Raw genomic sequence first — 64509 nt, forward strand, 5'->3', positions numbered from 1 at the left:
AAAGATGGTAGAGGACAGGAAAGCCAGGAGGAACGTTGTCCATAGGGTCGCGATGGGTCAGACACGACTTCACAGCTAACAACAACAACAACAAGCCAATTATTATGAAGAAAAAAATTCAGCTCAACACTACTTTTGATTTTTCACTCTTAACAGTGGCTTCTGTCCAAAAGCAATCCCCAAATTTCAGCTGTGATATTTAATACTTTTATATTTCTAAGCACTTCAATTTATACAAAAAGATAACGTTGGATTTATCATTAGTGAGGTTGAAGGATTGATTTTGTAATACCCCAGATCTGGATGCCCTGGATCCTTATAGTTCAAGGGAGATTGAGATCCTGAGTCATGTTCTGCTTTGTTGCTAATCACCACTAATCAAGTGGTGATTCCCAAATCATTATTCAGTCAATCACAAGCAAAATGGTTGAGATACTATTCTCTAGTCTAGGTGACAATGCAGCTGACTGAATACTAATTAATTCTAAAGAAACCTTTATATATGTATATAAAACATGTTGTTATAGAAAACAAAAGTAGTTAAAATGTCCAAGAGGTATATTTTTTGTGTAAAATATCTTCTTTCTTCTGGGATGAATGAAGGAACCCTTGTTCATGCCAGCCCATACCTGCAGTCTGGAACAGTGGAGCTTAGACTTAGATTTGATACTACTTTTACTCTGTATAAGAAGGTGGCTGGGCACTAGTAATTTTGAGAATCTGTATTATAAAAAAATTAATCCACTCCCACCTAGCCACTCTAGCTTGGCATCTATGCTTTTGTTTGAAAAGCTACAACTGCATCTGGAGCTCAGTCATTTGAACAGGATTTTTAATCACTTTTACTTGTCATTAAGCAAATAAAAATAAGGGGACTTAACTCCTGATGAAAAATTATTTGTGTGGTGTGCATAAACAGAACAATAGTAGCAGAGAAAGACACCAATCACCCCTTTTCTTCTTGCTCCCTTTTTTCTCTTCTGCAAACCTATATTGTTCCTCAAATCTGCTTGTCCCAATCAAAAACAACTTGGGATCTCTGCTATCATGCCGCTGTTATATTGGTATCATTTAACATCACCATGTGGGTCCTCTTAAATTCAAAGTCTTAAAAAAGTACTTAGTGCCAACATTAAATAATAAAATAATAAAACGATTAGCCTTTGTGCAATCATGTCAGGGTTATCATTGGCAGTTAAATCTACTCTCACCTGCTACTGAGGATCACTTCATTCTAATCTTTGTCCTTGGAAAAGTTTCCCGCTTGCAGAGTTAAGTATAGATATATAGTAAGCATTTTACCTGAGCCAACATCCTGAAGTATTTCTGTAATTAACATTAAAAATAGGGTGGGTTCCATGGCAATATACATCCTCCTGGGTCTTTTCCTTTTGTGTAAAGTATGTTTGTGTTCTTATATATATTGAGTCTCCAAGGGAGTGGCTTACTGTTTCTTTTGGCAATAATAAAATGAAAAATAAATGAGAAGGTCAGTTAAAACTCTCCCTCTCTGTCTTTCTCTCTCCCTTCCCTCTCTCTCTCTCTCTCTCACACACACACACACAGAGACAGCTGTAACCTTGGATTTAGCTCACTGAACAATTCATTTTTTCAAAAGCTTTGCTTCCTGAAAATTGTTTGGTGATTATCATAAACCCCTTCCAAATGAATGCAAGTGTAATTTCAGAATGACTGTATCTCATAGGAATCTTGAGAAATATGAAATTAACTTTTGGTGAATATAATATATTTAACGGTATAATGCTTCTGGCAGGTGCATGAGTTTCCCAGAGCTGAAAGTCTTTTGCTGATGATTTCCATTTGCACTCAGTGTCTGAAGCATCTCATTGCAGTGTTCAATAATAGTCAGCCAGTGTTGTTGGATTCCAGAACAGACCCCTTTCTAGTGGATCATGCTCATAACTCATGACTGTAAGCAAACTGTCAATGTCAGCTCAGAAAATAAAGTTGACAATTCTGTGTAAAGTAATTTGTTAAATCATTCTGGTGACTTTGCAGAAATAGAAGATTTTTTATAAAACAGTACTTGATAGGTTAAATTACAGGTTATTTTTGTGATTAGCAGCCAAAGATCTACAAGATACCTCCAAAAGGGTCCAGAAAGTAAAATCTTTGTTGTCCAGTGTTTAGCATAGAATAGGAGAGTTTGAATAATCAGCATTATAAAACTAGTTTAATATCTGCTTCCCTGGCTATGTCCTTTAGTTGAGACAAAAGCTAAAGCCTCATTTCTGTGCAAACAAAAATACAAATCTTTATCTTAAAACAGTCTTTTCTAGATGTGTGCTTACAAGTATCAAATACAAGGAAACCTATTGTTTTATGTACATTTAGAAACAATTTATCATAAATGCAGTATCAGCTAATGACCACAGACAGAACAATTAGATATATAAAAAGTTACAAAGGCGCTTCACCGTAACCCCGTGTATACGCTTTAATGTTCTTCCTTCTTTGAGGCGCACTATGTACTATTAGGCAAGATTTGTACTCTGTGAGGTTCAGAGAACAGAAGTTCATCCTAAGAACATTTATGCTTACTGTGCTCCACCTGAAGTTGTTGATTAGTTGAAATGATCAATGACTGCTTGTGTGACTCATTCCATTGTAACACTGGAAGGGTAAGATCAAGAGAAATAACTAGAGGCTTGAGTCAACTTCTTAATGCTAACTTTGCCTATTGCTTTGGGTAGCTCAACTATTATAACATATCAGGCTAAGTATACTTTGTCATGAGAAAAGACCTTTGAATTTTGTTTTCTGAACTACAATGAAAACAAGTTTATTGTTGTTTTCCCTCACTTTGGTCATTTTAAAATAGTTTTGTCTTTTTCTTAATTGTTTTAAGCAATCCCCAGATTCTTAAAATTTATACAAAAAGGTGCGCTAAACTGTAAAATGACCATTTATTTATTTTTGGAAAATAGTTATATGAAAATCTGTTCCCGGATTACAAAGTCAATGATGCCATGACACATAAGGAAGTATTTGTCAGTGGGTGTTTTCCCCTACTTATTTGCTTATCTCATAATGGTCTTTTGAATATTGTGAAATCCTGAATAAGTAAATACTGTATATCACATAGAATTCCTTTACAATGTAGTTTTATATCTGTAGCAGGAAACATTGCCAAAAGCTAACTAAGACATGAAAAGTTTTAAAGATTTAACCTATTTTGAATTAATTATTGTATTATTCTGTTATACTTTTGGACAGTAGAACTGAACCAATTTGCCAACACTTTTAAATTTTATGTCCAAAGTTGCCTTAACAATTGACTTCCACAAGTTTGTTTTCTTCCAAAGGACACTCTTAAATCAGGTGTGTGTTACCAAGATGATTTGGTAAACTAGAAATACAGCTAGTCCTTGAGATATGACTGTAATGAAGCCTGCCCGTTAAAGCTGCATGTTGCAATGGTTGTTTAGTGAAGCATCTCATTTAGTGATCTCCCATCCCTGTTCTCCCAATGCAATCATGAAACAAACATGCAGTTGTTAAGTGGAACACAGGGTGCCTCAAGATTGAGGGAGGCCTTTGGAGGTCTAGCACAGGCCCAGATTCACCTGCCCTGGCATTCCCAAGTCTCCCCCCACCGCCATGATACCCTGTGCTCTGTTTTCTGCCCCTTATATCCCCACAGGCCTTTTCCCATTCCCACTGTCTTTCCCTCCTCCCAAGCTTTAGGCCTGATTCCCATCCCAGCAGGCCAAACACCCTCCTTCCCACTTACCTTTTGAGGAGCTCTGAGGCCTTCAAGAGTACTTCTTTACTTGGATGCTTCATTACATGGCTATGTGGTGCGATTCCAGAAGCAGTGGTGATATTTACAGCTCCCAGAATGCAATTTGGCTACTGGAAACATAGGAAACTCAGAGGAGTGTATGGGTCTGGGTGGGGATCAGGCCTAAGAACAGCTGGAAGATGCTGGGGGAAAGTAGGTGGAGGGTGACACTGTATCATCCCCGCAGTTGATTGTAAAGTTGAATGAACATGGGGGTGCTGCAGCAGCTATAGGTTTGGGGCCAGGTCATAAGTAGCTTTTGTGGGGGTCTGCTATAATTTAGAACAGCTGTTAAGCATTTGATCATAGGTGGAGGACTGCCATACCCATTTGCTTGAAATCATTGATTAGTGCCGAAATTATGATAAGACATATGGTAATATAGAAGCTGTGAAATTGCTAGTTTATCTGTAAAGGAAAGGAGTATATCATTTTTCCACGCCTTTAGGCTAAGATCTGATTTGGATGGATGTGCTCCAGGACCCATCTGGCTATAGCATCAGAAGTAGAAAGCTCAAAATAGGTTCACCTAAGTTGGATACTGGTCAGTCCTAGAGGAGATCAACCCTGACTGCTCTTTAGAAGGCCAGATCCTGAAGCTAAAACTCAAATACTTTGGCCACCTAATGAGAAGGAAGGACTCACTGGAGAAGAGCCTCATGCTGGGAAAGATTGAGGGCAAGAGAAGAAGGGGACGACAGAGAATGAGGTGGCTGGATGGAGTCACTGAAGCAGTAGGTGTGAGCTTAAATGGACTCCAGAAGATGGTAGAGGACAGGAAGGCCTGGAGGAACATTGTCCATAGGGTCGCGATGGGTCGGACACGACTTCGCAACTAACAACAACAAGGTGGATAGCAGGGTTGAAGTCCCCCTGAGGCTCAGGCAATATGACTTCATACCCAAAGAGATAGTGCTGGTTTCAGTAGTAGTTTTCTCCTTGTAAAGGGAATTGAGTAGTGAAAGTTCCATTCAATAATAGAACTTTAGCACAAAGGAGGACTTTAGTCTAAATCAGGGGTTCCCAACCCCCAGTCCATGGACCAGTACCAGGCTGCAGCATGCCAGCAACTGGTCTGCACAAACAAGCAAAGCCCCATCCACAGGATGTAGGCAGTACACAAAACCACGCACCCTCCCGTCCATGGAAAAACCTCTCTCTACAGAACCAGTCCCTGATGACCAAAAGGTTGGGGACCTCTCGTCTAAATGACTTAATGGCTGACACCTGAAGCAAAAGCATCATCCTTGCAGTGCTAATGCAAAAACCCATAGTGATGGTCCCACAGTGTCTTTGCATCAATGTTTACATTGATGCCATAATTCTTGATTTTGGGGGATATATTTGAGACTTGGGTTTTGTGCATTCTTTATCTGCTTAAGTTTTGGATTTGGGGCTACAAATTTTTGTCAATTATTGGCTTTCTGCATTCCTTATCTTATTACAGTTAGCCTGACCAAGATATCCTGGATAGGAATTTGTATTTAGAAAATGAGGAAAATCAAACTTGTTATATGACTTTATCCGAATTTCTAGTTGTTCCATTTCACATTTGAAAATAACCTGGGTTGTTATCTTAAATATTTGCTATTGCTTCTTAGCTATTTTGATTTGGTAGGCACAAGCAAAATGTAACATTTAAGATCTGCAAAATAAAATGCATGTTGCCAAATGTCCAAGTTAGACTAATATTCAATACTATTTTATGTCAACAGCTGAATCTTAAATGTAGCATTTTTGCCAATTATTTAATATTGATGATGATGATAATAAAGAAGTGCCACCAGGATATCAATTCTTGGTGACCATAAAGATTTTCTCTATGATGATCTGTCCCTAATTTGGTCCTCAACTCTTCAAATGTGCACTAACAGAGTCTCTCCACCCTCTTTTCTTTCTTTCCACCTTTCTCAGCATTAGATTTTTCTCCAGAGAACAAAGACTTTGCACTATGAGTCTGGAGTAGAATAATTAGAGGCCATTCTAGGCTGATTTATTCAGTGATACATTCATTTGTTTTCTTAGCTGTTCATGATATTTTCAGGTGTCTTCAACACCAACTGTGTTTTCACTGCTTTCCTTGACTTTTAGCACTAGGTCTTGCAGATCCTTTGCATTTTCTCCTATCAAGGTACTGTCATATCAATATAGCATATTTAATATCAATAGGTGCTAAACAGACATGTATCTGCATTGCCATTAAAACAAGCTAATGCACACACACATTAAAACATGTGGAATTACGACAAATTCATAGTCTTGTCATTTGCACTTTCCTCCGTTTCTCCTCCATGCAGACTGAGGAGCAAAGACTGGGTTTCCTGGTACACAATGAAGTGTTTGATACAATTAACGAAATATATAAATACTGTGCAAGCAAATACTGAGCTTAAATGACATTTGATATATTTGTAAGACAAATATAGGTTCTAGATTTAACACAGGGTTAGGGTTACTATATAGATGCAAACCTTAAAAAAAAAACCTCAGATAATCTGATTACGTCTGTCTGCGTTCATTTGCAATGTGTTGCAATACAGTATGACATACAGTAGATACATAGCTGTTTATAGCTTGGCAATTTAGCGTTAATGAATAACTTGATCCTTTGATAACCCATGTAGGTTACTTACTGATTTTATTATTTCTGGACTTCCGAACATTACAAAATACTTTCAATACTTAGATTTATTGTCAACTTTTTTAAAAATCTACTGCTTACAGGCACACATCAACTTTTAGATTTATATGGCTGAATTTTAAAAAGAATCCTCCTTCATGTGAAACCAAAGATCCGGTTCAGGTCAATGAACGTTTTAAAAATGAACTATAAATGTTTATCTTTAAAGAGGGATTGGGTAATTAACACCTACGCTTGCTCTGTCTTTCAGGAAAGAAAGTATACAATATCCATATGTAAGGTAATAAATAATCCTCGCAAATACAAAATTCACACCATCTTGTTTACTTTCCTTTTTTGAAGGTTAAAGGAATTAAAAATATAAATAAACTCTTTGAAATACCACATTACCACCAGCTTGCTTAATTTAATTCTCCACTGAATATTAAAGAAGTTAAAATGTAAATGAGTCTTGTGAATCAAGAGATTCTTAAAGGGCTCCACAGGCAAATACACAGCTAAGCCACAGCCACACACCCACAACAATAATTTTAAAAATCCACCCTGAAAAAGTGGCCCCGGCTTATTCTTTTTTTTGCTCTTGCTTTTCTGTGTTTGAAGAATGGGCTTAATATTACTAATGGGTATTAGTTTCCACAATTCTGTCTTTAAATCAGGACTGGGCATCCTAAAATCCAGCATCACTGAATTGTTTTGACAAAATATATTTTTGTTTTTTTGTTAGCTGCGAAGTCGTATCTGACCCATCGCGACCCTATGGACAATGTTCCTCCAGGCCTTCCTGTCCTCTACCATCTGCTGGAGTCCATTTAAGCTCACGCCTACTACTTCAGTGACTCCATCCAGCCACCTCATTCTCTGTCGTCCCCTTCTTCTATTGCCCTCAATGTTTCCCAGCATTAGGCTCTTCTCCAGTGAGTCCTTCCTTCTCATTAGGTGGCCAAAGTATTTGAGTTTTAGCTTCAGGATCTGGCCTTCTAAAGAGCAATCAGGGTTGAACTCCTCTAGGACTGACCGGTTTGATCGCCTTGCAGTCCAAGGGACTCGCAGGAGTCTTCTCCAGCACCAGAGTTTTGGTGCTCAGCCTTTTTTATGGTCCAGCTTTCACTGCCATACATTGCAACTGGGAAGAACATAGCCTTGACTATACGCACTTTTGTTGACAGGGTGATATCTCTGCTTTTTAGTGTGCTGTCTAGATTTGCCATGGCTTTCCTCACAAGGAGCAAGCGTCTTTTAATTTCTTGGCTACAGTCCCCATCTGCAGTGATCTTGGAGCCCAGGAAAATAAAATCTGTCACTACCTCCATGTATTCCCCATCTATTTGCCAGGAATTAGAGGGCCGGATGCCATGATCTTGGTTTTCTTAATGTTAAGTTTCAACCCAGGTTTTGCACTCTCCTTCTTCACCTGCAATAAGAGTCTCTTTCGTTCTTCTTCACTTTCTGCCATTAGAGTGGTATCATCTGCATATCTTAAGTTATTGATATTTCTTCCGGCAATCTTAATTCCAACTTTTGACTCATCTAGCCCTGCCTTTCTCATGATGTGCTCTGCATATAAGTTAAATAGGCAGGGCGACAGTATACAGCCTTGCCGGACTCCTTTCCCAATTTTGAACCAATCAGTGGTTCCGTGTCCAGTTCTCACTGTTGCTTCTTGGCCCACATATAGGTTTCTCAAGAGACAAATAAGATGGTCTGGTACGCCCATCTCTTTAAGAACTTGCCACAGTTTGTTATGATCCACACAATCAACGGCTTTAGCATAGTCAATGAGGCAGAAGTAGATGTACTTTTACTGCATCGTCTTTTAAGATTTTGAATAGCTCAGCTGGAATACTGTTGTTTGGTTCTGATAGACGAGGACTCAGAGTGGTTTTTGCAATGAACGAGTTTATTGAATACACAACTGTCAACTAGCAACTGTCAAGTGTTGCAACCTTTTATAGTGGAACTGTTTGAACTGTAACCAATCAGAGGTGTTTATTCTCCCGCTTCTTGCTATCTGCAGCCAATGATTGCACCGGAATCTCCCGCTCAAACCTAGCTATGGTGCAGTCTGCAAGATCCCTTGCTTGCAACTATTTACATACACAACACCCCTTACCCCCCAGTTGTTGTTATTTCTGAACAAAATCCTTCAAGTATTTTGGTGGCCTATGGATTCTAGAAGGGTATCTATTGCCCAGACTGCTAAGGACACCCTTACCGGATTGTCTGCTTGGCTGATTGTCTCCATTGGACCTGTGCTCTTGGTTAACTGGCTCTGATGCTATCCTATTGCTGTTTTGTGGATTTGGTTGTGTTAGAATATCATCTGTTCCTGGCCTACTCCGCAGGGGTATTTCCCAATCATACTGACTAGATTGCTGTTGGAGGTTACCCGGGACTGAGTTGTTGTGCAAATCAGCAACCCCACTATCTGGCAGGTTGTTATCGCTGAACCCGGGTGTAGTGTTCCCCACAAATATGCCTAGATCCCCTTCTTCTGGTGCGCACCCACTATTTCTCTTCCTCAACTGGTCTATGTGTCTCTTGCAGATCCTATTCCCTTCCCCCTCAATAGTATATGACAGGGGCCCTAAAATTTCAGTGACCACCCCTGGAATCCATTTGTCCCCTGGTGCATAGTTCCTAGCCCAAATTAGATCCCCCACTTTAAATGTTCTATTAGGAATGTCCAGTTCAGCGCTTGCTGGAAGTCTGTCAGGGTGTAATCTGTCCAATTTGGTTGTTAGTCTTCTTCCCCACCTCATTTCAGCTGGACTTTTGCCCGTGGCAGTACATGGGGTCGTGTGTTGGGTCAGCAAGAACTCGGCCAGTCTTTGATGCCAGTCACCTCTGATGATCCTTTTTAAAGCGTCTTTTGTGGTCCTCACATTACGTTCTGCCAAGCCGTTGGTGGATGGGTGGAAGGGTGCTGATGTCTTGTGCTTAATCGAGTTGGCCTTGAGGAAATCCTGGAATTCAACAGAGGTGAATTGTGGCCCGTTATCAGACACGATTACATCCGGTAACCCGTGAGTGGCAAAGAGGCCCCTTAATACCTGTATTGTTCTACCAGAAGTCGTAGAACTGACTGGTACTACCTCTAGCCATCTAGAGAAGCTGTCAACAACCACCAGAAATGTTAACCCTTGGAATGGTCCAGCGAAATCAATATGAATCCTGGACCAAGGATTCCTAGCTAACTCCCACTTATGCGTACGAATGTGTTGTTGTTCTGGCCTAGAGCGTTGGCACAGATGGCAATTGGCAACGCATTCCTCAATGTTGTTGTCCAACCCAGGCCACCACAAGTGGCTCCTAGCCAACGCCTTCATGCGTACTATTCCTGGGTGGCCTTCATGTAATTCTAATAGAATGGCTGGCCTGTGAATTTCAGGAATAACCACACGGTTTCCCCACAGTAAACAACCCAAATGAACTGACAGTTCATCTTTCCTTCTGAAATATGGAATGTACTGGGCATCCGGATTGGCATTAGGCCACCCACTTAGAACCCAGGCCATTATTCTCTTTAAAGTAGGGTCAGTGTTTGTTGCCACAGCTATATCTTTAGCTGTTAAGGGCCAGTCTGGGATGTCCTGTAGGGACATGATTTGTCCCACAGGGGCAGGGTCATCCTCAGTGATGTTCAAGGGCAGCCTGCTCAGGGCGTCCGCATGACCCATGTCTTTGCCCGGTCTGTATTGAAGGGAAAATGAATATGCTGAGAGGAAAATGGACCACCTCAGCATTCGGGGTGACATGATTTGGGGAGTCTGTTTATCTGTGGTAAACAGTCCCAACAGGGGTTTGTGGTCAGTCAGTATGGTAAAGTTCCTACCGTAAAGGTAGTCATGGAACTTCTTTACTCCTGCCACAATTGCCAATGCTTCCCTATCAATCTGCGCATAATTCCTCTCGGCCTTGGTTAGTGTCCGGGAGTAATATGCGATTGGTCTTTGTATCCCTTGGTTGTCTAAATGGCTGATCACGGCCCCCACACCATAAGGTGAAGCATCACACGCTAGGTAAATGGGTTTATTCTCTATAAAGTGGGTTACAGTTGATTGGCTGGAAAGAATGTCTTTTAACGTTTGAAAACTAACTCTATGTTTATTCTGCCACTGCCAAGGAGCCTTCTTATCTAAAAGTCTGTGGAGGGGTTCTGCAATGGCAGCCTTGTGAGGTACAAACGTATGGTAAAAATTTACCAAGCCAAGGAAAGCTTGTAGTTCAGCCTTGTTTCTTGGCTCAGGAGCCCATTTAATTGCCTTAATTTTGTCAGGGGTAGGATGTATTCCATTCTTGTCTATCCTGAAGCCCAAAAAATCAGTGGACTTAACCCCAATGGAACACTTTTCCTTTTTTAATTTCAATCCAGCCCTCCTAAATCTGCCCAGTACCTGTTCCAGCCGCTCTACTAACATTTCTTCATCTTTTCCAGCTATCAGGACATCATCAAAGTAAGGGCATACACCAGGTATGCCCTTTAAGGTCCTCTCCATCACTTCTTGGAAGATGCCTGGAGCTGCTGCAATACCAAATTGCAGTCTGTGGACCCGGAACGCCCCCTTGTGGGTAACAATCGTTTGTGCTTCTGCAGCCTCTTCAGAGACAGTCAATTGTAAGTACGCATGTGCCAAGTCTAACTTGGCAAACATGGCGCCGTCCTGGATCGTCGCGAGGACCTGCTTCACCGTCGGGACCGGGTAAGCATGCTTTTTCATTCCAATGTTCAGGGTGGCCTTATAGTCAGCGCAGATTCTCACATCCCCATTAGGTTTGAGGGGTGTGACAATCGGCGTTTCCCACAGGCCGCCCTCAACAGGTTCTAGGACCCCTTGGCCTACTAGCCTGTTGAGCTCGGCCTCGATTTTTCCCTTTAGGGCGAAAGGCACCCTTCGGGCCTTAAGCCTGATAGGTTTCACTGAGGGGTCTAAGTTAAATTTAATCGGGGGCCCTTTATATTTACCCAGAGACCCATCGAATACGTCTGCAAATTCATTGCAGACTGATTCGAGGGTCTTATTTTTAATTACTGAATTTATTCCCCCTACCCAAATGCCCAGGGCTGGGAACCAGTTAAGGCCAATTAGGCTAGTCCTATGCCCCTCAGTAACTATTAAATCTAAGACCCCTTTAAAGCCTTTAAATTTTACTCTAAGGCTAACCTTCCCTTTTATTTTTATGGGGCTTTTTTGAAAGTCTGTTAACTGAATTTTTGTGGAACTAAGTGGAATTTTTCTTCCACTTAATTGTTCAATCCTCTCCAGGGTTTCACTGGAGATTATTGACACTGAAGCCCCTGAATCTATTTCCATTCTGCAAGGAACCCCTTGCAGATGGACTATGATTTTTAATTTTCCTTCTGGAAAATTGCTGTTTTTCCCTTTTCCCCGGCGGTAGACACGCGCCACCTCCCCTAGATTTGGAATTTTAACCCGGGGACTAGGGGTCTCTTTGCCACTAAAGTAAGGGGTTACCCTACCTTCGGGCCACACATCGACTTCGTGCAGGCGGTTGTCCCGAGCGCGGCTCCTACAGATGGCCTGGATGTGGCCCGTCTTCCCGCACGCCCTGCACTTTGCATTTCGGAATCGGCAAGATGCACGGGGATGGTTGCCTCCGTAGCTGCCGCACCGGTTTTGGCTGTCGTTGTCTCTCGGTCTGGTTGCGGTGTCCATCCATGGTCGTTGTGCCGCGGTCGCCTGTCTTTGCGGAGTTGCGGGTTGTTGTCGGCGGTTAGGATCAGGCCCCTCACTTCTGGGCGATCTTGGCGCCAATTTTCCGAATCGCCTCGAGACTTCGGCGATGTCGTCTTCCCACTGCTGGTCCACCTCCCCGCAGTCCACATAGCCCTCTTGGTTGATCTCGGACGCCGCTGCCATGCTACTGCGGGGGGGGTCGCGATACCCGGTAGACTCGTACGTTAGGAGTTCGTCTATCACCTCCTGCAGATCGCCGGTGGGTTTGGCGATTATCCTGTTTTGTAGCTGCTCGTCACGCAAGCCCAGTACAACTCGGTCCCGAATTCTTATCTCTAAGTTATCGTATTTACACCGTACTGCGGCTTCCCTGACGGCAGCGACAAATTTTTGAATGGATTCCCCCGGTCTCTGGTTCCTTTTCTCAAAGATGCGGCACCAAAAGAGCTCAGACCTCCTGGGAGTGAAGTGGACCTTTAGTTTGGCTAAAAGGTCGGCATAAGGCACGCTAGAGACTGGTTGCGGTTGACACAGTCCGACAGCGATTCTGTAGACCGGTGTGCCACAAATCGTCAATAATGCTGCCGCCTTTTTCCGGTCATCGGTGATTCCGTTCACTAGCAGGAACCCTTCCACTTGACCGATGTATTCTTCCCAATCCTCGGGGAAGTTTGGGTCGAATTCCTTCAAGGACCCTATTTGCGCCATTCGGAGAATTTTTTTATTTCACCGCGGCCGCCGGTTGACTGTGACTCGTTTTCGAATTTGCCGCCTTTGCGCAACAATTCGCCGATTCTCTGGTCTTCTGTCTATCCCACCTTCGTCGCCAATTGTTTGGTTCTGATAGACGAGGACTCAGAGTGGTTTTTGCAATGAACGAGTTTATTGAATACACAACTGTCAACTAGCAACTGTCAAGTGTTGCAACCTTTTATAGTGGAACTGTTTGAACTGTAACCAATCAGAGGTGTTTATTCTCCCGCTTCTTGCTATCTGCAGCCAATGATTGCACCGGAATCTCCCGCTCAAACCTAGCTATGGTGCAGTCTGCAAGATCCCTTGCTTGCAACTATTTACATACACAACAACTGTCACCTCCACTAGCTTTCTTGTTGCTCAGCTTTCCTAAGGCCCACTTCACTTCACATTCTAGGATGTCTGGCTCGAGGTCAGTGACCACCTCATTGTGATTATCAGGGATGTTAAGCTCATTCTTGTATAGTTCTTCTGTGTAATTTTGACAGCTCTTCTTAATCTCTTCTGCCTCTGTTAAGTCCCTGCCATTTTGGTCCTTTATTATGCCCATTTTTGCATTAAACATTCCCTTCATCTCTCCAATTTTCTTGAAGAAATCTCTGGTCCTCCCTATTCTATTGTTTTCTTCTCTTTCTTTGCACTCTTCATTTAAGAAGGCATTCTTATCTCTTCTAGCTATTCTGCATTCAATTGGGCGTATCTTTCTTTTTCTCCCTTGCCTTTCGCTTCCCTCCTTTCCTCAGCTATTTGCAAAGCTTCCTCAGACAGCCATTTTGCTTTCTTGCATTTCTTTTTCTTTGGGATGGTTTTGGTTGCTACCTGTTCTACAATGTTGCGAACCTCTGTCCATAGTTCTTCAGGCACTCTGTCTATCAGATCTAATTCCTTACATCTATTTGTCACCTCTACCGTATATTCAACAGGGATATGATTTAATTCATACCTGAGTGGCCTAGTGCTTTTCCCTACTTTCTTCAGTTTAAGCCTAAACTTTGCAATGAGAAGCTCATGGTTTGAGCCACAGTCAGCTCCTGGTCTTATTTTTACTGACTGTATAGAGCTTCTCCATCTTTGGCTGCAGAGCATATAGTCAATCTGATTTCTGTGTTGACCGTCTGGTGATGTCCATGTGTAGAGCCGTTTCTTGGGTTGTTGGAAAAGAATGTTTGCTATGACCATCGTATTCTCTTGACAGAATTCTATCAGCCTGTGCCCTGCTTCATTTTGTACTCCAAGGCCAAACTTGCCTGTTATTCCACTTATCTTTTGGCTTCCTACTTTAGGATTCCAATCCCCCATGATGATAAGGACATCATTTTGGGGTGTTAGTTCTATAAGGTGCTGTAGGGCTTCATAGAACCGGTCAATTTCATCCTCTTCAGCACTGGTGGTTGGGGCATAGACTTGGACTACTGTGATATTGAATGGTTTGCCTTGGATTCGAACTGAGATCATTCTGTCATTTTGAGGATTGTATCCCAGTATTGCTTTTCCTACTCTTTTATTGACTATGAAGGTTACTCCATTTCTTCTGAGGAACAAAATATACATGCTTGCAAGTTGCTGTTTCTTAACTAGAGCCCATGTTTTCAACTGTTTTTTTCTAAACCAATTAATCTTTCCCAAAAGGGAGTGCATGGTGGCCTAGAGGTGAAGATGCTCACCTCACACTCATAAGGTTGAGAGTTCAGTCCTAGGCAGGGACAGATGCTTCTCTATCAGGCCGTAAAGAAAATATCTGCTGTGAACTCCGTGTAGGTGTCAGGAAGTAAGCCAGTACACGCTGGCTCAGCTCCATTCAGTTGTCCCAACTCCACCCTAATAAAAAAGGTTTTATAGGGTCATAAAAAGAAAAAAAAATTTCCCCAAAGGGTTAAAATTTCTGCCTTGCTCTCTTCAGTGATCATTGTGTTGCTGCAACATTCTTGGTGGTTGTCAGAGGCTGAGAGAAACACAAAGTGCAAGACCTGAAAAATTGCCTAATTGTGCAACCTAGCACTGTGTTGGCTTTTTTTGGTAGCTGCAACACACTGCTGGCTCATATTTAAATGATTGTCCACTAGGACTCTGAGTTGGAAGGGATCTTGGAGGCCTTCTAGTCCAACACCCATGCTTAAGCAGGAGACCCTCTACAATTTCAGACAAATCATTGTCCAATTGTCCAGTCTTCCCTTAAAACCACCCATGATGGAGTGCCCCCAACTTCTGAAGGCAAACCATTCGATTGATTAATCATTCTTACTGTCAGAAAATTTCTCCTTGGTTCTAGACTGCTTCTCTCCTTGATTAGTTTCCATCAATTGCTTCTTGTCTTGCCCTCAGGTGCTTTGGAAAATAGCCTGACTCCCTCTTCTTTGTGGCAGCCCCTGAGATATTGGAACACTGCTATCATGTCACCCCTCATCCTTCTTTTCATTAAACAAGACATATACAATTCCTGCAAATGACAAAAAGTTAAGTAAAAATTTAATCTAAGAATGTTTTTAAAGGATTAAGGGACCAGATGAATTTTAAATTTACAACTTTTGAAAAATTGAGTAAAAAAACACAAGTTTTTTTGTTTATTAGGAATGAGATCATTGTCTGAAAGTTGAAAATAAAATAATAAAGAAAGTAGAAACTTTGTAAATACAGAAATGGGACACTAGAGGGGACCAAAGTCCCAGGCAGGAAAAAGAAAAAGGAAATTTACAAAATGACTTCCTCCCCATTTATTTTTCAGGGTTTTATTAGCTTTTAATATTTGTAAGTTGCCCATAGTCACCTCAAAGTGAGATGGGTGACAAACTAATCAATCTATCAAACAAACAAAAAATGTATAGGTGTGTAATACTTTGCATCTAGTATATCTTCTTCACTGTCTTTCAGATATTGTTTCAATGCCTTTTTTCCCTCTTCAACTGTCTGGTATACTTGCAACATTCTACACAGATCTATTTTCCTTGGTAAATGGAGTCTGTTAACGTTGTGTGGATGAATCACATGATTCGTTGACATTATTTTTCTGATCTAGTGCTTCCAGTTCAGTTTAAATCCAGTCCACTATTTCAGTTGTATATCTAATGAGTGGAATTGTTCAGATGTTAATTGCCTTGATGGTATTTCTGCCACTGAGTCTGGATGAAGATCTTCACTCTCATACTGTACGGTATTGACTTCTTTCTTCTTGACTTCAGTACACTTCATGTTGTCAGACTTAATGAAGCTCAAGTATTTGTAGTGATCTTCTTCATCCAGACTCTTGATGTTATTTTCACAAGACATCTTGATCCCTTCAATTTTCCCTATTCTTCCCCGGTAAGGGTGCCATGTATGTCTAGTCCAAATTCCATTGCAGTATCTTGGCTGTACATTGGGACAACACTGAGCAGTGGTTACATTTGAGATGGTGTTTTTCTATACAGCTTCAGATGATCTGTCTATAAATGGTGGCATATGTTTTTGATGTCTGATAGTCACGGCCTGACTTTTTCAGTATTATTGACAGAGGAATCATTGCTACAAAAACAAAACAGTAGTGGTGGATAGTGAGTTTTCTTGAGTGATTTCTCTCTTAAAGTTCCCCTTTCCCAATCAATCACCTTTGATTAGCAACTATGTCTTTCATTGTGCCATTAATCTTTACACAATGCTTCTGATGTTTCTACTGAATCCTGTTAACTCTAGGCACTTGATTATCCAATCATGTGGCAGGTAGTCAAACACATTCTTGTAATCAATCCAAAGTACATTGGAGTTGGTCTTCCTTCTTACACAGTTTTCCAAAATTTTCTTCTCAATTAATAGCTGGTTTGTTTGTTTTTGTTCCTCTGCTGTTTGTGGGGTTTCCTTTCTGTTCAGGTGGAAAGAGGTTGTTTTGAGCTAGATGATGTTAGGCTGCATCAGCTACTTTACCAGTCAGAAATCTGAAAGTTGTTGGTAAGCAAGTAAATAGCCAGTAGTTGCCTGGCTTTGTTAGATCTCTCATTATCAAATAGGTTTTGCCAGATGTTAACCAATTTTCAATTTCACCTCCTTGGAGTATGTTGTTAAACTGCTTGGCAGTTAGATGTTACAACCAGCTCCCCTTATTGAGGCTGATTAACTCTTCATTTCCCTGTTATTACAAGTTCTTCTGTTTCAGTTTCTTTTTAAAAATTATTATTATTTATATAAATAATTATATATTTACATAATTCTATGAACTAATCAGTTTACATTCCAATTCCAAAGAAAGGCAGTGCCAAAGAATGTTCAAACTATCGCACCATTGCACTCATTTCTCATGCTAGTAAAGTTATGTTTAAAATCCAACAAGCTAGACTCCAGCAGAATGTGGATCGAGAACTACCAAAAGTACAGGCAGGATTTCGAAGAGGCAGAGGAACTAGAGATCAAATTGCAGAAAGTGAAGAAGAAGTAAAGAGCCTCTTGTTGCGGGTGAAGAAGGAGAGTGCAAAACCTGGGTTGAAACTTAACATTAAGAAAACCAAGATCATGGCATCTGGCCCACTCAATTCCTGGCAAATAGATGGGGAAGAAATTTATTTTTATTTTTTTATTTTAATCCCATTTATATCCCGCCCTTCTCTGAAGACTCAGGGCGGCTTACAATTTAAAGCACAAATCAATGTGCTTAGCAATAGCCTTCATTCTATGTATATGCCTGCTTATTAGGGCTTTCGCCCCCCCCCAGCGGCATTATTACAAAGTCAGCTTATTGCCCCCAACAATCTGGGTCCTCATTTTACCTACCTCAGAAGGATGGAAGGCTGAGTCAACCTTGAGCCTGGTGGGATGCGAACCTGCAATAATTGCAGGCAGCTGGTGTTACTTAAGGAGGCATTAGCACACTGCTCCACCAAGGCCCTTGGTGGAGCAGTGGGAGGTAGTGACAGATTTTATTTTCCTGGGCTCCAAGATTACTGCAGATGGGGACTGTAGCCAAGAAATTAAAAGATGCTTGCTTCTCGGGAGGAAAGCCATGGCAAATTTAGACAGCACACTAAAAAGCAGAGACATCACCCTGTCAACAAAATGTGTATAGTCAAGGCTATGGTCTTCCCAGTTGCAATGTATGGCAGTGAAAGCTGGACCATAAAAAAGGCTGAGCGCCAAAGAATTGAGGCCTTTGAACTCTGGTGCTGGAGAAGACTCCTGCGAGTCCCTTGGACTGCAAGGCGATCAAACCGGTCAGTCCTGGAGGAGTTCAACCCTGACTGCTCTTTAGAAGGCCAGATCCTGAAGGTAAAACTCAAATACTTTGGCCACCTAATGAGAAGGAAGGACTCACTGGAGAAGAGCCTAATGCTGGGAAAGATTGAGGGCAATAGAAGAAGGGGACGACAGAGAATGAGGTGGCTGGATGGAGTCACTGAAGCAGTAGGCGTGAGCTTAAATGGACTCCAGAAGATGGTAGAGGACAGGAAGGTCTGGAGGAATGTTGTCCATAGGGTCGCGATGGGTCAGACACAACTTCGCAGCTAACAACAACAATGAACTAATTGATAGATATAAATTTGCAAACAATACCCTCTTTGTTTTTTAAAAAATTCATACTGGGATCAGATTTATCACTAACATTTGGAAAAATATGTCAGTCATTATTAGTTCTGAAACATAGCATACATTCAATTTGGAAATAGCAATACCACACAGGATTGTTACAGTGCTATTATACAATTATAGGGCTTTGCACTTTTTTAAAATAATATTTTATTAATTTTCCAATTTTACATGTAAGTATTTAAAAAGCAATGTGGTGACTGGGTTAATCAATAGTTCGATAACAAAATCTTTAGTAGAAATCTCAAGTTACAACATCAGATATTTCTTCTCTTTTTCCTTTAACATTTACTATCTCATATTCAAGCTAGTACAGTTCTTATTATATCAACTCAGTAAAAGCATCATTATTACATTTATCAATAATTTTTAGCTTATACATATCTTAATTACATTCAATCTCCATAAACAATCCATATCCTGTTATTAATTTTTACCCAATTTTTAGCTTCTCATCAATATTCCAATTTAACCTTTGATATTTATAATTTTCAGGCTTTAGGTAACCAAAATTTCCCTTGTCTCAATTCGTAACAAAATCTAATGTCCAAAATACACATTTTATCTATTTAAATGTAATCTTGTTCTATTTCCTAAGAGTTATCTATTTCCGACCATATTAAATATCTACTTAATAATACAATATCCCCTTTAATAAATCAAAACCATTATGTATATTACCTGGGTTAATCAATAAATCAAACATATTCATAATAATTAATTTTCTTTTTCCTTTTAGGTCTAATTTTTAAATATTAAATGGATAAAATCCTTATTTTCAACTAATTTCCCAGTTTTTTAAACCTAATGACCAGAATTCCCCTTATCTTAACTTCTCCCTTTAACCCTCTAATTAATAATATGAAATCCCCTCTAATAAGCCAAAACTCCAATTTTCTTCAACCTTATTCTTGCTTTCTAGGCTTCCATATTAGTGCTTTTAAGTCATCCAACAGATCTCCCTCTATTATTATATATGTTATTTGAAATAAAGTAGACCATTTAATTGCCATTTTTTGGAAGGACTAGCCCATTTGTATTTGTTAAGTTGTCTCCCTGTTATTCCAATTCCCCATGCTTGCCCTGATATGTTTGTCTTCCATTCAATCTGTTCTTCTTCTTTCTCAAATTTCTTCTGATTTTATGTAGAAAGTCATTTCCATTTTTAGTGTTGTCGCTTCCTTTTCTGAATTTTCCATCAGATGAATTTGTTGGTCAATTGAGTCCTCTGTCTTAATATTTGATTGTCCCACTTCTTCTGTTATCTTCTGCATTGTTGGTTCTTTGGTTGTAGTCAAAGTTTGGGTTTGTGTATCTAAGCTGGCATCTTGATCTTTTATGTTAGGTCTTATTTTATCACAAGCTGCAAGAATGGTTTCATGTATTGCTTTCAACATGGAAAGAATCTTTTCCTAGTCCTCATCCATCTCTTTCACGTGTTTATAAATAGTCTTTCTAGTAAAAGTTGTTTGTCAAACAAGATTTTATAGTCCAAGATATTTCAACATCTCAAATAGTCACCAATATTCCTCAAGTAAAGAGATAGGAAAGCAATTTCCCACATATAACTCTAAAAGTCAGTAAAGGTTCAAGTAAACCGGTTATGCCGCCCAGCTGTCCTCTTACAGCTAAGTTTCTCACAGGTGGTGACAAGGTCACCATTCTGGAAGCACAAGCAATAGAACACAGCCAGACTAGAGTCTTGGACTTTAAAAGAGCTAATTTTAATAAACTTAGAGAGACCTTGGGAAGAATTCTATGGATGAGAATCCTAAAGGGGAAAACAACTCAAGAAGCTTGGGAAATTTTGAAAAGTGAGATAATAAAGGCCCACTCTAGTACAATACCAACAAAGAAGAAAAATAATAGCTCTCAAAAGAAACCAGCATGGCTGCATAAAGAATTCTCTGATAAATTGAAAGATAAAAAGGACAAGTATAAGAATTGGAAAGAGGGGCACATAACTAAATCAGAATATCAGCAAATAGCCCATGCCTACAAAGATGAAGTGAGGAAAGCTAAGGCTCAACATGAACTAAGGCTTGCGACCAAAGTCCCAAAAAAAAGTTTCTTTCAACATATAAAAAACAAGAAAAAAGTTAAGGAAATGATTGGTCCATTAGTGGGGGAAATGGCAAGAAGGTGACAAGCAACAGGGAGAAAGCAGAACTATATAACTCGTTTTTTGCATCTGTCTTTACACAAAGGGAAAAAGCAGTCCAACCTACCAAAACCAGTGCCATAAAAAACAGAATAGAAATGCAAGTTAAGATAGGCAAGAAAATGGTAAGTGAGCACCTGTCCAGGCTAGACGAGTTCAAATCACCAGGACCAGATGGATTACACCCCAAAGTTCTCAAGGAACTGGCAGACGTAATCTCAGAACCACTGAACTACAGTATATTTTTCATATATCCTGGAGCACTGGGGAACTACCAGAGGACTGGAAAAGAGCTGATGTAGTTCCCATCTTCAAAAAAGGGAAAAAAATAGATCCAGGAAACTACAGACCTATCAGCCTGACCTCAATACCTGGGAGGATTCTGGAAAAGATAATCAAACAACAAATCAGCGAACACTTTGATGCAAACAAAGTCATCACTAAAAGTCAACATGGGTTTGTCAAAAACAGATCATGCCAGATAAATCTTATTACATTCTTTGACCAAGTGACAAAATTAGTGGACCAGAGGAATACTGTAGATATAATTTGCTTGGACTTCAGTAAGGCATTTGATAAAGTAGATCACAACCTACTACTTGATAAGATAGAAAAATGTGGGTTAGATAGCATCACCACCAGATGGATTTGACAGGCCATACTCAGCGTGTGGTCCTCAATGGAACTACATCTACATGGAAGGAAGTGTGTAGTGGGGTGCCCCAGGGCTCTGTTCTGGGCCCAGTGCTCTTCAACATCTTCATCAACGATTTGGATGAGGGGATAGATGGGGAACTCATCAAATTTGCAGATGACACCAAGCTGGTAGGAATAGCCAATACTCCAGAAGATAGGCTTAAAATACAGGAGGATCTGGACAGACTCGAACACTGAGCGCTATCTAACAAAATGAAATTCAATGGTGAAAAAAGTAATGTTCTACATTTAGGCAGGAAAAATCAAATGCACAGGTACAGTATAGGTGGTACCTTGCTCAATAGTAGTAACTGTGAGGGATCTCAGTGTCCTAGTAGACAATCACTTCAATATGAGCCATCAGTGTGCTGCAGCTACCAAAAAAGCCAACACAGTGCTAGGCTGCATTATTAGAGGGATAGAATCAAGGTCACGTGAAGTACTAATACCACTTTACAATGCCTTGGTAAGGCCACACCTGGAATACTGCATCCAGTTTTAGTCACCACGATGTAAAAAAGATGTTGAGACTCTAGAAAGAGTACAGAGAAGGGCAACAAAGATGATTGGGGGACTGGAGGCTAAAACATATAGGGAACGGTTGCTGGAATTGGGTATGTGTAGTTTAATGAAGAGAAGGGTGAGGGGTGACATGATAGCAGTGTTCCAATATCTCAGGGGCTGCCACAAAGAAGAGGGAGTCAAGCTATTCTCCAAAGCACCTGAAAGCAAGACAAGAAGCAAGGAAACTAGTCAAGGAGAGAAGCAACCTAGAACTAAGGAGAAACTTCCTGACAGTTAGAACAATTAACCAGTGGAACAACCTGCCTCCAAAAGTGGTGAATGCTCCAACACTGGAAGTTTTTAAGAGGAGACTAGACAGCCATTTGCCTTAAATGGTATAGGGTTTCCTGCCTGAGCAGGGGGTTGGACTAGATGACCTCCAAGGTCCCTTCCAACTTACTTATTATTATTATTATTATTATTATTATTATTATTATTATTATTATTATTATTATTATTATTATTATTATTATTATTATTATTATTAGTGTCATCTAAGGTCTGGGCTTCAAGCCAAGTCTCTTTTAGGAAATAGCAAGTTGTAATACCAAACTTTGCCACAAGATGGCACCAATGCCATTTAAGGTTTTTTAAATCCAAAATTTTTCTAATCCTTTTCCCAATTTTATTTCTTTTTTGTAGATAAAAACAAGAGTCTCCAGTAAAAATAGGAAAGTTTTTGTCCCCAGGTTTCAGGAACATATAAATCCAATTAGATTAAAATTGTTCTTTTAATGTTTTGATTCCCCTGGGTAGTCAGACGCCGCTATTCTTAGAGGGTGGGATAAAAATTCCCTTCCCTCTCTCCTCACAGGGGGAAAGATATTTCAGGTAGCTTTTACAGGAAGAGAAGTTATTTAGGGTAAAGAGAAGATCAGATCTCACCCAGTTTCATCTGTGTTGCTTTTGAAGTATTTGATGGTGAGTTTGACTTTGGCTATTTGCAGCATAGTGACAGGCCACATTATTATGGTTGGTTTTTCCTCTGCCAGTTTGGAGGGCTGCCCCAGATCGAGCGGAAGGGCTGCCACCCTCCCACGATCAAGCGGGGGTCCTCTCCTTGTGACTTTTGACCCTTTCCAGGGTCCCCCAGCGAAGTGAGATCAGACATGGAAGATGGAGCTCGGCTTCCAGCGGCTGCAGCAGCCAGGGCGGCAAACCGGAAGTCCAGGACTTTGCACTTTTCTCAAAGTCTGATCAGAATATGTTATTTTTAGCCAGGTAATCTTATTTCAGCCTGCTAATGCACTTTGACTATCTTTGGGTCTTAAAATTAGGCTAACCATAAATCTACAAGAAGCAAACTACCCCTTCCCTGCAGTCATAAAATCTCACCTTTAGATAAAGTGTGTAAAACTTCACCTTGGGGAGGAGGAAATGTAATTATTTTTCCCAGGTGCTTCTGTTTACTTGGCCTCTTCTGTTGCAATTGCTGTATTAAGGGGAAACACCATCTTCCATGCATTTTAGACAAATAAAACATGCATTTTTAGGTGGGACTATGAGTTGAAATTAGACAGTGCTGTTTTGAATGCTGCATTTTCATTCTTTGAAATTATTATCATTTCTCTACATCAATACGCTAATTGTTGGGAAATCCTAGACACCCTTAAATTTAGATCAGTTTACTGAGTTGGCATGGGGATCACTGTTATAAAATATATAATATATATTATCCTTTATAATATGGATAACATTTTCTTACAGGTGGTACAAGAGTGTTAAACTTTGAGGAGGTTTGTCTTATGATCAAGAATGTATTTCTCAAAATGTGGGTCAGGATTCCTGAGATTTTTTTTTTGTCACAAAAGGGATGGAGGAAGGCTCCCATTTTTCTTTTCCCAAACTGACCAGGAGTACATGGGCGGAGTGGAAATACTAACACATTTTGCTCTTGTCTTTGTTCTTACTTTTGCTTATGAAGGCCCCAAGAAGTAGCTGCCTATCCCATCAAACTTGAATCATTCAGAGTGGTATATTTACTTTTTGCCCAATCCCCGACTCTAATAAAATAACTAGATTTATTTGTGGCAGTCAAACAAATATACATATCCTTTTCAGTGGGTGGGTGGTGCTGTAAAGTTTGAAACTCTCTTATTTAACAGAACAGTAGAGTAACAGTGTTGAAAGGGAACTTGGAGGTTTTCTAAACCAACCCACTGCTCAAGGAGGAGACCCTATACCATTTCAGACAAATTGTTGTCCAACCTCTTCATAAGAACTTCCATTGTTGGAGCATTCACAATTTCTAGAGGCAAGTCGTTCCACTGATTAATTGTTCTGTCAGGAAAATTCTCCTTAGTTCTAGGTTGGTTCTCTCTTTGATTAGTTTCCATCCGTTGCTTCTGATCCTGCCTTCAGGTGTTTTGGAAATTGGTTGACCCCCTTTTTTGTGGCAGCCCCTTACATATTGGAATACCGTCATCATGTCACCTCCAAACCTTCTTTTCATTAAACAAGACCCAATTCCTGCAACCTATTCTTCATATGTTTTAGCCTCCAGTACCCTAATCATCTTAGTTGCTCTTTTTGCTTTGACTAAGAAGCAGGCGAGACAGCTAGTTAACAGTTTAACTTTTTATTCTGAACCAGGCAAAGAACAAGGGAACATGACATCTATTTATACTGACAGCTGCCGGCGGATCGACCAATCCGGGGTGAGTCTGCTCCCGCGCCGTGGTCGCCGCCAATCGGGTTCGTTTGGTTTTGACAGCTCGGAGCTGTCATCTGTAGCGCGTGTTGAGCTGTCAATGGTTGGCGCTTGCGCGGTTTCGCCCGGCAGCTTTTGACAGCTGTCAAAAGCTGCCGCGGTTTTACCTCAGCTCTGTAACTTCTGTTTAACTTAATGTAATAACAATTAGTAAATACACAACACCCCTTCCCCCTCCCTCTGATTGAGTTGATTTTACCCCAACTGTTTCTTTTTTGGTTTTCCCCATTCATAGTCTTTCAGGTATGTGGGAGGTTTCCTTAATCTCTCGGAGCGCCGGGGGGTAGCCTCGGTAGTATGTTCTGGTTCTCTTGGCGCTTCTTGGGTTGGCTCCGGGGGTGGGGGGTTTGGCTCTGCTGGATCTGCGTTGATTGGAGTGGGGTGTTGAAATGGTATGTTCCGATCAGGGGAGTCTTGTCGTGCCAGTCTTTGCGCCGGTGCTTCTGTTGGTATTTCGTCGTCACCCCTTCCCCCTATATTTTGAGGACTGCGTTGGCGTAATTGGTCTATGTGTCTGCGGATATGTATATTTTGTCCAATGTCAATGATGTATGACAAGGGGCCTGTTTGTTCGATGACCACCCCTTGTGTCCATTTGTTCCCTCCCCCATAGTTTCTAGCCCAGACAGCTTGCCCAGTGTTGAGAGTTCTATGATGGAGGGGCAGTTCTGGGTCTGGAGGGGATCTGTCTGGGTGGAGACGGTCCAGTCTGGTGGTCAATCTTTTGCCCCAGCGAAGCTCTGCTGGGGACTTTCCGGTAGTTGTGCAAGGCGTGGTGTGTTGGGAGAGAAGAAATTGTGCCAGTCTTTGGTGCCAGTTGCCGGAGATGATCTTGCGTAGTGCCTCCTTGGTTGATTTTACCATCACCTCTGCCAAGCCGTTCGACGATGGGTGAAAGGGAGCCGAGGTGGTGTGCCTAATAGAGTTCGCCGTTGTGAAACTCTGGAATTCGTAGGAGGTAAATTGGGGCCCGTTATCGGAAACTATAACATCAGGGAGGCCATGTGTGGCGAATAATCCCCTTAAAACTTGTATAGTGGCCGAGGAAGTTGTATTGGCTACTGGCGCCACTTCTAGCCATTTTGAAAAGCTGTCTACGACAATTAGGAATGATTGTCCCTGGAACGGACCTGCATAATCTATATGAATGCGAGACCAAGGTGACTTTGTCGTTTCCCATCTATGTATGGACGCCTGTGGCTGGGCTGCTCTAACTAGCTGGCAGGAATAGCAGCCAGCTACGTGTGCCTCAATGTGTTTGTCTATACCCGGCCACCAAACATAGCTCCTGGCCAGAGCCTTCATTTTGACGGTGCCCGGGTGCCCTTCGTGGAGGCTCTCTAGTACTTTAAGTCTGTGTTTGTCAGGGATGATTACTCTGCTGCCCCATAAGAGACATCCCTGATGGGTGGATAATTCTTTTTGTTTTAAGAAGTAAGGTTGGAATTGTGGTTCCTGGGGTGAATATTGCCAGCCCGTTGTGACATAGCCTAGGACTCTGCCTAGGATTTTGTCTGCCGTGGTAGCTGCGGAGATATCTTTGACAGATAAGGGGCATTCTGGCAGCTCTGAGATAGCCAGTATTCTTCCAGCTGGTGCTGGGTCTGGGTCCACAATTGGTTGCGGCAGTCTGCTCAGGCCGTCTGCATGGCCCATGGTTTTCCCTGGTCTGTATTCTAGTTTGTATGAATAGGCTGATAGAAATGTAGACCATCTTAGGATGCGGGGAGACAATATTTGTGGTGTTAGCCTGTTTACTGTAAAGAGTCCTAACAGGGGCTTATGATCAGTATAAATAGTAAATGGTCGGCCATACAGGTAATCATGAAATTTTTTTACGCTGGCTACTATAGCTAGAGCCTCTTTATCGATTTGAGCGTAATTCCGCTCAGGTTTTGACAGCGTTCTCGAATAGAACGCTACAGGGGTCTGTATTCCTTCTTTAGTTAAATGGCTTAGGACCGCTCCGATGCCGTACGGGGAGGCATCGCAGGCGAGACATACGGGCAGCTGATCGTTAAACAGGGCTATCGTTGCGTTGCTGGAGAGTAAGTTTTTTAGGAGGTTAAAACTTTTATCATGCTCAGGGGTCCACGTCCAGGGTTTGCCCTTGTCTAATAATCTATGTAAGGGTTCTGCAATGGAGGCTTTATGCGGTAGGAAGGTGTGGTAAAAGTTGACTAACCCTAAGAAAGCCTGAAGTTCTTGTTTGTTTTTGGGGGTCGGTGCTGCTTTGATAGCTTTAATTTTTGTGTCCGTGGGGTGAATTCCCTTAGCGTCTATTTTAAACCCTAAGAACTCTGTTGAGGGCACCCCGATGGAGCATTTGTCTCTTTTTAATTTGAGACCGGCCTTCCTGAACCTTAGGAGTACCTTGGTTAGTTTGCCAGCCAGGTCATTTTCTGATTCCCCTGCAATTAGGACGTCGTCAAAATATGGGCAGACCCCGGGAATTCCCTTAAGTGTTTTCTCCATGATTTCCTGGAAGATTCCCGGGGCTGCAGAGATGCCAAATTGAAGGCGGTTAATTTTGAATGCTCCCTTGTGGGTGACTATTGTTTGAGCCAAAGCGGTGTCAGGGGTGACAGGCAACTGTAAATACGCCTGCGCCAAGTCTAACTTGGCAAATATGGCGCCTGACTTAATGGCCGCGAGGATGTCTTTGACAGCCGGGACCGGGTAGGCATGTGCGTTTAAAGCGAGGTTGAGGGTCGCTTTATAATCGGCACATAATCTAATTTGGCCGTTTGGTTTAACTGGGGTCACTATGGGAGTCTCCCACTCGGCCCCTTCTACCGGTTCGAGGACCCCTAAGTTTGTTAATCTGTCAAGCTCCGCTTCTATTTTTTCCCTCAAGGCGAAGGGAACCCTTCTGGCCTTGATTCTGACAGGCACCACATTTGGGTTCAGTTTAAGTGATACGGGCGGTCCCGTGTATTTCCCTAGTGAGCTGTCAAAAACGTCCGCGAATTGTCGGCAGACGGATTCCAATTTTGACAGCTGAATGGCGTTGACACCTGTCAACGCTATTCCTAGTGCCTCGAACCAGTCTAATCCTAGCAGGCTTATTCTGTTTTCTTGGGTCACCAAAATAGGAAGGGATCCTTTAAATTTTTTGAACTCTACGGGGACGGAAGCTTTTCCCCGGAGTTTAATGGGCGTTTTCTGGAAGTCGGCTAGGCGGAGTTTGGTGGGTCTAAGGGCGGGCCCTTTCCTACTTCGGTTACAAATGTCCCTGTACGTTTGCCATGAAATTAGTGAGACGGAGGACCCAGAGTCCACCTCCATCTCACAGGGAATTCCCTGAATCCGTACGTCCACCTTGATTTTGGGCTTAAGAATGCTGTGGACTGTATGTTTCTCCGCCCTCCCCCTTACATTGGACACTGGGGTTCTGGGGCTGTGCCTAGCTCTGAGTGTATATGGGGCCATACCTTCGGCTGTCACCTCCAGGTCGTGCAGGTTTTCCCGGCTCCGGCTGCGGCACACTGCTTTGAGGTGGCCTGTCTTCCCGCACCCGTGGCATTTGGCACTGCGGAACCGGCACGTTGCCCTAGGGTGGCTTCCCCCGCAGCTGGCACACTTCGCCCTGTTAGTCGGGAAGTTGGCCCCCCTCTGATTGTTGGCAGGGCCCCCCTTGTAGTTGCGTTGCATCCTCAGTTTCTCGAACCGCCGTTGCACCGCGTCTATATCTGTGGGGCCGTCGTCGTCCTCAGAACCGCTGAACCTGCCGTCTTCCTGGTGCACGGACCCCCGTGGTCCGCTGTCCGGTACCCGTCGGTCGTCTCCGTGGCAGTCTTCGTATGCGATGACTTCTCTAGCCACATCGGTCATTGTCATTTCAGGCTTGGCGATCAGCTTCTTCCTCAGCCGTTCGTCCTTGAGCCCTATGACAATCTGGTCCCGGATTCGGTCTTCCAAATCCGGGAACCGGCACCGACGTGCGGCATGCCTGACCCTGGTTATGAAGTCATTTGCTGGCTCGTCAGGAAGCTGGAGTTTCCGAGCGAAGTTCACTCTCCAGTAGAGTTCTGACTTGAGGGGCATGAAGTATTTACTCAGCCCCTCAGTGAGGTCTGCATAGGAGATGGTGGCGACCGGCTCCGGGGTGAAGATCCCCACAGCGGCATCATAAACAGCAGGGCCGCTGAGCCAGAGGAGGGCGGCCGCCTTGGCCCGGTCATCTGTGATCTTCTTGACTACCAGGTACCCTTCTACCTGGCCCAGATGCGATTCCCAGCCTTCTGGGTGGCGGGTATCGAATTCTCGAATGTGGCCGTGGTTCGTCATGCTGTCTGTAATTGAGGTGCCGCTGCTTGCGTTGAATGGAAGTTTGACTTCCAGTGACTTCAGCAAGTGACCAGCTCAGCTAAGGGAAAAAATCTCTTCTCCCCTTAGGTAGTGACTTCAGCTAAGCAAGCAGCATCCCACCCTCGTCGCCAGTGCTTTGACTAAGAAGCAGGCGAGACAGCTAGTTAACAGTTTAACTTTTTATTCTGAACCAGGCAAAGAACAAGGGAACATGACATCTATTTATACTGACAGCTGCCGGCGGATCGACCAATCCGGGGTGAGTCTGCTCCCGCGCCGTGGTCGCCGCCAATCGGGTTCGTTTGGTTTTGACAGCTCGGAGCTGTCATCTGTAGCGCGTGTTGAGCTGTCAATGGTTGGCGCTTGCGCGGTTTCGCCCGGCAGCTTTTGACAGCTGTCAAAAGCTGCCGCGGTTTTACCTCAGCTCTGTAACTTCTGTTTAACTTAATGTAATAACAATTAGTAAATACACAACACTTTTCTATACTTTTTCTAGAGTCTCAGTGTTTTTTATATCATGGTGACCAAAAAGGGATGCAATATTCCAAGTGTGGTCTTACTTACTTATTATTTATTTATTACTTATTATTTATTAAGAATATCTGTGAAAGGGTTCCCTTCGAAGAATATCCCTGTTCAAATTCTTAATATATATCTTGTAGCTGTCAGGTTACTAATGTATGGAAATAGAGGCAGACCTCTTCAATTGCCAGTTCTCAAAGGCTAATATGCATATTTTGGATGTGTAATTGTTTGCTCATTCTGTTGAAGGTGCAGCATCACAGAAGAATAATATATGCAGAGAGGCTTTAAGAATGCACAAGGAACTGACTCTAATGGAAATGTAATCTTCTACCTTGAATCTTTGTCCCATTTTGCAAAATGTATGCAAAAGGTCTTCTATCTCAGAGCTTGCTTCCATTTGTTTATTTATAAAAGACTTCCCCTAGTGTGACTAACTTTTTCAAAGGTGAGGATTTTATCTGATTTTCGTATGGATGAAGGCAAAGTATGAGTACAATAGGACACAACAGTCCCATAAAACCTACCCACGCAACACTAATGTTCACTAGATTTGCATGTGTAATTGCCTCCAAAGAACATTGGGACAATGTTCTTAAGAATATTATTGTATAAATTATTGCAGAAATTATTTTAAAAATTGGCGTCTAATTATTAGAGTATTGTTGTTGTTAGTTGCAAAGTCGTGTCCGACCCATCGCGACCCCATGGACAATGTTCCTCCAGGCCTTCCTGTCCTCTACTATCTTCTGGAGTCCATTTAAGCTCATGCCTACTGCTTCAGTGACTCCAACCAGCCACCTCATTCTCTGTCGTCCCCTTCTTCTATTGCCCTCAATCTTTCCCAGCATTAGGCTCTTCTCCAGTGAGTCCTTCCTTCTCATTAGGTGGCCAAAGTATTTGAGTTTCAACTTCAGGATATGGCTTTCTAAAGAGCAGTCAGGGTTGATCTCCTCTAGGACTGACCGGTTTGATCGCCTTGCAGTCCAAGGGACTCGCAGAAGTCTTCTCCAGCACCATAGTTCAAAGACCTCAATTCTTTGGCGCTCAGCCTTTGTTATGGTCCAACTTTCACAGCCATACATTGCAACTGGGAAAACCATAGCCTTGACTATATGCACTTTTGTTGACAGGGTGATGTCTCTGCTTTTCAGTGTGCTGTCTAGATTTGCCATGGCTTTCCTCCCCAGGAGCAAGCCTCTTTTAATTTCTTGGCTGCAGTCCCCATGTGTGGTGCTCTTGGAGCCCAGGAAAATAAAATCTGTCACTACCTCCATTTCTTCCCCATCTATTTGCCAGGAATTGAGTGGGCTGGATGCCATGATCTTGGTTTTCTTAATGTTAAGTTTCAACCCAACTTTTGCACTCTCCTTCTTCACCCGCAACAAGAGGCTCTTTAGTTCTTCTTCACTTTCTGCAATTTGATTTCTAGTTCCTCTGCCTCTTCGAAATCCTGCCTGTACTTCTGGTAGTTCTCGATCCACATTCTGCTGGAGTCTAGCTTGTAGGATTTTAAGCATAACTTTACTAGCATGAAAAATGGTGCGATAGTTTGAACATTCTTTGGCACTGCCTTTCTTTGGAATTGGAATGTAAACTGATTAGTTCATAGAATTAGGTAAATATATAATTATTTATATAAATAATAATAATTTTTTAAAAGAAACTGAAACAGAAGAACTTGTAATAACAGGGAAATGAAGAGTTAATCAGCCTCAATAGGGGGAGCTGGTTGAAACATCTAACTGGAAAATAAAATCTGTCACTATATCCATTTCTTCCCCATCTATTTGCCAGGAATTTAGAGGGCCAGATGCCATGATCTTGGTTTTCTTAATGTTAAGTTTCAACCCAACTTTTGCATTCTTCTTCTTCACCCGCAACAAGAGGCTCTTTAGTTCTTCTTCACTTTCTGCCATTAGAGTGGTATCATCTGCATATCTTAGGTTATTGATATTTCTTCCGGCAATCTTAATTCCAACTTTTGACTCATCTAGCCCTGCCTTTCTCATGATGTGCTCTGCATATAAGTTAAAAAGGCAGGGCGACAATATACAGCCTTGCTGGACTCCTTTCCCAATTTTGAACCAATCAGTGGTTCCGTGTCCAGTACTCACTGTTGCTTCTTGATCCACATATAGGTTTCTCAAGAGACAAATAAGATGGTCTGCTACTCCCATGTCTTTAAAAACTTGCCACAATTTGTTGTGATCCACACAATCAAAGGCTTTAACATATTCAATGAAGCAGTAGTAGATGTTTTTCTGGAACTCCCTAGCCTTCTCCATGATCCAGTGTATGTTGGCAATTTGATCTCTAGTTCCTCTGCCTCTTCGAAATCCTGCCTGTACTGACCTCAGCTTACCTAAGGTCCACTTCATTTCACATTCTACGATGTCTGGCTCGAGGTCATTGACCACCTTATCATGGTTATCAGGGATGTTAAGCTCGTCCTTGTATAGTTCTTCTGTGTAATTTTGCCACTTCATCTTAATCTCTTCTGCCTCTGTTAGATCCGTGCCATTTTGGTCCTTTATCATGCCCATTTTTGCATAAAACATTCCCTTCATCTCTCCAATTTTCTTGAAAAGATCTCTGGTCCTCCCTATTCTATTGTTTTCTTCTATTTCTTTTCACTGTTCATTTAAGAAGGCATTCTTATCTCTTCTAGCTATTCTCTGGAATTCTGCATTTATTTGGGTGTATTTTTCTTTTTCTCCCTTGCCTTTCGCTTCCCTCCTTTCCTCAGCTATTTGCAAAGCTTCCTCAGACAGCCATTTTGCTTTGCATTTCTTTTTCTTTGGGATGGTTTTAGTTGCTACCCCTTGTACAATGTTGTGAACGTCCATCCATAGTTCTTCAGGCACTCTGTCTATCAGATCTAATTCCTTAAATCTATTTGTTACCTCTATTGTATATTCATCAGGGATATGATTTAATTCATACCTGAGTGGCCTAGTTCTTTTCCCTATTTTCTTTAGTTTAAGCCTAAATTTTGCAACAAGAAGCTCATGGTCTGAGCCACAGTCAGCTCCTGGTCTTGTTTTTACTGACTGTATAGATAGAGCTTCTCCATCTTTGGCTGCATAACACATAGTCAATCCGATTTCTGTGTTGGCCGTATGGTGATGTCCATGTGTAGAGCCATCTCTTGGGTTGTTGGAAAAGAATGTTTGCTATGACCATCGTATTCTCTTGACAAAATTCTGTCAGCCTGTGCCCTGCTTCATTTTGTACTCCAAGGCCAAACTTGCCTGTTATTCCAGTTATCTTTTGGCTTCCTACTTTAGCATTCCAATCCCCCATGATGATAAGGACATCATTTTTTGGTGTTAGTTCTATAAGGTGCTGTAGGGCTTCATAGAACCGGTCAATTTCATCCTCTTCAGCACTGATGTTTGGGGCATAGACTTGTACTTCTGTGATCTTGAAAGGTTTGCCTTTGATTCGAAGTGTGATCATTCTGTCATTTTGGGGATTGTATCCCAGTATTGCTTTTCCTACTCTTTTATTGACTATGAAGGCTACTCCATTTCTTCTGAAGGATTCTTGCCCGCAGAAGTATACCTGATTGTCATCTGAATTAAATTCACCCATTCTTGTCAATTTTAGTTTGCTGATTCCTAAGATGTCGATATTCAGTCTTGCCATCTCTTGTTTGACTATGTCCAGCTTTCCTTGATTCATGGATCTTACATTCCAGGTTCCAATGGAGAATAAATCTTTACAGCATCAGACTTTCCTTTCACCACCAGTTACATCCACAGCTGAGCGTCCATTCAGCTTTGGCCCAGTTGCTTCATTCTTTCTGGCGCTACTAGTACTAGCCGTCTGCTCTTCCCCAGTAGCATATTGGATGCCTTCTGATCTGAGGAGCTCATCTTCCAACGTCATATCTTTTTTCCTTTTGTACTGTCCATGGGGTTTTCATGGCAAAGATACTGGAGTGGGTTGCCATTTCCTTCTTCAGTGGATCATATTTTGTTAGAACTCTCTGCTATGACCCGTCTGTCTTGGGTGGCCCTGCATGGCATAGTTCATAGCTTCATTGAATTATGCAAGCCCCTTCGCCACGACAAGGCAGTCATCCATGAGGGGGATATTAGAGTATTAGTGACCCCTAAATCCATACAGGATTGTATGTATAAACACAAACTCCTATGGGATCCCTTTAGCTAAATATTGTAGGGCTGGACACTAGTCTCTAACATTCATTAGTCCTCCAGTGAGGAGGTGAACCATGGTATCACCAACCTCCAATTTTAAATCTGCGGATTTATCCATGATCAAAAGTATTAGAAGTTTCAGGAAAATTAGTATCTCCAGATACTTAAGCTTTTACTTAACTGCTCAGTGAAAATGTCTAGTGTTGAACCTTTAACTTTAAACACATAACCTTCCCCATTTTGATTATTGCTGCAAGAACCAAGAAAAAATAACTATATTTAGTTAATTTGTTTGCAAGCCTGTTTGATTCTGTTACAGTGCATTTTTATTATCTCTGCACAAATTGGACCCAAATTGATTTGAACTGGAGATTTGCGAAGTTTGAAGAAATTATGATTTGATTCAAGCTAATAGGCACAAAGAGCCTTGATCTCCAATACCTCTCAGCCAAGTTTGGCTTCCAGACGCTACTGATTTACTCTCTTTAGTAATAGAACTGACATGCTAGTATGTTGCTAAAATTGTCTGAATAAAGATTGTCTGAATAAAACACTGAAATAAACATGTATTCCTCCAAAGAAAAGAAGTGGATCACTTGTTTATGCTTATTGATTGCCAACATTTCCATTCCTTTTTGCTTTTTCTTCTATAGAAGTTGATTTTCTCATCTATTGGTCAGGTGCCAAATTTGAGACCTAAGAACACTATGTTCCCTTCAATTGGCTGGGACATCTTTTGATAACTGTTTCATCTGCTACAGTTCTCCTTAGATAGATCTCCTCCATTGCTTGTAACAGTTATTTTCATTTGGCTTTGTGCTTCAGTTTTCACATTGTCTACAGTTATCAAATAACTAAGATTTTTCAGATAAGGCCAGTTTTCTTTACTTTGTTAACCTATGCCATCTTTTACTGGGCCTTTTCTCATTTGCATTGTTGTTTACTGGGTTCATTGCGCAGGAATGAAGACGAGGCAAGTGAGTTCAGCAAAGATCATGGTTTATTGCTTGCAGGATCTGAACTAGAGAACAGGGCTGCGGATGCAGCAATTTATACCCTGGCCCCTGGGTGGCAGCCAATAGGTTTGAAGCAATCTATTGCCGCCTACGGGCAACCAATAGCAGCGCTGGAGACGGGTTGTCTGAGATGCTGGGAGCTGTTAGCTAGCTCCCTGCTCCATCAGCCTGCAAGCCATTACCACGTGGTGTTAACAAGCAAGCCCAATATATTACACCCCTCCCCCCCTTAGAACGAACAACACTATAAAACAATAGAAAGTAATTACAGCAATACACTTTACAAAGACTTAACACTGGTGTGAATAGGTTCCACTTAGCAGCACAATAAAGTACTTACAACATTATAGCTCCATTGTCCATTACAATCTTGTAGTTCAGCATTAAATAGAAGGGTACATACAACATTATAGCTTTATTATTTCAGAACAAAATCTTGCAGATAAGCAGGAGGTTTGCATGGCCTTGTGGAACGCCTGGGGGACCCAGGCATGTCCTGGCCTACCAGCTTGCCCGCTGGGCTGGGTAGACCAGTGTCTCTTAGTTTAAGTGATTCAGAGTGGCTCAGTGCTCACTGGCTGGCCTTTCCAGGTTGGCCCACCCCAGAGTCACTTGGTTCAGCAGAGTTAGCACAGCAGCTGTAGTCATCAGGTTGGCTTCTCCATCAGGGGACTCATGTTGCACATCCAGGCTTCCCTCCTCTATGGCCAACTCCTCGTTGATTGGGCTGTGTGAGCGTTTAGGGTTTTTGCATGGGCCGGCTTGGCTGCCAGTTTGTGGACCTTGGTAAGGACATGTGACAAAGTCCTCGCTTTGTGGCCATTCTGGGAAACGCTTCCTAAGCTAATTGATGTGGCGCCAGACAACTCACCCACCCTCCAGCCCCACTTCATAAGAGGGGGGGCTGATGTTTTAGTAATTTTTCCAGGCACCCACAAATTCCCATACTCATAGTTCCTGGCCCACACCCCATCGCCCACTTGCAGCCCCCTCAGGGGTTTTGGGCGCGAAGCTTCTGCTGTCACCCTATCTGGATGCAACCTGTCCAGTTTCACCTCCCCCAGCGCAACTCTGCTGGGCTTTTCTCTGTAGCCATGCAGGGCGTGGAATGCTGGCAAAGTAAAAAAAAAATCTGCCAATCTGTGATGCCAGTCCCCAGTCACTATATGTTTCAGTGACTCTTTTGTAGTCCGGACCATGCATTCGGCTTGACCATTAGAAGAAGGGTGAAATGGGGCCAATGTGCCTGATGAGGTTTGCTTTCAGGAATGCCTGAAATTCTGCCGCTGTAAATTGGGCTCCATTGTCAGATACTATGACATCTGGCAGCCCATGTGTGGCAAAGAGTTTCCTAAGCACCTGGATGGTCCTAGCAGTAGTCATGTTTGAGACTGGAATTACTTCAAGCCATTTAGAGTGGCTGTCGACCACTATAAGGAAGAACTGTCCCTGAAAGGGCCCAGCGAAGTCTATGTGAATTCTAGATCAGGGAGTGTGAGTCTCCTCCCACCTGTGAACTCGAGCATGTGGCATTTCAGACCTTGATTGTTGGCATATGTAACATCCATGCACCTGGGCTTCAATGGCCTTGTCTAAACCTGGCCACCATAAGTAGCTTCTAGCTAAAGCTTTCATATGGACAATACCCGGATGACCTTCATGCAGTGATTGTAAGACCCTGTCTCTTAGTGAGGTGAGGACTATGACCCTCTTCCCCCATCAGATGCAACCCTTGTGAGCTGATAGCTCGTGAATTCTAGTAAAATAACTCTGAAATTCAGGGCCTGGGCTTTTATCCAGCCACCCTGTGTGCACCCAAGAAAGGACTCTACTTAGTGTCTTATCAGCTGCTGTTTCTGCAGCTATGTCCCCTGCGTGGAGAGGAAACTCTGGCAAGTCCTGAATGGACAATATGCGGGCTGCTGGGGCCGGATCTGGTTCGATTTGTGGCAGTGGAAGTCTACTCAGGCTGTCTGCATGGCCCATTTCTTTGCCGGGTTTGTGAATCAGCTTAAACGTGTACGCTGATTAAAAAAAAGACCATCTCAGCATTCTAGGGGATAATATATGGGGTGTCTGTTTGTCTGTGGTGAATAACCCCAGTAGCGGTTTGTGGTCTGTGAAGACTGTGAAGTCCCTGCCATATAAGTAGTCATGGAATTTTTTAACTCCAGCTACCATAGCCAATGCCCCTTTGGGTTCCATCTTTCTCTAAGTGACTCAAGACTGCCCCCACCCCGTATGGTTTAGGCTCCCTGAAATGAGTGATAGTGGAACTGACTGACAGAAGTGCCTTCAGGTCCTGAAAACTTTTTTCGTGAATGCTGGTCCACTTCCAAGAAGCTTTTTTATCTAACAGCCTGTGAAGCGGCTCTGCAACTGCAGCCTTGTTAGGAAGGAATGCGTGGTAGAGGTTCAGGAGGCCCAAGAATGCTTGCAGCTCTCCTTTTGTTTTAGGGCTAGGTGTCATCTTAATGGCCTTCACTTTGGACTCAGCTGGGTGGATGCCATTACCATCAATGCAAAACCTCAAAAATTCAGTTGAGGGAACCCCAATGCTGCATTTTCTCTTTTTTAGTTTGAGGCCTGCTTCATGCAGCCTCTGCAGGACGGCTCTGAGCCTCCTTGCTAGTACCTCAGTGGATTCCCTGGCAATAAGCACATCGTCAAAATAGGAGCAAACCCCTGGAATTCCTTTGAGTGTGCGTTCCATGATTCCCTGAAAAATGCCCAGGGCTACACTGACACCAAATTACAAGCGCTTTACTCTGAAAGCCCCCCTGTGGGTCACAATTGTCTGTGCTGCGGCCATGGCCTCATCAACAGGTAGTTGCTGATAGGCCTGTGCCAAATCTAATTTCACAAAAGTGGTGCCACCCTGCAAAGATGCCAGGATGTGGCTCACCACTGGAACTGGGTATGTGTGATGTTTAAGGGCCCGGTTAATTGTGCACTTATAATCTGCGCATATTCTGACTTCCCCATTGGCTTAATGTGGTGTTACAATAGGAGTTTCCCACTCCCCACCATCTACTGGTTGCAAAACATCCTGTTCCACAAGCTTGTCTACTTCCATGTCTATTTTGTGCTTGAGGGCAAAGGGGACCCTGCAAGGCTTAATCCTGATGGGAACCAAGTTTGGGTCTAGTTTGAATGCTATTGGCGGGCCCGTGTAAGTTCCTAGGGCTGAATCAAATATGTCTGCAAAGTCCTTGCAAACTGACGCTAGACTCACGACTTTTGTCCACTTGATACCGGTTACTTGGATGCCTAGTGCATCAAACCAATCGAGCCCAATTAGGCTCATTTTCTGGCCCCCTACTACAACAACAACCAGGTGCCCTGAAAATCCCTTAAATTTAATGGCCAAGGTGGCTTCACCCTTGACTACGACTTTTGTGTTCTGAAAATCTGATAAAAGTATGTCAGAGGGCCTCAGCTTGGCCCATCTCCTACTGCGACTGCACACGGAATTAAATGTGTCCAGAGAAATAATGGAAATGATGGAGCCTGTGTCCAGCTCCATCTTACAGGGGGGCCCTTGCAGCTCCACCTGAAGTCTATACTTGGGTTTAAGGGGGCGTCAGGCCCCAGTACGGCAGACACTTCTATGGCTTGAGCAAAGTCCCATGCTGAACAGCCTCAGGGCCCCGGTACCTCTCCTGGTCAGATCTTCTGACTGGCAATTCAATGGCTGGTCCCTCTGGCGACCTCTGCAAACTGATGGGATGTGGCCAGTTTTTCTGCAGGCCCAGCACATGGCTGTTTTGAACCTGCAGTCCGAACATTTATTTATTTATTTATTTTATTTTAATTCCATTTATATCCCGCCCTTCTCCGAAGACTCAGGGCGGCTTACAAGCTTAGCAGTAGCCTTCATTCTATGTATATGCCTGCTTATTAGGGCTTTCACACACACCCCAAGCGGCATTATTACAAAGTCAGCTTAATTGCCCCCAACAATCTGGGTCCTCATTTTACCTACCTCGGAAAGATGGAAGGCTGAGTCAACCTTGAGCCTGGTGGGATGCGAACCTGCACTAATTGCAGGCAGCTGGTGTTACTTAAGGAGGCATTAGCCCACAACTTGGACATCTAGGCAAGAGATCTGCCTTGTAAATAGTCTCTTGCTGCTTGCTGCTATGGAGCTGTTGGTCGGGTTGTCTGTGCAACTTGTCGACTTTGGCATCTTCTTCGGAGTCCTTGGTGAGTTCTGCGTCCTCGTGGTGGATGGCTTCTTCACGTTGCGTCATTCTGGTGGGCCGGATCATTCGGACCGCTCCACCAGCAGCTTCATCTGCCATGACTTTGTTCTGGGCATCTGCGAATGACAGGACCTCTCTGGCAAAAGGTTTCTGCTGCAGCTCTCTGTTGCAGAGGCCGCAGATGAGCCGGTCTCGAAGTCGCTCTTTGACATCTGAAAATCGACACAGGCATGTGGCCTGTCTCAAGGCCTCAATGTACTCAGATGCGGTCTCTCCCGGCTGCTGTATTCATTGTTCGAAAGGGTAGTGCCATGCAATCACTGACATCTTTGGTTGGAAGTGTTCTCTGAGCTTCTTCTTCAGTTCGGCGTAGGAGACAGATTCCAACAGCGTGGGTGCGAACAGGTTTTCGGCCAGATCAAATGTTGCTGGGCCGCACATACAAAGCAGCGTGGTGGCCTTCAGTCCATCCTCTGTGACCTGGTTTGCCTGAAGGTTGTTCTTGACCTGGGACAGGTACGAGGGCCATCCTTCCGGTTGCTTGATATCGAATTCTCGCAGCCTTTTGACCTTGAGCATTCTGCTGGTCTTCGTAGCTGGATCTCAGCGTCTTTGAATCCTGTCTCTCCATTGCCCAGGGACTGGTCCTCTGAGCATGTGGTCGCTAGCATGGCTTAGCTAGCCGACCTTAGGGGGTGGATTTGCTTTTCCCGCCAGGCGTGCGCTGCGTCTCCCCTAGTGAGTTTCAGCTTCGACAGAGAAGCAGGATCCCAACTTCATCGCCAGTGTTGTGTACTGGGTTCGTTGCACAGGAATGAACACGAGGCGAGTGAGTTCAGCAAAGATCATGGTTTATTGCTTGCAGGATCTGAACTAGAGAACAGGGCTGCGGATGCAGCAATTTATACCCTGGCCCCTAGGCAGCAGCCAATAGGTTTGAAGCCACCTATTGCCACCTAGGGGCAACCAATAGCAGCGCTGGAGACAGTTTGTCTGAGATGCTGGGAGCCGTTAGCTAGCTCCCTGCTCCAGCAGCCTGCCAGCCGTTACCACATGGTGTTAACAAGCAAGCCCAGTACATTACATGCATCTTACCATTTTGGAAACGTTTCCTGGTGACATCTTTATTTTTTAAAGTTTCCATTAGGTTGCCCTCAGTGTTGACTCACCCCACACATTAGGTAAGTCTTTGGTTAGCTAGATCTGTGTTTTCCTCTTAAGATGAGAGCAACCAGCAGCTGTTTCAGGAAGAGCAGAGATGGACTGCAACTTGACAGCATCAGGAAATCACATAGCTGACTCTTTCAGATGGCTTTAGATGGCCTTACTCCTTTTTCAGAAAAACAATACATCTGTTTTCAAACCATGTTGCCAGTCAGTTGGTCATCTGCACACTAAAGCAGGAGAGCAGAAGGAAGGGATACTACTGTTCTTCTTTCCTCTGGCTGGCAACTTTATTCATCTATCCCCAGCATCTGACCTATTCATCTATCCCCAGCATAAATCTGACCTATTTATCTGCAGGTCAGAGACCTGAAAATCAACTTTTAAAAAGACTTGGTTTTCACAACTGGCTACATCCATGGATCTAACCATATACTTTGCTGCAGCCAATCCAGGATAAATTTAGTATATATATAATTCTTCAGTAACCCAAAAGACTCCGCTATTAGAAATAGCACTAAGTACAGAGAATAGCCTTAATGTTCCTCCCTTTAATTAGTATGTAAATGCAACAATTGCTTGTCTATCTCAAGAAAAGGGCCCATGAATTACAGGCTTGATACATCACTAGCATCTCTCCTGCAATGTGGAATGGACAAGGCGAGGCTATGCGACGTTTAATGAAATAACTCAGTGAACTGTGCAAGGGCAGGAAGTACCTTTCAGTTGCTTCAATCCGCTTGCAAGACTTCCAATGATATGGGGAATGAGTAACTCTTGGAGAATCCTATCTTCTTCTCCATATTAGAAATCCTGGGATCCTTATGCTGTATTCAAAATTTGATCAAACTGATCAGTATACCATTTTCTCAGAAATCAGACCTTGGAAGGTCCAAATGTTGCAACTCTTGCAAGAAGAAAGAAAGAAAGAAAGAAAGAAAGAAAGAAAGAAAGAAAGAAAGAAAGAAAGAAAGAAAGAAAGAAAGAAAGAAAGAAAGAAGGCTGTTCTGCATCTGGAACAACCTTTTTGAGGTTGAAACAGGCCCTACTCAAAGTGTTTCACAACGTTCTAAGCCATGGCAATCACTATTTTGTTTAACCTGGATTAAATTTCTTCTCCAGAATTCAGAAAACTGCCCTCCCCTATTTTTTAAAAATAAAGTTGGTTCCCCCTTGACTCAGAGCCTTACTTATCTGAACTGAAGTGAGGCTTTTGAATGGCTCGTTCACAGTAAATAGAAAGTAAATATTATTTACTTCAGCAGTGTGCAGCAGCAGCCAAAAAAAAGCTAATACAATCCTTGGTTGTATAAACAGAGGCATAGAATCAATATCACATTTCTTTTTTTTATTGAAAAGTTTTAAAATACATTTTGAATACAAAGAAAACCCCCCCTCCTCCCCCCCTCTCCCCAACCCCCCCTCCCCTCCCCTCCCCTCCCCTCCCCCTCCCTGACTTCCCAGAGCTGAATACAGGGTATAAAAATACAAATAAACATAATCTAAAATATGCTAACAACAATAAAACATTAAATTCTATCGCACTTTAACTCTCCATTGTCCAAATAATAATAAAATAACTACAAACTAATTATACATCATATAGATCCACTACTTATTCAAATGCTAAATGAAACTTTTTAGTCCCATATTTGTTCTGGATATAATCAATCCATCTCCTCCATTCCATAATGTATCTCTGTTGCGATTGGTCTTTCAAATATGCTGAAATCTTCGCCATTTCTGCCAAGTTAGAAACTTTTAAAGTCCACTCTTCTATAGTCGGCAGTTCTTCCTTCTTCCAATATTGCGCTACTAAAAGTCTCGCTGCTGTAATTAAATTCAACATCAACTTAATATCTATAACAGTAGTATCTGTAATAATACCCAATAAAAACAATTGCGGAGAAAACTTTATCCTTTTCTTAAATATCTTTTGCATATTCCACCAAATTTTAATCCAAAAAGCTTTAACCTTTTTACAAGTCCACCATATATGAAAATATGTTGCATCCTCACAACCACACCTCCAACATTTAGGCTGACAGTTCGGATACATACTTGCTAATTTTTTAGGATCTAAATGCCATCTATAAAACATTTTATAAAAATTTTCTCTTAAATTTTGGGCCTGTGTGAATTTAACATTTCTAACCCAAATCTTTTCCCAAGTATCCATTGTTATGACTTCTTGAAAATTCTGAGCCCACTTTATCATACAATCTTTAACAAGTTCCATCTCTGAATCAATTTCTATCAATGCATTATATATCCTTTTTATATGTGCTTGACCTTGATCTCTAATTTGTTTTACCAAGTTTTCATCAATCATCGAAAAACCAGTTTTCTGGTCCTCTTTCCATCTAGCCTGTAATTGCCCATACTGAAACCAAGTTTGTACAATCTTTTCTTCTTTTAAAATATTATATGGCTTTAATTGCCATACATTCCTTTCTAAAGATTTTGGCAAAACATTCATTTTCACTACTGCAATTCTTCCCAATAAAGATAATTGTAATTTTTTCCAACTATCTAATTCTTTTTGTATTTTTTCCCATAACATTTCATAATTATTTTTATATAACTTCACATTTGAGGCTGACAGATATATCTCCAAATATTTAATCCTTTTAACTATTTCAAATCCCGTTAATTCTTCTAAAACAGCCTTTTGTGATACTGTCATATTTTTAGACAATATTTTAGTTTTTTGTATATTGATCTTAAATCCAGAAACTTTCCTATATAGCATTATTATCTCCATCAATTCTACAACTGAATAGTCCAGCTGGGTTACTGTAACAACCAGATCATCTGCAAATGCCCTCAATCTATAGTCCTGATCTCTTATTTGAACTCCCCTAATTTTTTCCTAATCACGTATTTTAATCAGTAATATTTCCAATGTTAAAACAAATAATAAAGGTGACAACGGGCACCCCTGTCTTGTGCCCTTTTCAATATTACATGGTTCAGTCAAACTATTGTTAACTATTATACGGGCTGTTTGCTTTTGATATATTGCCCTAATTGGTTGTAAAAATTTATCCCCAAATTCCATTTTCTCTAATAGTTTCATCAGAAATTGCCAATCCAATTGATCAAAGGCTTTTTCAGCATCCAAAAAGATCAATGCTGCAGGGATCTGGTTGTTTCTTTCCAAAAATTCCAATAAATCTACAATATGTCTCACATTATTCTTCATTTGTCTACCACTTATAAATCCAGTTTGATCACCATGTATCACTTGTTGTGTCATTAATCTATTAGCTAAAATTTTTGCAAATTTGCGCACTTTCACTTTTAAAAAGTCTCCACAAAATCTACTGAGTTAAAGATCATATACTTGCTTTAACATGAGTCTCCTGTACAACTCTGCCTGCATCCAAGTAATCCAAAGTTCACTCTCGCTGGCAGGGATGGTTGCTGCGTCCTGCTCTGCTCCAAAGCCCTGGAGCAAACTCAGGCTTCGGGGGGGGCTCAATCCTTCAACCACCAGAGTTTCAACTCTGGTGGTCTGGGAGAGCTCTACCCCTGCCTGGGCGCTCACCCCCTCCTCTTCTCCCGAGGAAGGGGCTTCTGAGCCACCAAAACAGCTGATCGGTGCTGTTTTTGGCTGTTCTACGGAGCGACGGGGCTGACAGCCTAAATGGCTGCCGGCAACGGAGCCTTGCCACCCGGAAGTCTCCGAATCAATATCACATTTCAAACCTGGTGGAAATGGCAAAGATTTCAGCATATTTGAAAGAACAATCACAACAGAGATATATTGTGGAATGGAGAAGATGGATCGAATATATTCAGAATAAATATGGGACTAAAAAGTTTCATTTAGCATTTGAATAAGTATTAGTTTTATATGATGTATTATTAGTTATTCATTATTAGTTAGTAATTTAGTTATGTTTAAGGGGAGTTAAAGTGTGATAGAATTTAAGGTGTTTTTTTTAGTTAGTTAGCATATTTTAGCTTAAGTTTGTAAAGTTAATACCCTGTATTCAGCTCTGGGAAGTTGGGGGGGGGGAGGGAGAGGGAGGGTAAGTGGGAGGGGAGGGGGAGGGAGGGAGTTTATGTTTTTAAAATGTATTTTAAAACTTTTCAATAAAAAAGAATCAATGTCACATGAAGTATTAGTTCCACCTTATAAATTCTTAGTAACACCACACCTGGAATACTGCATTCAGTTTTAGAATAGAATAGAATAGAATAGAATAGAATAGAATAGAATAGAATAGAATAGAATAGAATAGAATAGAATAGAATAGAATAGAATAGAATAGAATAGAATAGAATAGAATAACAGAGTTGGAAGGGACTTTGGAGGTCTTCTAGTCCAACCCCCTGCTTAGGCAGGAAACCCTAAACCATTGCAGACAAATGGCTTTCCAGTCTCTTCTTAAAAACTTCCAGTGTTGGAGCATTCACAACTTCTGGAGGCAGGTTGTTCCACTGGTTACTTGTTCTAACAGTCAGAAAATCTCTTCTTAGTTCCGGGTTGCTTCTCTCCTTGATTAGTTTCCATCCATTGCTTCTTGTCCTGCCTTCAAGTGCTTTGGAGAATAGCTTGAGTCCCTCTTCTTTCTGAGGTTGGCCTTTGGACGTTACCCTACAAGCAGATTATGCAGGTCTATTCTATCTTTTAAACCTAGTTGATTTTGTCTGGTTTTGGTTTGTTTTTTGACCTCTTCTATCTGAGGCACATCTAAGAGCTTTGTTATCACAAAGAAATTGCTTACGATAAAAAGGAAGTAATTACCTTTTTATTGAGTATGGGGCAACGTTTTCTATAAGTCATGGAAACTTGTTATCAGTGTGATGCCATTCTTGTTGGCAGACAAATAGATCATATATATGAACTGCAGATACTGATCCTTGAAAAACTTTTATGATAATATTTATGGCAGTGAAGACAAAGTGAAGTAGAAAACCACACCTCTGCTTTGCCACAAACTTTTAAATTCAGGTGCTGGTGGTCTGAACCTGAGACAGAAGAGAAGTGTTGGGAAGATGGACACAACAATGAAGCTGTCTTGGATGGTGTTGTTAGTGTTTTCAGGTAAACTCCATACTTAATCTTCTCCAGGGTGTTTGCAATAGAGTGTAGTTGATGGATCAGACTTCTTCATCCAAGTTCTCCAAAAGGGAACTGTTTTGAAAAGTTACAGGGTACGGCTGAAACTGAATCTCTGCATTCTGTGTATCTTCAGCTAATTGAAAATGTTCACTATTAGAAAGCAGTGATCAGATTCCATATGAAGTAGTACATTCTGAATTGAATTATAGAATTTATATGAAAGTATGTATATTTAAATGATTTATATATCAAAATGAGCTCCATTCACCCCTTAACTTCCAAACTGTGCAACCTATTTTTCTCTTATTGCAAAGTTTCACTTTAAATATATGTTTAGCTAACATACCACCATCTATAATTTTGGGGGTGTCTTTTAAGCTGTTAAGTATCTGTCAGTGATCAGAATTCCTCGTGCTAAATCTTTATTAACTGTCTATTAACCAGCTTTATTAATCTTTATTAACTGTCTATTAAACAAGTTTTTTTAATGGTATAGATATTAGGATTTAATATTATATCAATACACTCAATACCTCACTCAAGTCTCATGAGAAATAATTGATGAACATTCTTTGAATAATATTTTCATACCAGCTATGTATCTGCTTAATTGTCGTGCCATCTAACCCATGATTGACTAGTATGCTAATCAGAATATTGTCTGCAAATTTACCAACTGCTTTGTTGCAGTTAAGGATTCTATATCTAAGCATTCCCAGTTATCTGTCAAAAATGGTATAAGATTAATTTGGCGAAAATTGTTCTTGATCACTTCACGGCTTTCTCTGACATTTTGGCTATCTCTGTAGAACTAACTGATCTGTTGTTCCCTAGATCCTAGTTTCTCCTTTGTTTCAACATAAGGAGTATTTTGCCCTATTTGGTCATCTGGCATTTCCAGGGTTTTCCTGACAATCTGTTCTTCAGAATTTCTTCAGAATAATACATAAAGCTTCAGCCAGACAAATAACTGATTTTTTAAATGCCTAAGGATAGAATTTTTGAGGGTGAAATTTAAACTCCTTTATAATAAATAAGTGCTGCATGATTATGTTTCTTTCCATCTCAAGTTTCAATTTTGAACTTTATCCTGTTCATCACAACTGTGCCTCTTGCTCTCTTATTGGTGAAAGTGGCCGTGCATTAGCTGTTGATTATCTCCGCTTTTCTTTATAACATACTAGGATTTTATTCTCTTAGTTCAGCGGCCCCCAATCTTTTGGACACCAGGGACTAGTTCCCTGGAGAGAGGTTTTCCTGTGGACCGGAGGGAGCGTGGGTTTGCATGCTGCCTGGATCCTGTGGATGGGGCTTGGTTTGTTTGCACCACCCAGTTTCTGGCATGCCATGACCTGGTGCTGGTCCACTGAAGATGTAACCTAGCCTGGTAGCGAAACGTTCAGAAACCAACCCACAAGAGATATTCATCACTATTGTATCTTGTTATTCTTAACATTCTTAGCTAATCTCCATTCATTCTGAGCACTTGTTCACTGCACTTTCAGGCACCCTGTATGTACTTTGGTAGTTTATCTCTCCATCTCTTTTTTTACCGCTTTATTTGTTTGTTGCCAGGTCTTCCCTAAGCTTTTCATGTAGCCATGCTGGCCGTCTTCTCGTATTCATTCTTCTGCCTTTTAAAATTAGGATGGTCCCTGCAATATCACTAAGTTCATTCACTGGTATTTCTGGGCAGTTGTGGATATTTTCAACATGTACTGTGTTACTTCTCCGCTATTTATATTATTTCCCCTGAACGAATTTTATAATTATTATATTTCAGTTATAGAAAACAGACCACGAAGTGTCTGTTATAGGTTTTTTTTTCTGTGTGTGTGCCTTCAAGTCAGTGCTCAGTCCTGGGGACTGTGTAGACCAGGGGTCTTCAAATTTGGCCCTTTTATGACTTGTGGACTTCAATTCCCAGAATTCCTCAGCCAGGCAATTCCCAGAATTCCTCAGCAAGTCCACAAGTCATAAAAGGGCCAGGTTTGAAGAGTCCTGGCATAGACAAATCCCTGCATTTTTCTTGGAAAGATTTCAGAAGTGATTGGCTAACACTTCCTTCCTAGGGCTGAGAGAGATGGACTGGCCCAAGGTTAGAAAAATGGACAAGAGGGCCACTTTAGTCTTCAGGTTCTTGATCTTCTGTACTAGGCATACAAAGTGTGCTTGTAGATATTATCTGTGTATGATTTGTTGTCAGATAAATTGTTGTTTTTTTCTTCCATTAAATCATATCCAATTTGTGGGTACTGCCTAGATCAGGCCCTGAAGTTTTCTTGGCAAGGTTTTTCAATGATTGGCCATTTCCTCCTTCCGTGGGCTGAGAGAAAGTGACTAGCCCAAGGTCATCCAGCTGGCTTTGTGCCTAAGGAGGGACTAGAACTATTCTAGCATGATACCTTAACCACTTCACCACAGTATTTATTTACTGTATACACCATCACACAACCCATGTTTCTAAATGGTTTACAAGCAAAAACCTGAAAAATGCCATATAATTCAGTAAAACAACCTACTTAAAACACAAAATCTAATCCCAGTTAAAAAAACATTATCCTATTGCCATCCACTGAAATTTATGCCTAATAAAATGCCTAAATAAAATTATTTTAGCAACCTTGTATTTATTGTTTCTTCATTTGATGTTGTTATTAATCGTATTTCAAAGAGACATACATAAACAAAAATGAACAATTTACTACGGTACATGCATAAATAAAAGGGAAAAGATACATTTACAGACCCAGTAAACATATAAAAAAGAGCCACAGTGTCTTTTTTTAAATCTTTAATGTCCTAAATGCCTTTACTCATCCAGGTTATTTAAAGGAGCACCTTTTCCTTTATGTGCATGCCCAGATTTTAAGAGTGTTTCTCTAACAAGGCTATCCTCCAGTCCCTACCAGCAAAAAATGAGAGGGGGAAACTTACAAAGGAGAGAGCTTTTTCTGTGGTGGTACCCTCATTCTGGAATTACTTTCTAAGGAGGTTTTAAATGATGCCCACCCTAGCATCACTTTTGTGCCAGGTGAAGACTTTTTTCCAGGCTTTAGCATTTGCTAAATTGTAATTGCATTTTAAATTATATTGCTTTACATATTGAATGGCTGTCTTGTTGCTGTCTAGTTTATATGAGATTTTCATTTTGCACTTCGTTTGATTTTGTTGTATACACATTTTGTTCTAAACTACACAGAGAGTTCACCTATTAGCATTTCAAAATGTTAAAGAAATAAATAAAGGCATAACCTAGGCATAACCTATAACTCATTTTTTCAGCCACCTGTCTACATTTTATGATACTTTGCAAGAAAAAAATAGAGTTAAAAATGGATGGCAAATATAGACACAGCTCAGAAAATGAAAGGTCTTAATCAAGTTCCGATTTAATATGCAAGTATGTTGAGTTACCAGCATAATATGTTAGTTGAGTAGCCTGGTCTATCTTCCTTTTCTAACTTAGACACACTCTCCTGCCATCACAAGTGTACAAAATCAGGAAAATACTCCTGCCCGTGACAGTTCCTGAATTTTAGTTTAATCAACCCATTAATTTGGGTGTATGGACATAGTGTTTTGTCTGCTTGAATCCATGTTTGCTTTTTCAGGAATAGTGGCAATGGGGAGAGAAAGTTTTCGTTATATTATTCAAACCAGCTAGAGAGGATTTGGGTTTGTATTATGTTCTTTGGTTTGTGTGCAAGGCAGAGAGAAAGAGACTTTATATCTTTCTTGCACTTCACTGCTATTATACACACATGTAACTTGAATTGTGTATTGCTTTGCATTATTTTATTAATCACGATTGCTTATTTGACAAATGTATAAAATAGATAAGTGAGGCATGCAATACAGTAGGTTATATTGTTAGACTTTAGTTGTCAGAGTACTTTGTAAGCATTCACTAAGCCTTCCAGTTTACATGATATATTCGTTTAAAATTATCTGGAAAAATATTTTGCAATGTCATCTAAACTCATGAATGCAAGGGTGTCAAACTCACAAAATCACATGACGTGTCGCAATGTATTGCAACTTTTTTTCCATTGCCGACAATGTGGTGGGCGCTGTTTCGGCATGACACATCCGGCTTGCGGACCTGCAGTTTGACACCCCTGCGTTAGCATTTTGATTCTATTATTGCTTCTACAGGTAATTCGGCAATAACACCAGTAACACGAAGACCAAGTCTAAGACCAACCCTAGGAAAAACTTTTGTCTGTAAGTCTTTTGCTTTTTTATAAATAATATTGTTGCTGCTGTTTTCTGCTGAAAACTCTGCTGAAACACTTACTGCCATTCTTATACATATTTACACTCTGGTATCCATAATTTGCTTTAAAGATATATAGTATATTATATAAGAAAAAGTACTATATCTCTATAACAAATTTCTTTCTAGATTTGCCTCAAGCATAATTTCAAATATGTAATTTTGACACAGCACAGATAACATCTCTCCACACCATCCTGACTCTTTTGGCATTGCCTTATTGTGTGAACCAGTTCACGCACCAGTCCAAATGAAAAAATGAATGTTGAGGCAATTGGCTTTGGACTGAACTGCAGTCCCCATGGAACCATATCAACCCCCCTCCAGCATCAGATTCAGTCAGGTGACGTGCACCACAGACTTATTTCTGTATGTTTAAGAGGGGATTACAAATATTTTGAAAAAGGAGCTTGAGAATTCATGGGAATGCATGCAAAACTCTCCCCCAAACCATTAAATAACAGGAAATGCCTCTCCAGGGTCTTTGGGTAACTACAAATATAGGAACTTAAACCCTGATGATGTGGGAATCAGCTATAAAGTAAGGGAACTTGGTGCTCTCTGAGCTTGGTTGTTTTCTTGCAGAGGTTTCATTACCCAAACTAGGTTACATCATCAGTGCTACCTCTCATTTCAACCCTGAGCTAGAAATATTCTCCTTTCAAGGAACTGGGTCTTCAGTGGCATCTCTAATACAAGACAATGAGAAAAATTGTATTCTTACCATTTTCTCAGAAGCTGAATTGTACCCAAGAATGAATGCCTAAATTGGAAAACAGTGCAGAAGGTTTGAACTATAAAAGTTAATACCCTTTTGACCCTTCAGAGACTAACAGTGAGAATTTAATCATTTTAGTTTGTAGAGTTTATTGAGGCTTGAACCATGCCTTCTTGCAAGAAGAAATATAGCTTTATGGACTCAGATGAGCATCCGTTCCTACAAGCGCTTCCTTGGAGTGCTAGAAGACAATCATTTAAATATGAGCCAACAGTGTGCGGCATCAGCCAAAAAAAACTAATACAATTATTGGTTGTATAAACAGAGACATAGAATCAAAAACACATGAAGCACTAATACCTCTTTATAAAATCTTAGTGAGACCACACCTGGAATACAGCATCCAGTTTTGGTCACCACATTACAAAAAAACATTGTTGAGATTTTGAAACAGTGCAGAGAAGAGAAACTAGGAAGATTAAAGGTCTGGAGACTAAAACATAAGAAGAAAGGTTGCAGGAACTGGTTATGGCCAGCCTAGAGAAAAGAAGGTCTAGGGGTGACATGATAGCAGTATTCCAGCATTTGAGGGGCTGCCATAAAGAAGACTTATTTTCCAAAGCACCAGAAGGCAAGACAAGAAACAATGGATGGAAACTAATCAAGGAGAGAAGCAATCTGGTATTAAGCAGAAAACTTAACAATGAGAACAATTAACAGCTCGCCTTCGAGCTGTTGGTGTTTCATCACTGGAGGCTTTTAAGCTACTTATTTCAAATTGTGTAGTGTTCAAAGTACAATTCCATATCCATATGAATAGGCATCACCAACATGGCACCTTTCAGAAGTACCGGTTATATTAGCCATAAGTCAACGAATTGTATTGGCTGGAAACTTGACAAGCTCTAACATCAAGGGGGGCTTCATACTAAGGTAGCTGATAGGATTTTGTTACTATTTATTTGACCTATATGTTACATATATTACTCCCAGATAGTTAAGGTCTTCTTCATTTATAGGTCATCCTCAACTTATGACCACAGTTGAGCCGAAAATTTCTGTAGTTAAAGTGAGACATTTGTTAAGTGAATTTTGCCCCATTTTATGACCTTTCTTGCCACTGTTATCATCGCAGCTGATAAGTTAGCAACAGGATTGTTAAGTGAATCTGGCTCCCCCTTGACTTTGCTTGTCAGAACGTTGCAAAAAGTGATCACATGACCTTGGGACACAGCAACCGTCATAAGTCAGTTGCCAAGCACCTGAATTTTGATCACATCATGGGAATGCTACAAAGGTCGTAAGTGTGAAAACACTCATAAGTTACTTTTTTCAGTGCTGTTGTAAACTTGAAGAGTCACTGAATCAACTGTTGTAAGTTGAGAACTACTTGTACTTATAGGATTGGATGTTGTCCAAATAATTCTTTTTTCCCTGTAGCTATGTACCTACAAATCTGATTTACATGAATTTTCCCAGTACATAAAATCCTCTGATTCTGCAATTCATCAACAAAAATATTAGCTATTTACATATTTCCCTAGAACAGCAGAAAATAATTACCAAAACAGAAGTATCTTTATCATGATCAATAATGTGTACAATAATGTGTAGATTTAATGCCTCGTGTTTCTTCTTTTGTTGTTGACAGACCCAGAATGGCTTCGATCAACAGGTAATTTTGAATTAATACAACTGTCAAGCATCTGGGAAATTAGGAGATTTAGGCAGTTCAAATGAGTATAAAGATTTATTGCAAGCTTAAGTTCTCTAGAAAAATCTGCCCAAGTGACCATTAAGGGAAATGTACAGGAGCTAAGAATAGGAAGGAATTCAAGTTGATCTGGGCTTCTGTGTGTGAAGGGACTTGTTCCTTATGACTCGTTTGATTCCCTCCCTTGGGCTCAGCCTGGTCATCTCTACAGCAACATCTTCATAATAAATTTTGCTCTTGTAAAACATTGTCTCACTATTTAAAAAACAATAAACATACACATACATATATGCATAGACTTTCCTGATATAGGTTGCTCAGCCTAGAGATGAGTAATTAAGATTCAGTAATTTGTTTCTTTGGTACTGTGTAATTTCAACATTCTTTAGCTTCTGGAAAAGTCTAGAAACCCAAACGAAACCTGATCTGAAATGGAAATTAATGGCATCTGCCTTCCTTATTGTACAGCAGTTCAGAACTAAGGACCCAGAACTGATCTGGATATATGGGAAAGAAGTATAAGCACTCTGGATATTTAATTTTATCTCTTTTTTGTGGCAGTTTCTGTCATTTAACAAATGTTTTTTTTAAACTACACAGGTGCTGCCTGTCTGGTAGTTAGATAATATGTTGGGGGGGAAAAGTCTTAGTTGGATATGAAATTCTCTTAAATCCATTTTTTCCAGATGTAATTTTGTTGCTCTGTTTGTTGATCCAAAGAATTTTCAGTTAATTAAGCAATACTCCATTGGCCCATTTCAAACCAATGTTCACTTCCCCATTTATTTTCAGTTATCATACAAAAATGTGTTATTATAGTTATTTTTGAGTTTATAAAGAATTACAGGTAGAGATACCATTATGTGAAAAGTATGGATCTTGTAAAATTGTTCAGATGCAATCTCTAAAATTAATTTGGGTCGCCCCCCTGAGGTGATCAGTTGCTACAACAAGATATGTGGAAAATCACTACGCCCAGAATAACTGCTTTGCAGTTCCAACTCCCTTAAGATTTTTAAAAGCAGCAAGCTGAATTTGGTTATTTATCCTTGTCTTTAATTATTCTTATTTGTTGATGACATCAGAGTTGGAGTGGTTCATAAAATGAAGCCTTTAAAAAAATTATGTTTCTCTCTCTCTCTCTCTCTCTCTCTCTCTCTCTCTCTCTCTCTCTGTGTGTGTGTGTGTGTGTGTGTGTGCGTGTGTGTATGACTGCTTACATAGAAGTATGAAGTAAAATGAAAGTTATTGTGTTTTCCAATTTAATATACTATTAATATACTGTATGAGTGGCTATTTTCCACATGGGATGCTATTCCTTTTTTATATTATATTCTTTTCTTTCAAGTTATTTTCATTAAGAAAATTTTGTACATGTGTGTGTACATAGATAGATATCAAATCAGTTTTTCTTTTTTTCAGGTCATTCTCTAGCATCCGTAACAACTAATTATGGAGCAGGTAATACTATGCACTGTGCTTTCATATAATTTGCTAATATGAAAAAAGATTATGCTTGATATCCAGAAATCACATATAATTTGAATGTTACCTGTAGCATTTCTTCCTGTTTCTGATTATACAGTAGCTGTGTTTACAAGTAACACTATCTTTTAAGCTGTAGTTTCAAGGACTATTTTTTTTAAGCTAAGCTTTTATATCTGGCCTGTAAGATTGCAGAAGACCACAGGATGCCCCCACAGTAATATAAAACTGATTTTGCAGCCATCTGGTAGTGTGGGTTTTTACAGCCCAATTTAGATAGATTTTTTCCCCCTCATAGGTTTGCTAATTTTACACATAGTATACATAGTAATAAGGGTGCTATAGTTAACAATTGAAAATAAAATTATAAAATTTAATTTTATTCAATTTCATAATTTTATTTTCAATTGTTTCTATATAATACTCAATTATTACATTTATTATGCAATTATTATTATAATTGACTGTACAATTATACTCAACTAAAATTATAATTTTATTGATATATTATCAATAAGAAAACTAGATAGCAAAGAATATATTTAAGATCCATTTTACCCTAATGGTTATAGGGCTAGAGTAGGACCGAAGAAACCACAGGTCAATTTGATTCGCAGTCTGGGACTGGTAAAAACGTAACAGTGTAAGTCCTAACCAAGGACCAAAGAGCTGTTAAGGTAACATCTGAATATATAGGCAGTTCCAAGCAAGGTGGTTTTTTGCAAAGTCAAAATATTCTGGTCTGATAAATTTCCCTATGTCTAGGCAGCCCTTAGGGTATTGCTCCAAGGGCTCCTGTTACTATTGGTACAGCCACTGTTGTTGTTATCATTCCTCTTGTAATCTTTTTGGGCCTCTGTGTTGGGGATGCTGAAAACTGAAGCACAAAATCTCAACATGCCTATTTTCTTCCAATGCCTTCAAAAAGAAAGAAAGAAAAATAGCATGGTTAAATACAGTTGTATGTATTCAAAATGTTAATTTTCTAGCAACAATATAGAAGAGATTGTCATCATCTGAAATTTTCTTAAAATTCCCAAAGAATACATTTGGCATTTCCTAATGATCTCCAAAAAAAACTTGATCCCAACAGATCCAGCCCTGATTATTTGTTTTGAGACCAATCAGGGTTGGGTAGATGCTGGATATCACATCGTATCTGCATATTAAATTTGTGAATCGTCAAGAATGTGATACTAACTGATTCATTAATTAAATTTTAAGAGCTCCGATTGGTAAATGGACGGGATAACTGCCAAGGCCGTGTTGAAGTTCGGCGTAACTATGGAGAATGGGGAACAGTTTGTGATGATTTATGGGATATAACCGATGCGACTATAGTATGCAGACAGCTCGGATGTGGAGAAGCTATTGCAGCTAAAGATCAAGCATATTTTGGACAAGGATATGGTCCTATTCTCCTGGATGATGTTCAGTGCCAAGGATTTGAATCCTATCTGTGGGAATGTGTAACTTCAGGCTGGGGAAATCATAACTGCAACCATCGTGAGGACGCTGGTGTTATTTGTTCAGGTACGTTCTCATCCTCTGAGATCAATATACATATTTTATGTAATATTTTTTTCATTGGTGGTTAATGTTGAGAGTTTATACATCTTAGTGTACTTAGCGTTGTAACTTAATATTCTCACTCACCTAATCAAAGCCAAGGATATGATCAAACACAGAAGAAAATGGTGGCTATAAAATTGTAAAGGGATAGGGTTCACTAAGAAAAGATAGGCAAAATTAGACTTGCAGAAATATAAATGTACAGCAACCTTTATGTAAAGAAAAATGTCATGCCAGCCTGGCATAAAGTTAACTTGTTGTAAAGACCCCGGGGGGGGGAAGTGCCAGGTGTTAAGAGTTCATTATTTAAATGAATTTAAAGACATTGGGGCCTATGTGAGTCTTAGGAAGGACCTCATTTAAGAGGACAGGTGATGTAACAGACCTCTGCTTTCTTGATCCCATGAAGTGATACCATCTAGCTCACTGATGGCGAACCTTTTAGAGACCGAGTGCCCAAACTGCAACCCAAACCCCACTTATTTATCGCAAAGTGCCAAGGCCGCATCAGCATTGTGGTGCTCTCAGGGGGAGCGGGGATGTGTGGCCCACTGGGTGGGCATGGCCATTGAGTGGCATGGCTGCTGGGTAGGCATAGCTGCGGTGGTCACGGCAGACTGGGGGGGCATGGGTGGGATGGCCGGGACCAGTCCCTCACCATCTCCGGTGCATCCCCAGGGGGCCAACGCCGCTTGCTTGCTCACTTCCTGCCCCATCGCTTCAAAACACCATGTACTCGCTACTTTGGTGAACTGGGACAATGGCATGCATGCCCACAGAGAGGGCACTGAGTGCTGCCTCTGGCACACGTGCCATATGTTCGCCACCACTGATCTAGCTGATGGAATCCAAAGGATGCTGACTCTAATTGCATAGAACTGAGCCACAGAAGCCACTGGAGATAGGCATTTCCTCAGATTAGAAATCCTCAAAGCCATTAAGGGCTTTACAAGTGATAACCAGAATTTTGAATCCACCCCCAAAGCCTGCTAGTAACCAGTGCAGTTGTCAAAACACAAACATGGGCAACCCAGGAAGATATACCTGAGTAATGGTTGAACAGAGAAAGCCACAAAGAGATCATGCTCTCTGCAGGGAATTTTAGGACAGGATGGATAAATATAAGCCAGGATTCTATCTAGAGAGAGCAGTAAAAGAACATGTGGCTCAGTGACTCTACTGATCCATTACCACAAGGATATGTGGTAGTACAGGGGAATATTTGGATAATGCCTGGCAGAGCAGCAGATGCATAACTCCCTCAAATTAAACATTTACTCCACCATCCCTGAAACAGTCACAGAATACCACCAGAAAATCTTGCATTCAAGCAGAATTAGCTACGTGATGATTGCAGTGTAGGCAAAGGGAGCCTTTTAATTACACTGAATAGTTATGGGAAAACATAGCCCCTTCACATTTTTTGCCCTCTTGAAGTGCCCTCTTGAAAGCAAATAGTTGGCACAGTTGAGTAAAGGTGAGTAAATATTTGCAGCCTTAGCAAAACAAAGCAAACACTATTTTTTTGGTCATTGTATCCATTTTACAAGTGGTGTGATAAGACGTGGATATGCATATCAATACAGTCATTGTGTGGCTAAACTACTAAATCTCTTTTTTTTTCTTTTTCAGCGAGTGCTTATCCAACACCAGGTAATGCTGAGACACTAGAAGTGCATTTCAATGTACATTTTGATTATTTGAAGATCCACAGTTGAGTGGACAATTTGGAGATGGGGGAGGGGAGTGTTCCAAGAGACACCTAACCAACATGATGCTATCCAAATAAGCCAGTATTCCCCAGCTCTGCATCTGGGCTCTTGTTTCATTTTAGAAAGATGTGGTTTTCTCCTTGAAAATGAGAGTACATGTGACAATATTGGATTATTCCTTTGCATCCAGATAGCCTTTACACTCAGGGACCAATTTCTCACAGTAAAATCTGGACCAGCCACTGTTATGGTAATTTGGGTATTTTCATGTACAGCAAAACAAGCAAAGCAAAATAATTTTTGTTTGCTTGGTGGAACCCAGTAACTGCAAAATGTTTCATCTTCATTCTTCGTTTATTGACATAGTTTGGATTGCTAACAATAGGTAATTTTGAAACGACATTTGCAAAACAGGGTATTAGTTTACTATAAAAATGTAAACTAATTTGGCAACTAGTCTTTGCTTTGTATTTGTTTCAGTTTTTGTTATTTAGTCAGGCAACCCACATTTCTATTTAGTTGATTGAGTGCTGTCAAGTCAGTGATGACTGTTAACAACCACATAGATTTTCTCCAGGATGATCTATCCCTAATCTGGATTCTCAGGCCTTTCAACAGTGAACCCATCACCATGGTAACGGAGCCTATTCATCTCCCACCACAAATTTACCTTTATTGATGCAATTGTGACCTATTCAGGGATTTACTGTGGTAATAAAACACACTTTACTGTACAGCATACTATTATAAATTTAGTATGTAATACCATGGCAGAAAATGTTGCTATCTAAACACCTTGATCCAAAATAGAGTGGATAATATATTATCGCATTCAAGTTCCAAGTCAAATCTAATGATTTCAGAGTGGATCGAAGATGCTTTAATAAATTCCAAGCATATTTTCCTGCCCAAGCTATTTTTTTCTCTTCAAGCATTGCACATCTCTATTTTGCATTATTTGAACTACTAGACTGTGAAAACAAGCAAAGAAACAAAAGCTCCTATTTGGTGATTGCATAGTATTTCATAACTTAGTATATTCGTTACTGTGATTGAATGTTCAGTAATGTCAACTTTCATTATCCAAATCTGAAAATCAATCTGCTTTTAACCTTGTATATTATGCTACGTATATGTTTACAGAATTAACTTAGTGCATTATCTATCACTGTAGCCTATCTCACATTTTATCTTTGTTCCCTGGCAGGTCCTCACTGGACATCAACAGTACCACCAGCAGCAGTTGGTAAGAAAACTTTGGGGATTTGTTTCATCTGTTAAATGTAATCCATTTGGAGTAGAAGAGCCTTTTCCCATGTACTTGTGATCCCGTACTAGAGAACACAGTATTATTTACCATTGAATTCTCAACAACTTTTAAAGGATGCACAGTTGCTTGGCTTCAAGATATATACTGTAGCTATTTCTAAATTTCCTTTTATATTGTTAAATATGTGATGAGAATGAGTACTATGCATTTAATGTCATATATCTGGGTGGAAAAGAAAGAAACTTCACCCCACAGCTTTACCAGTTTGTTGTTCATTTGTTCAGTCACTTTTGATGCCATATGAACAAAGGGACACCATTACACTAGGACTGTTTTCTCAGCAATTGCTTCTTTGAACTAGACTGTGATGTTTCTCTGTGTCATATGTGTGTGGGGGGATGCATATCTGAGAGCTGAATGCAACGAAATTTATTTTTAATGTATGCTGGTTAGTGTACATTTAAAATGACAACAAAGTTCTATTCTATTCTATTCTATTCTATTCTATTCTATTCTATTCTATTCTATTCTATTCTATTCTATTCTATTCTATTCTATTCTATTCTATTCTATTCTATTCTATTGAATCCTTGTTTTGTTGTTAGCAATGGAACCTAAGCTTCTTGCCTTCTTTTTGCTTCTTTTCAATTGCTTTTTTTTTCTTCCAGTGTCCAGGTCTTTTGTAATGACTCTTGTCTTTGAAATAGATTCTGGCTATTGAAATTTTAGCTTCAATATTAGTACTTCCAGTAAACAGTCTGATTTTATTTCATTTAATGTCAGATGGCTTGTTCTTATTGTCTAAGATATTCTCAACCTATTGTCCAACACCAGAATTCAAAGGAGTGATTTTAATATTTAAAGTGAATTAATGGCAACATCTGATTTTTATTCTGTGTATGATTCCATTGCAATTGTATGTAATTGTATGCAATCATTGTATGGCATCATACAATCAAACATGCAATTAAGCCTTGTCCAAAGCTGAGTCTCAGTGTCAATGGGAAAAGGGAATATGATGATCCTAAAGAATATAGGCTGGCAAATTTTTGAAGCCATGGTCCTTGCTTATTTTTAAGTTTAAGTTTAAGCATAGAATGAAATTGGTGTTTATTTTGTCAAAAGTATCTCCATGTAGTTGAGAATGTTTATTTACAGTGTTTGCATTTATTTAGAATATTTTAGAAATGTCTTATGATGTAACAACAGATTTCTTTGGCCATGAAGGACCTCAAGCAAAAAAACCATTTCAATAAGAGTATGAGCGACAGCACAGCACATACAAGTAGTCCTCAACTTACGAGCACCATTGAGCCCAAAATTTCTGTTGTAAAGTTAGACATTTGTTAAGTGAGTTTTGCTCCATTTTACAACTTTTCTTGCCTTGGTTGTTAAGTGAATCACTAAATTTGTTAAGTTAGTAACCCGGTTGTTAAGTGAATCTGATTTCCCCATTGACTTTGCTTGTCAGAAGGTGCAAAAGGTGATCACATGACCTTGGGACACAGTGACAGTCATAAATGTGAGCCAGTTTTCAAACATCTGAATTTTGATCGCATGATCATGGGGATAGTGCAAAGGTTGTAACTGTGAAAAATGATCACTTTGAATGGTCACTAAATGAACTGTTGTAAGTTGAGGACTACCTGTGCTACAGACTGATTTTCACATGGTTTGGAGGACTTTCATGGCTGTATGTTTGAATAGTTCATATATAGTGAAAATGTCCCACGTTCCATTCTTTCTAATTTTGGTCTTCTTACTCACTTTTTTTTTTGTTGCTACACTAGGATAGTGATAGCAGGCAGACATCCAAAAGTTGAGTCCCTATAAAGATAGAAATTTTCTCACATCTTCATATCTTGATTACCATTGTTAATCCTGTTTCCTACTGAAAAATACAATTGTTAAAAAAAGTCTTCCAATGTCTGTGACTGTTTATGACTGAACAATATTATTTCTTTTTTCCTCAAGAGCTCCGATTAGTAAATGGAATTCATCGCTGTCAAGGGCGTGTTGAAATTAGGGATTATTACCAAGGTTGGGGGACTGTTTGTGATGATTTATGGGACCTGACTGATGCCAACGTGGTATGCCGACAGCTTGGATGTGGATATGCCATCCAAGCAACACAAGGAGCATCGTTTGGTCAAGGATATGGCCCTATTTACCTGGATGATGTTCGGTGCAGGGGGAATGAAAGCTATCTTTGGGAATGCGCAAGTGCAGGCTGGGGAAATCATAACTGTGGACACCAAGAGGATGCTGGTGTTATTTGTTCAGGTACTTACTTATACTTGCTTTGTCATTGAAATAGAAATATTTTTATAACAATTTTATATTTACAGATTTTTAATAGTTTGGCATGAGAGTTAATTAATGCATCTGGTTTAAGAACATATAGTTAAATAGCTAATGCAATATTCTAATTCAGATACCTACAAATAATGAAGAAAGGATTTGTTATGCAGCTGAAGGGTCCTGGAGAAAACAACTCATCAAAGAGCCAGAAGGTTTTAATCTATCTTCAGGAATGATAGTTGCCAAAAGCAGAATCTCAAAGCAAGGCTGTCAGAGTACATATTGGTCTCAAACAGGGAAGAACCAAAGATTCAGATTCTAGTCCCTAGCTTATGTTAGAAATTCTGTTTATATATAGCACCACAGATCAGACAAACAGTACAGTCACCATGTGTTTTACTGCTTAACTGTTTTAACTGTTACAGGAAACAGGAACCTCTACTTAGAATAAAAGCACATAGAGTATATACCATACATCCAAACTTGTAAACATTGCATCTACTGGCTGAACACTATTATAGTTGTTGCACAAAAATACATCCCAATAATGAATTCCAACAATTTATCATAAAGTTCAGTGACCAGCCAGTGCCCCTCAGCAGTCTACTTCACACAGTTGTAATGGCTAGAGTTTTGCAGGAAAACCCATGTAAGATGCATTAAGCTGCTGGACAGCATATTCTTTTGCTAGAGTCATAAGTGTCATGATTAAAACTAAGGTGACACAATTTTCTTGTATAAGCCCCCTTAAACACTTTGTGCAAGAAAACAATCCTCTCTATTTCACAGTGTATGTGTCGGTTTTATGCCCAATTGAAGAGCTGGGACAATGTTTACATAACTTTCTGAAAAAGGATAACCAAGGCAACTTGGTTTTCTTTCTTAAAACTGGCTTAATAACATACTGCCATGATTGCACAATTAATGTGCTGCAGGCAAATATCCAAGATAAGCCAGGAAGTCAAAACTGAGCCAGGAAATATAAGAAACAACCTAGTGAATCGTATATGCCCCTGACATGGAACAAGTAGAAATCAAAGTCAAAGACAGATGACATGTCACAGAAGTGATCAAAAGAATAGTTGGGGCCAAGGAACACTTCCAAAGCTGGAACTAAGTGCATCGAACAGAGAAAGCCAAGTTACACATCCTTCTATCAGGAAGTCTTTCTGGATCCAGAAAGCCAAATAAATAAGAGACTTTTTATCATTCTCCTGATCAAAGCAAACTCACCGGTCAGCCTGAATGGGTGGGGCTGAGTAAGAGGATAAGATACTTCAGGGTCATTCCCATAATTCAAATACCATTAGTCAACATGACGAGTAGCTTCCCATAAGTCTAAATCCATTCTAGTTCCAGAAGCTTTTCACTCCCTAATTCTGTTAGATCTAATCTAACAGGTGTACTGTACAGGTAGTCTTCAACTTACAAAATTCATTTAGTGACAGTTCAAAGTTACAGCAGCAATGAAAAAACTTATGACCGTTTTTTAGGCTTATGACCCCTGCAAAATCCCCATGATCACGTGATCAAAATTCAGACATTTGGCAACTGACTCATATTTATGAGGGTTGCAGGGCCATGTGATTACCTTCTGCAACCTTCTTACAAGCAAAGACAATGGGGAAGCCAGATTCACTTAAGAACTGCAGTGATTCACTTAACAACCATGCAAGAAAAGCCATAAAATGTCTGGCTTAGCAACAGAAATTTTGGGCTCAGTTGTAGTCATAAGTCAAGGACTACCTGTATATGGACATCCCTAGCCAAACAGTTCATTCAACTCAGCAGACTTGGTCCTCCATAAATGCAGAGCCACCAAGCCATTTCCTTTTGGTATAAATAGTGTTATACAGAGTACAGAAAAGAATAAGAAATTATAAGCTAAAGAAATAGAAACCCTGAAATACATTGCTTAAGCTTTTTTTACACCAATAATCGTACATTTTCATACTTTTCTTTTTTTTGCTTCTGCACATCCCTACAACATTTCATAAATTCCTTAAAGATTTTGGAAGTTCTAATCTCTTTGTTTTGGGAACCTTTTCAAAAGATGTGCAGTCCTATTTCTGCTTGTTTGATCACACATATTTTCTAAGTACCCTATTGACATTGTATTCAATTTACTTTTATATTTCTCCTGACATACCCAGTTTTCATTTCCATACAACAAAGTGGACAAATGCACACTATTATACATAGCTGTTTTTACTTTTTTCCCAACAAATGTTCTTTATTTACAACAAAACATGAAGCACACACTATCATTCGATTGTTACTTGTACTACATGACAAAAGTTCTCCATCCATTTCCTCACCTTTAGGAAATGTTCTACCAAACTATATACACTGGTCTATTTGCTCCAATGTTGTCAAATAAAAGTTTTTACATTTATGTAAAATTTGCAACTATTTATTCAATTTTCCCTAGGGAGACGGGAACTTCTTTAACAATCATCCTTAATGTCTTAATGCTGAACTATTCACCAAACATTTCATTCATTCTCATGCATGTTTATTTCTATCAGCAGCCATTATTACATTCATTAAAAAACACCTTGATTCTGCATTTATTGAAACATTCCATAGTTTGAATTTTACTCACATTATACCATGGTTTCTTTGACTTAACAAAGGTACATTTAAATATTTTTCTCTCATTTATTGTGACATCACAGTCTAGAGTAGAGGGGAGAGTAAAGAGGAGCCTATCATGGGAGGAAGTGACAGAGGCCAGAATTTTGAAGTCCTTATCTGCCTGTTTCCAAGAGTATGGAATTAGTCTGGAAAGATCTTTTAAGTAGATAATCAACAATAATTTTTTATTTTATTTTTTTTAAAAAACTTTGGCCTACTCACAGAGTTGTTCTGGTTTTTTACACCTGACATTTATGCATTTCTTATTGACATGCTGAAGATCAAATATTGACTTTGTCCAACCTATGCCCATATTGCATTTCCCAATTTTGTGGTAACAAGACCTGGTGGATCCCACATTCAGAATTTGTCAACCCCTTTCTACCCTTGAGCCAGGAAATCTAAGAAACAACCAAGTGAATCATGCATGTCATGCAACAAGCAGAAACCAAAGATAGGTAAGCAAAGGAAGAGTTTTGTTTCAGCAAAAACAATCAAATGCTTTCAGATTTATATTCATTTCTGTGTTGCATTCTGTACACATGAACAGACATGAGCTTAAACAGCATATTAAGAATAAACATAGATTTTCCTTGGCAGATATTCTTTAAACAGACACCTTCTCATTCATTCTTGGGTTTCTACCTTCTTGTTTTTCAGAAATGTCATTAAAACAGGGTTATTCTTGCAGATCCTGGGAGCAGAATATTGTAATATTGTCGCACGGATACTAACATTCTCTAAGTTATTAATGTTTCTAGTGTTAAATATTTTAAATAATGATGCTGGTATTTTTTTAACTTGACTTTCAAAGTTTAGATGTAGACCACTGACAATCATTTATAATACAGAAATATTTATTTGTTACAGGCCAGCAACTTTTGTAAGCATAGCAACAAAGTCCAGTACTTTTTTTCAAAAAATTGTTGCTTTTTATTTTGCTACTTTGCAGCAATTCATGTCCTTGGCACATATTAAAACAACCATAAACTTTTATCTTTCAGGGAGTCTCACTACAACGCAAAGGCCAGGTAATGAAGACCCACTTAAAATGTATTTTTATAATTAGTGTAAATTGGCAACATGGCAATGTGGGGAGGGGAATGAATGAATGAATGAATGAATGAATGAATGAATGAATGAACCTTTATTGTCAAAGTACAACCTTCTCTGTTGGGCCTTTCTGGCCACCTGGGTTGTATTAACTTTCCAGGTAAGATCTTCACAGAGATCTAACCACTTCCACTTTGCTATGGCATTTTGATCAACATAATCTGCTATTCACTAGTTTGGTTTACTTTATTGATTACTGTTTAATGAGTTATCAAGCAAAAATTTTATTTTGCTTGATAACTCATTAAACAGTAAACAATAAAGTAAACAATAAAGTAAATAATATAACAAGACTTACAAATCTTGCAGATCCCCATGGTCATGGGATCACTAACTTCTCCTAATTTAATTTATTAATACTTATAGCACTAAATATTTAAAATATTTATTGCACTGGTATTCTTTTAACTTGACTTTCAAGGTTTAGACCTTGGACTTCCAGAATTCCTGAGCCAGCCATGTTGAGGGGAAAGGGAGAGTTTCCAAGCTGAGCCATGCTGGTTCAGGAATTCTGGGAGTTGAAGTCCACGAGTCATAAAAGAGCCAAGGTTGCCTACCCCTGGTTTAGATGCAAACCACAGACAGTCAATTACAATATACATAGATTTATTTGTTACAGGCTAGCAACTTTTGTAAGCATAGCAGCAAAGTCAAGTACTTTTTTTAAAAAAAAATTG

The 64509-nt window shown here is 40.4% G+C and overlaps 1 protein-coding gene and 1 long non-coding RNA gene across 2 annotated transcripts in view; one reads left to right on the forward strand and one right to left on the reverse strand.

Annotated features, from left to right (window-relative positions):
• The window catches only part of LOC308679320, a 6288-nt gene extending 4840 nt beyond the window's left edge, over positions 1 to 1448 (reverse strand). Inside the window, exon 1 of the long non-coding RNA XR_014028758.1 lies at positions 1303 to 1448. This is a non-coding gene — a long non-coding RNA (uncharacterized lncRNA). The remainder of the gene's footprint in view (positions 1 to 1302) is intronic.
• A 37282-nt stretch (positions 1449 to 38730) lies between these two features.
• On the forward strand, positions 38731 to 60064 carry LOC308679319 (scavenger receptor cysteine-rich domain-containing protein DMBT1-like; the record flags this gene model as incomplete). Its single annotated transcript, XM_081346927.1, has 5 exons — positions 38731 to 38794; positions 54452 to 54760; positions 56432 to 56452; positions 57719 to 57757; positions 59756 to 60064. Coding segments are annotated over 5 exons (742 nt in total), but the record flags the coding sequence as incomplete, so codon positions are not given.
• Positions 60065 to 64509: the final 4445 nt, after the last annotated feature.

The sequence above is a fragment of the Vipera berus genome, assembly GCF_964194415.1.
Source record: "Vipera berus genome assembly, contig: HAP1_SCAFFOLD_169, whole genome shotgun sequence".
NCBI classification, from domain to species: domain Eukaryota; kingdom Metazoa; phylum Chordata; class Lepidosauria; order Squamata; family Viperidae; genus Vipera; species Vipera berus.